Below are 72089 nucleotides of genomic sequence, written 5' to 3' on the forward strand. Positions count from 1 at the left end.
CACCAATGAATTACATAAGTATCTCTATCTTTATCTTTATGTTTTATTCATATATCATCCATAACCATTTGAATCTGCCTGACTGAGATTTACAAGGTGACCATAGCTTGCTTCATACCAACAATCTCCGTGGGATCGACCCTTACTCGCGTAAGGTTTATTACTTGGACGACCCAGTGCACTTGCTGGTTAGTTGTGCGAAGTTGTGATAAAGAGTTGAGATTGCAATTGAGCGTACCATGTTGATGGCACCATTGATGATCACAATTTCGTGCACCAAGTTTTTGGCGTCTTTGCGGGGGATTATTGAGTTTGGACAACTGACGGTTTATCTTGTTGCTTAGATTAGGCATTTTTCTTCAGAGTTCTTAAAGAATGAATTCTAGTGTTTCAAGGTGATGTTCTTATCATCACCAAAGTTGATTGATTCTCATCAATTTAGCTCTTGAATGTAATGTCCTGCTGAAGCTTGGCTAGCCATGTCTAATTTCTTTAGACTGAAGCTTTAGACTAACATTGCATGATTCCTGGAATTCTCATTAAGAATTTTGATATCTTTATTTTCTTTTCCACTTAACTTTCGAAAAATCCAAAAAAAAAATTTTTACAAAATCATAAAAACCAAAAATATTGTATGTTTCTTGTTGAGTCTAGTGTCTCATGTTAAGTTTGGTGTCAATTGCATGTTTCTATTCTTCTTGCATTCATTCATGTGTGTCTTAAGTGATTTTCAAGATGTTCTTGATGATTTCCTTGCTCTGATCTTTAAATTATCTTGTCTTGAGTGTTTTGTTGTTTTTCATGTGCATTCTCAATTTGTTAGTGAGGAAGGCAAATTGGCATTTAAACGCCAACCAGGGTGCCTGGTTGGGCATTTAACGCCCAAAAGGGTAGTGTTTTAGGCGTTAAACGGCAGAATGTATACCATTCTGGGCGTTTAACGCTAGGATGGCACAAGAGGGAAGATTCTGTTTTTAACTCAAATTTTATTTCAAGTTTTCAAATTTTTCAAAATCAAGTCTTTTTCAAATCATATCTTTTCAATCATATATTTTCAAAATCAATTTCTTTCCATTTTTAAAAATACTTGCTATCAATTAACGATTTGATTCAACATCTCAGAATATGTTGCCTTTTCTGTTGAGAAAGGTTTAATGTCTGAATCATATCTTTCTTGTTAGCCAAGTCATTAGTTTTCAAAATCAAATCTTTTTAAATTGTTTTTCAAATCATATCTTCTCAATCATATCTTTTTAAAACCATAACTTTTCAATCATATCTTTTTAATCACATCTTTTTCAAAATAGTTTTCAATCATATCTTTTTTATTTATAATTTCAAAATCTTTTTCAAAAATCACTTGATTTCTTTTCCACTCTTAGTTTTCGAAAATCAATTAGTATTTTTCAAAATGTTTTTTAAAATGTTTTTAATTTATTTTCAAAAATTTCTTCCCCTCTTCTCACATCCTTCTATTTATGGACTAACACTACTACTCAATGCACAATTCGAACCCCATCTTTCCTTGATAAGTTCGAATTTTCTACCTCTTCCTTCTATTTTTCTTTTCCTCTGACACCTCAAGGAATCTCTATACTGTGACATAGAGGATTCCATATTTTCTTTTTCTCTTCTCTTTCATATGAGCAGGAGCAAAGACAAAAGAATTCTTGTTGAGGCTGATCCTGAACCTGAAAGGACCTTGAAGCGAAAGCTAAGAGAAGCTAAGGCACAACTCTCTATAGAGGACCTAACATAAATCTTCAAAGAAGAAAAACCCATGGCAGCCGAAAATAACAACAATGCCAACAATGCAAAGAAGGTGCTGGGTGACTTTACTACACCTACTCCCGACTTCTATGGGAGAAGCATCTCTATCCCTGCCATTGGAGCAAACAACTTTGAGCTTAAGCCTCAATTAGTTTCTCTAATGCAACAGAATTGCAAGTTCCATGGACTTCTATTGGAAGATCCTCATCAGTTTTTAGCTGAATTCTTGCAAATCTGTGACACTGTCAAGACTAATGGGGTTGACCCTGAGGTCTACAGACTTATGCTATTCCCTTTTGCTGTAAGAGACAGAGCTAGGACATGGTTGGACTCACAACCTAAAGAAAGCCTGAACTCTTGGGAAAAGCTAGTCAATGCCTTCTTGGCAAAGTTCTTTCCACCTCAAAAATTGAGTAAGCTTAGAGTGGAAGTCCAAACTTTCAGACAGAAGGAAGGTGAATCCCTCTATGAAGCTTGGGAAAGATACAAACAATTGATCAGAAAGTGTCCCTCTGACATGCTTTCTGAATGGAGCATCATAGGTATCTTCTATAATGGTCTGTCTGAACTGTCCAAAATGTCACTGGACAGCTCTGCTGGAGGATCTCTTCATCTGAAGAAGACGCCTGCAGAAGCTCAAGAACTCATTAAAATGGTTGCAAATAACCAATTCATGTACACTTCTGAAAGGAATCCTGTGAACAATGGGACAAATCAGAAGAAAGGAGTTCTTGAGATTGATACTCTGAATGCCATATTGGCTTAGAACAAAATATTGACTCAGCAAGTCAATATGATTTCTCAAAGTCTGTCTGGAATGCAAGCTACACCAGGCAGTACTAAGAATGCTTCATCTGAAGAAGAAGCTTATGATCCTGAAAACCCTTCAATGGAAGAGGTGAATTACATAGGAGAACCCTATGGAAACACCTATAATCCTTTATGGAGAAATCATCCAAATCTCTCATGGAAGGATCAACAGAGACCTCAACAAGGTTTCAACAACAATAATGGTGGAAGAAACAGGTTTAGCAATGGCAAGCCTTTTCCATCATCTTCTCAGCAACATACAGAGAATTCTAAGCAGAGCCACTCTGACTTAGCAACCATGGTCTCTGATCTAATCAAAACCACTCAAAGTTTCATGACTGAAACAAGGTCCTCCATTAGGAATTTGGAGGCACAAGTGGGACAGCTGAGCAAGAAAATTACTGAACTCCCTCCTAGTACTTTTCCAAGCAATACAGAAGAGAACCCAAAAGGAGAGTGCAAGGTCATCAACATGGCCGAATTTGGAGAGGAGGAAGAGGCAGTGATCGCCACTGAGGAAGACCTCAATGGACGTCCACTGGCCTCCAATGAGTTCCCTAATGAGGAACCATGGGAATCTGAGGCTCATAATGAGACCATAAAGATTCCATTGGATTTACTTCTGCCATTCATGAGCTCTGATGAGTATTCTTCCTCTGAAGAGGATGAAGATGTCACTAAAGAGCAAGTTGTTAAATACCTTGGAGCAATCATGAAGCTAAATGACAATTCATTTGGTAATGAGATTTGGGAGGATGAACCCCCCTTGCTCACCAAAGAACTAGATGACTTGACTGGGCAGAGATTACCTCAAAAGAGACAGGACCCTAGGAAGTTCTCAATACCTTGTGCCAAAGGTTCCATGACCTTTAAGAAGGCTCTGTGTGACCTAGGGTCAAGCATAAACCTCATACCTCTCTCTGTAATGGAGAAGCTGATGCAAGTGGAAACTGTCTCTCAACAAATTTCCTTCGGCAAGTGTACCGAATTTGTCGTCAAGTAAAAACTCACAATAGAGTGAGGTCGAATCCCACAGGGATTGATTGATCAAGAAACTTTAATTAGAAGAATGTTCTAGTTGAGTGAATTCAGAATTTGGGTTGAGATTTGCAGAAAATAAAATGGCGGAAATGTAAATGACAGAAAAAGCAAATGCTAGAATTAAAGGGCTGAAAGTAAATGACTGAAAGTAAATTGCAGAATTGTAAATGGGAATGGGGTGTTTGCTCATGAAAGTAAACGCAGAAATTAAAGAAAATGGGTGAGATCAGAATTAGGGAGTTCATTGGGCGCAGGAGATGTTGCAATTCTCCGGATCAAGTTCATTTTTATCTCTTCCTCAATCAATGCACTCATTGATCTCCTTGGCAATCTTAATTGATTGAATTATAATTTCTTGCAATTCAATCTCTCAAATCTTGATCAATAGCCAATTCCTTGGTCAATTGCTCATGAGAAGAGATGAAGTGTGGTCACTGATTATACCACATCCATTTCCCAAATCAAGTATTGAGAGGATTATAGTCACATATCCATCCAAACCCAATTTGGTCCAGCATGAGAAAGCATTTCTAGCTTGATCTCTTCATTCCTCTTTCAAGGATCAAAAGAGATCCAAGTTTGAATAGTTTCTTTTCCAAGATAACTACCCAATTGGATGAGAATCGAAAGCTTTCAAGTAAAATCAAGAGAAAAGATAGAAGAAGAATAATGAAAACTAGTATTGATCCATCAATTTACAACAGAGCTCCCTAACCCAATGAAAGGGGTTTAGTTGTTCATAGCTCTAGAAAATGAAAACAAAGATGGAGAATACATCATGGAACTAGAAGAGCAGAGAAAGTAAAATACAGAGAGTAGTGTTCTTTTCCAACTTTCAGAACTCCTCCATAATTCAAAGCTACTCCTATATATACTACTCTTCTTAACTTCTAGTTGGCTCTTCAAGTCTTGGGCCTTTGGATCTTGAGTTTGAAGCAGTTCTCTTCTTCATTTGGGCTTGGCTTTACTTGCAGAGAGAAAGTGTGAAGTGGGCAGAGACTTTAGCGCAGGACGTTAGGGGTGTTAACGTTTAGTGAAAGTATGAGTTTGAGAACGTTAGTGACACTCAACATTGTCACCAACGTTCCAATGTACCCCTTTGCCTCAACATTGTCACTAACGTTCCAATGTGCCCCTATGTCTCACGTTAGAGTCCACGTTAACTAGGTTAACGTGGCTTCTAACGTGGCCTTGCCAACCTTCGAGAACATTAGTGACACTCAACATTGTCACTAACGTTCCAATGTGCCCCTATGTCTCATGTTAGAGTCCACGTTAACTAGGTTAACGTGGCTTCCAACGTGGCCATTCTTAGGCATCCCCAACGTTAGTGACAATGTTGAGTGTCACTAACGTTGGCTCATCTTTCACTCATCAACATTAGCTTCCACGTTAACTAAGTTAACGTGGCTCCTTGGGGGTTTTGTGGGTGCTTCCAACGTTAGTGCCAATGTTGGGTGTCACTAACGTTGTCGACCTCCTTTGCCTCTTACGTTAGCTCCCACGTTAACAAAGTTAACGTGGGAGTTAACGTGGCACATTTCACCTTAGGCCAACGTTAGTGACAATGTTGAGTGTCACTAACGTTGGCTTTCTTCCCCCTTTTAACGTTAGAGGCCACGTTAACTAAGTTAACGTGGACTCTAACGTGGCCACTTATGATCATAGGCCAACGTTAGTGATAATGTTAAGTGTCACTAACGTTGGCTCACAGTCCCCTTCTTCACGTTAGAGTTCACGTTAACTTAGTTAACGTGACTCTTAACGTGGACAATGATGGCTTCGAGAGCGTTATTGGCAATCACTTTTCTCATTAACTTTGCAAGTTACCTCCCATTCCACGTTAGTGGCCATGTTAATTAGATTAACGTGACTGCTAAGTGGTTCTTCCTTGCTTCCTTTGGTCCTGAAATCAAGCAATAGAGTGCATCAAAGTTCTAGTCCAAGTCATGGGTAATGCAACATACAATTTGTCACTAAACTCATGCAAAATCCTCATGAAATCATGTAAAATGCACAATGTATGCTTGAATCAAGGTATAAGTGAATATCTACCCAAAACTAGCTTATTTCCTAAGAAAATGCATGAAACTACCCTAAAAACAGTAAAGAAAAGGTCAGTGAAACTGGCCAAGATGCCCTGGCATCACAACACCAAACTTAAAGCTTGCTTGTCCCTAAGCAAGTACTGGAACAAGAGAATGATGAATGGATTGCCAAGAGAAATGAGTCATTCTTGTGGAAGTCATGTCACTGATTTTATGGTGGTTTCATGAATAGCAACTTAGGTTCATTCCATTACTGGCTTTCAGACCTTTATCATGTCCTAAAACACTAACTTTGCTTACATTCCATGAGACTTTTATTGATCTTTTTATTGTCATTCCAGGGCTTATTTGTGTTCTTCAAGCTAAGTGCTCTGTAAGGGGGCAACTCTTTAAGATAAGCTTTCAGCCAACACTCCCGAACCAGTTGGTTCAAGGTGCTAGGTGTTGAGACACCCCTAAGGACTTACTCCCTCAAGTCTCTCCCCCATACATACACACCACAGGCATCTGGTTCATTTATTTTCCTTCTTGAGACCTTGGTGTCCAGCACCTCTTTGGGTTACTAAATGCTCTGTAGTGAGGGTTACTCTTGATAGTGGAATTTCAGCTGATAATCCCAAGTTAGTTAACCCAAGTTACCAAGTGATAAGGCACCCCTAAGAGCTTATTCATCCAAGTAAATCCCTCACACAGGAACACCACAGACACATGCCTCAAAATTAAAACCATTGGTGCCTAGCCTTATTGCTTACTCTTTTTCTTTTGTTTTTCACTTTAAGTGTTCTTTCCCTTTCTCTTATTAGGATCTTGTTATTTACTTAGTCTCATGGGTATATTCAAAGTATAGTATTCAGGCCAGATAGTTGTCATCCCTACCTTATGGTTGAACCAACTTAGCTAACTTATGATCACACCAAAGACTAATGAATGCACTTCCATATTATGAACTCCACTCTGGTCTTTTGAAACATAAACATTCTCTTTTTCATTTGATTCAAAAGACAAGCATACAATAAGTAATGGTATGATGCAGTAACATAAAGACTAGCAAGCATAGACTTTTTCAACAGAAAACTTAAATTGCATAATTGAAAGTTGTTTAACTAGTATGGAAGCATGTTCTATTTCATACAAGATCTTCCTTATTTTAAAATGGAAAAAGAGAGACCAAAGAAGGAGCTCCACCACCTTTTACTCATGTGGTTGCCCATGCTCTCCTTCTTGCTTGTCCTCTTGGTGTTTTTCTTGAGTGCTTGTGCTCCCACTTCCTTTGCCTTTCCCAAGCAGTTTCTTCCAGAAGCCAGCATCTTCCATCTTCTTCTTTAGTGTGTCCTTCTGCTATTTCACCTTTCTTTCTTCTTGTTCAACAAACCATTTTTGGACCTCATCATATGTGGGAATGGCATAATGTAGATGATGCATATTGTTGGACATGTAGTTCAACCTGGTCTGAGTGTTTACGTTGAACTCCTCCCTATGTAACTGCCTTCCTTCATTCAGCACATTGAACTCATTGAATGATTTCATTTGAGCTAGTTGCCGCTGGTTGAGTTCTTGAAGGCGTTTATCTTGACGCTCTTGCCTCTCAGTAACTTGGTGGATGGCTTGAGTGAGTTGGGAGTATTGCTCCTGTTGCTGCTCCATGTGTTATTTCTGCCACTCTTCTTGTTGTCTCATCCAGTTGGACTGAATGTGAAGTATTTGCTCTTGTCCCTCCATATGTCTCATTCCCAAATCCTCAATGGCTCTTAGAAGATGAGTCATATTTAGGTTGGCTGGGTCATGATGCTCTTCTTGTTGATATTCTTCCTGATGATATTCCTCTTGATGAGTTCCTTCCTTGGCTTTTTGCTTTCCTATATGTGGCCTTCTTTGTTACTAAGCAGGTGTGGTATAGACCAATCGCTCGAGTGTAACTGGCCTCCCTGGGTTCACCCAGTCTGGATTGCTGTCCTCAAATACTACCTTGGCCTTGTTGCACAACCTGAGAATGGTGCTAGGGTACCAGAGCCTGGCACCTGAATCAGCCTTCTCAGCTGAATCTTGAATCCCCTCAGTGATGAGTTCATGCACATTGATCTCCCCACCCTGTACTAAGCAATGCACCATAGTAGCTCGATTGATGTTTACCTCTGAATTATTTGCAGCTGGTAGAATGGACCTCCTTACGAGTTCAAACCACCCCTTGGCTTCAGGGCTAAGGTCTCCTCTCTTGATGAACTTAGGTCTCCCATCTGCGTACCTCTCCCAATCAGCTGCTATAACACAGATGTCCGTCACTATCTCTATGAGCTCATCATTGTCAGGGCTTTTACTTATCCTTTCCTGATAGCTGGCCTCATCAAAATGAGGTGATTTCAGGTGAAGAGCTCTTGTTATGGCATTTGGGCTGAAGTCCACCTCCTTTCCTCTCACATAGCTTTTGAAGGTTGGGGCCTTGGTCTTGTCTTCTCTCACTACATTTTCATATAATTCTTTGATGAGGTTTCCATTAATCTTTCCCTCTGGACTTGTGAGCAATTGCCACCCTCTCTCTTCGATTTTCTCCCGAATCTGTGGTGACTCATTTGCATTGATTTGGAAGATTAATTCTGGCAATATCTTTCTAACCCTTATCCGCTTAAATTCACGTTCATGAAAGGCAGTTTTGAATCTCTTCTCATCGAATGGAACACTCTCCATGGGTTCCTTTCTCTTTTGACTCTTTGAGCTTGATGATGCCATGAAATTGAGTTGCTGTTTTGAGGTGATTTGAGGATACGGATAGGTGAAGAATGGGTTGGCTAGGACAAATTGTGATGAAGGGGTTTAGCACGCCAAAAGTATGAAGTGTGGAGAGTGGGGATTTGAATGTGAGGAGTGAGGCTGCATTAAGGTTCCCTTATATTGGGAGATCATGAGATAATGGAAGGTGTGGATTGCAAGAATGGTTGCTTGATGGACGGTTGGGGTTGTGCATGAAGGAAGGACAAGGATCATCACTTAATGAGAGTGAATGGTTCGGTCTTCAAGGGTCTCCTTTCTTCAATGTTGCATGGCAACGTTTTCCAATGTATTCCCTTTTTAGAACAAGTGTGTAGTTCTCTTCATGAAGTGGCCGAACCTCCCCCATTTAATTGTCCAATCAATCCCCATCAATGCTCCTTTTCTTTTCCCTATAAAGACAAAATAAGAAAGGTGAGAATAATATCAAACCAAAGATAATTGAAACTTTACGGCAAAGAAAAGAAATGATTAGATTGTTCATTTATGAACTCCAACTAACTAACTAACTGTGTGTCCTTATATGCACATTGGTGGCACCTTGGGGTGACACCAAACTTAATTTAGAACATTGTGATGAAAAGTTTTGTTCAAAGCTCCCAAGACTAGCATGCATCTTGGTTTGCTTTGAACACCAAACTTGTTCCTCACTATATACTGCACAATAAGATTTTCACCAAGTATTTGTCAAGTTTGGGTTGGAATTCATAAATGTTGACTTATTCACTATCTTCTAAAAGCATATAAAACATGGGTTACCTCTCATGAAACGCTTCTTTAGCGTCACTAGCTTGACGTTTCTCCCTCATCAGGGTGGTTGGTAATGCTTGAAGTCCTCCCCTCTTGCTGTGGACTTGTATCCATTGGTTGTATCAATGATCTCTACATGTTCCAGGGAAAGAACTCTGTTGATTGTGAAGACCTTAGGTAACTGAGATGGTACAGTAGGGAGATTAGGGGGGATATCTGGGAAGTAAGCTGATATCACTCTATCCCCTGGAGAAAAGTCTTCCGTAGGGATCTTTTTATTCCTCCACCTCCTTGGTACCTTCTTCCTTGTGTCTTTTGATATTGCCTTGCTCTTGATGACTTCTTCCTCTAAGGGGGTTTTGATGTTGTCTTCACATCCCTCTAGAGGTTTAGGTTCTTCCAACTTGTTCTTGAGCTGTGGTAGTTGCTGTTTCCCTTGTTTATCAACCAAAGGGGTCTCCAGATAGGTTGGGTGTGCTTCAGTACTTGCTTCCTCCTTCAACATCTCATTATGATCTTTGCTTGGTTCCTTGTGCTCTTGGTCTGCTTCTTGTGAGAATTTGAAGATATTAAAGCTGAGTCGTTCATCATGGATCCTCAATATTAGCTCCCCTTGCTCCACATCTATGAGTGCTCTGGCTGTAGCTAAGAAGGGTCTTCCCAATATGATTGGGTGAGTGTGACTCTCTTCCATGTCCAGGATGACAAAGTCTATTGGGAGAAAGTATTTCCCAACCTTTAGCAACACATTTTTCACCACTCCTATTGCTTGCTTTTGAGTCTTGTCAGCCAGTCTGATGACCACATCTGTGGGCATTATCTCATTGATTTGCAGCCTCTTTACCAAGGATAATGGCAGTAAGTTGATGCTTGCCCCCAAATCACAGAGTGCTCTATCGAACATTATTTCTCCTATGGCACAGGGGATGTGAAAACTCCCTGGGTCTTTTCTTTTTACAGGCAACTCAGGTTGAATAAGGGCACTACATTCCTTGTTCAACACTATAGTTTGGCCTCCTTTGAGTGAGCTTTTCCTGGGGAGAAGTTCCTTCATATACTTTATGAATGCAGGCATTTGTTGGATGGCCTTGATGAATGGTATGTTCACACGCAGAGATGCAAACAAGTCTAGAAACCTTGAGTATATTCTCTTCCCCACAGCACCATTGAGTAGTTGGGAAAATGGTGCATAGAGCTTAAGCAACTCTTGTTGTGAGATTTCTGGTTCTTGGTGATCTCTATCCTCCTCCTCTGTTGAGTTGTCTTCAGGCTGTTGGGAGAGTTTGCTTTGCTTGTCTTCATCCTCTTGATCACTTGTAGTGATCATTTTGCAATCTTCCCATCTTACTTTCTTTGCTTCTCCCCTTGGGTTTTTCTCCGTATCACTTGGGAAGCCATCAGTAGGTTTGGGAATCTTCTCAACTAAGCATCCCACTTGGAATTCCAGCTTCTTGATGGTTTCTCCCTGGTTCTTAATATTGGCTCGCACCTCCTCTTTGAACAACTTGTTTTCTTGAATCTCTTGGCATATTCCTTCAAGTAAGGTTTCAATCTTAGAGAGCTTATCATCAAATGATGGTGGATTCGGAGTAGAGTTGTTGTTTTGGTTTTGATATGGGTGTGGAGAAGTGTTGTTGTGGGGATGTTGATATGTCCTCTGTGTGAATTGTTGATGAGCTGCATTGTTATTGGAGTTGTAACGTCTCTGGTCTTGGCTTTGATCTTGCTGATTCCCCCACCCAAAGTTTGGGTGGTTCCTCCATCCAGAGTTGTAAGTTTTGGAGTATGGATCATGGTTCTGTCTAGGTGAATTTCCAATGTAGTTGGCTTGCTCAAGATTACCCTCTGCCTCTTCATCCATTCCTTCTTGGGTTGTTGGTGAAGTGGTGGTGGCTGCCACTTGGTTCCTTTCCATCTTCTTGGTGAGGTCAGCTAGCTGCTTGGTGATCATCTTGTTTTGAGCTAACAGTGCATCCATGTGGTTCAGCTTCATTACTCCTCTAGTGTTACTTCTTTCAGAGGGATAGAAGTAGTCATTCTCAGCAACTGTTTTGATGACATCTATGGCTTCTTCAATGGTTTTCTTCTTGTTCAAAGAGCCTCCTGATGAATGATCCACAGCCTTCTTTGACTCATAGGAAAGACCTTCATAGAAGATGTGAAGTTGGACCCACTCATTGAACATCTCTGGTGGGCATCTCCTTATTAGGTCTTTGAACCTTTCCCAAGCTTCATAAAGTGTCTCCCTATCTTGCTGTCTGAACGTTTGCACTTCAGTTCTCAGCCTATTAATCCTTTGAGGGGGGTAAAACCTTGCCAAAAACTTATTCACCACCTCCTCCTAATTTGTCAGGCTTTCTTTTGGGAAGGATTCAAGCCATTTGAATGCTTTGTCCCTGAGTGAAAAAGGGAACAAGAGCAGCCTATAGACATCCTGGTGGACTCCATTGGACTTCACTGTGTCACAAATCCTCAAGAAGGTGGTCAAGTGTTGATTCAGATCTTCTTGAGCACCTCCTCCAAATGAGCAATTATTCTGCACAAGAGTGATTAGCTGAGGTTTTAGCTCGAAATTGTTGGCATGTATGGTGGGCTTCTGAATGCTGCTCCCACAGTTTCCAGGATTAGGATTGATATAGGATCCTAAGACTCTTCTATCCTCCCCAGCATGATTTGCTCTATCTCCTCCCCCATGGTTATTAGCCTCTTCTTCATGTTGGTTTTCCATGTTGCCTTCCATGTTTAGTTCTAAGTGTTCCTCCTCCTCTTCAGCACCGATTGCACGTTTTTCTCTTGCTTCCCTTCTTAATCTAAGGAGGGTCCTCTCTGGTTCAGAATTGAAGGAAGTTGAAGCCCCGCTTCTTCTCCCTGTCATACAACCAACAAGTACAAGCAAGTAACAATATGTACAGATAGTATTGCTGTCAGAATTATTGTTAGTTGTGAGTGGTGCAATATATCAAACAGTTAGTGGGTTAGCAAAATGATTGGTAAATAACAAAGAACACGAAAGAATAGAGGGGGAAGGGAAGAAGTTAACTAAGACAGAAAGTAAATTACTCAAACAGAAAATTAAATCAACAAATAAAAAATGCTCAATCTAGTGATCTCCTAATTCAATCATTGTTGATGCACAATCAATCCCCGGCAACGGCGCCATAAACTTGATGCAAGTGGAAACTGTCTCTCAACAAATTTCCTTTGGCAAGTGTACCGAATTTGTCGTCAAGTAAAAACTCACAATAGAGTGAGGTCGAATCCCACAGGGATTGATTGATCAAGCAACTTTAATTAGAAGAATGTTCTAGTTGAGCGAATTCAGAATTTGGGTTGAGATTTGCAGAAAATAAAATGGAGGGAATGTAAATGACAGAAAAAGTAAATGCTAGAATTAAAGGGCTGAAAGTAAATGACTGAAAGTAAATTGCAGAATTGTAAATGGGAATGGGGTGTTTGCTCATGAAAGTAAATGCAGAAATTAAAAAGAATGGGTGAGATCAGAATTGGGGAGTTCATTGGGCGTAGGAGATGTTGCAATTCTCCGGATCAAGTTCATTTTCATCTCTTCCTCAATCAATGCACTCATTGATCTCCTTGGCAATCTTAATTGATTGAATTACAATTTCTTGCAATTCAATCTCTCAAATCTTGATCAATAGCCAATTCCTTGGTCAATTGCTCATGAGAAGAGATGAAGTGTGGTCACTAATTATACCACATGCATTTCTCAAATCAAGTATTGAGAGGATTATAGTGACATATATATCCATCCAAACCCAATTTGGTCCAGCATGAAAAAGCATTTCTAGCTTGATCTCTTCATTCCTCTTTCAAGGTTCAAAAGAAATCCAAGTTTGAATAGTTTCTTTTCCAAGATAACTACCCAATTGGATGAAGATCAAAAGCTTTCAAGTAAAATCAAAAGAAAAGATAGAAGAAGAATAATGAAAACTAGTATTGATCCATCAATTTACAACAGAGCTCCCTAACCCAATGAAAGGGGTTTAGTTGTTCATAGCTCTAGAAAATGAAAACAAAGATGGAGAATACATCATGGAACTAGAAGAGCAGAGAAAGTAAAATACAGAGAGTAGTGTTCTTTTCCAACTCTCAAAACTCCTCCACAATTCAAAGCTACTCCTATATATACTACTCTTCTCAGCTTCTAGTTGGCTCTTCAAGTCTTGGGCCTTTGGATCTTGAGTTTGAAGCAGTTCTCTTCTTCATTTGGGCTTGGCTTTACTTGCAGAGAGAAAGTGTGAAGTGGGTAGAGACTTTAGCACAGGACATTAGGGGTGTTAACGTTTAGTGAAAGTATGAGTTTGAGAACGTTAGTGACACTCAACATTGTCACTAACGTTCCAATGTACCCCTTTGCCTCACATTAGAGCCCACGTTAACTAGGTTAACGTGGCTTCTAATGTGGCCTTGCCAACCTTCGAGAACGTTAGTGACACTCAACATTGTCACTAACGTTCCAATGTGCCCCTATGCCTCACGTTAGAGTCCACGTTAACTAGGTTAACGTGGCTTCCAACGTGGCCATTCTTAGCCATCCCCAACGTTAGTGACAATGTTGAGTGTCACTAACATTGGCTCATCTTTCACTCATCAACGTTAGCTTCCACGTTAACTAAGTTAACGTGGAAGTTAACGTGGCTCCTTGGGGGTTTTGTGGGTGCTTCCAACGTTAGTGCCAATGTTGGGTGTCACTAACGTTGTCGACCTCCTTTGCCTCTTACGTTAGCTCCCACGTTAACAAAGTTAACGTGGGAGTTAACGTGGCACATTTCACCTTAGGCCAACGTTAGTGACAATGTTGAGTGTCACTAACGTTGGCTTCTTTCTCCCTTTTAACGTTAGAGGCCACGTTAACTAAGTTAACGTGGACTCTAACGTGGCCACTTATGATCATAGGCCAACGTTAGTGATAATGTTAAGTGTCACTAACGTTGGCTTACAGTCCCCTTCTTCACGTTAGAGTTCACGTTAACTTAGTTAATGTGACTCTTAACGTGGGCAATGATGGTTTCGAGAGCGTTATTGGCAATCACATTTCTCATTAACTTTGCAAGTTACCTCCCATTCCATGTTAGTGGCCACGTTAATTAGATTAACGTGACTGCTAAGTGGTTCTTCCTTGCTTCCTTTGGTCCTAAAATTAAGCAATAGAGTGCATCAAAGTTCTAGTCCAAGTCATGGGTAATACAACATACAATTTGTCAATAAACTCATGCAAAATCCTCATGAAATCATGTAAAATACACAATGTATACTTGAATCAAGGTATAATTGAATATCTACCCAAAACTAGCTTATTTCCTAAGGAAATGCATGAAATTACCCTAAAAATAGTAAAGAAAAGGTCAGTGAAACTGGCCAAGATGCCCTGGCATCACAAGCTAGGGATCTTTGAAGTACAAGCTGCAAGAATCTCCCTAGAGATGGCAGACAATTCAAGAAAACAAGCTTATGGACTTGTAGAGGATGTTCTGGTAAAGATTGAAGACCATTACATCCCTATTGATTTCATAGTCCTAGAGACTGGGAAGTGCATGGATGAATCCACCATCCTTGGCAGACCCTTTCTAGCCACAGCAAAGGTTGTGATTGATGTTGACAGAGAAGAATTGATCATTCAAGTGAATGAAGAATCCCTTGTGTTTAAGGCTCAAGGATATCCATCTGTTACCATGGATAGGAAGCATGAAAAGCTTCTTTCAAAACAGAGTCAAACAGAGCCCCCACATTCAAACTCTAAGTTTGGTGTTGGGGGGCCACAACCAACTTCTAAGTTTGGTGTTGAACCCCCACATTCAAACTCTAAGTTTGGTGTTGGGAGGTTCCAACATTGCTTTGAGTATCTGTAAGGCTCCATGAGAGCCCACTGTCAAGCTACTGACATTAAAGAAGCGCTTGTTGGGAGGCAACCCAATGTTATATTTATCTATTTTCCTTTGTTATTTTATGTTTTCTATAGGTTGATGATCATGGGAAGTCACAAAAATCAATTGAAAAAGCAAAAACAGAATGAAAAATAGAAAGAAAAATAGCACACCCTGGAAGAAAACCTTGCTGGCGTTTAAACGCCAGTAAGGGCAGCAAATGGGTGTTTAACGCCCAGTCTGGCACCATTCTGGGCATTTAACGCCAGAAAGGGGCACCAGACTGGTGTTAAACGCCAGGAAAGGGCAAGAAGTTGGCGTTAAACGCCAGAAATGGGCACCAGCCGGGCGTTTAACGCCAGAATTGGCATAAAGAGCATTTTTGTTCGCCATTTGGTGCAGGGATGAATTTTCCTTGACACCTCAAGATCTGTGGACCCCACAGGATCCCCACCTACCCCACCACCCTCTCTCTTCTTCTTCACCCATTCACCAATCACCTCAACCACTCTTTCCCAAAAACCCCTCACCTATCAAACCCCATCTTTGTCTTCACCACTCATATCCATCCTTCATAAAACCCCACGTACCTCACCATTCAAATTCAAATCACTTTTCCTCCCAAACCCACCCATTCATAACCGAGCCCTACCCCTCTCTCCACCCCTATATAAACCCATCTTTACTCCTTTATTTTCACACAACCTAAACACTACTTCTCCACCTTTGGCCGAACCATAAAGCCATCTCCATCTCCTCTATTTCTTCTTCTTCTACTCTCTTCTTTCTTCTTTTGCTCGAGGACGAGCAAACCTTTTAAGTTTGGTGTGGTAAAGGCATTGATTTTTGTTTTTCCATAACCATTTATGGCATCCAAGGCCAGAGAAACCTCTAGAAAGAGGAAAGGGAAGGCAAAAGCCTCCACCTCCGAGTCATGGAAGATGGAGAGATTCATCTCAAGGGTGCATCAAGACCACTTCTATGAAGTTGTGGCCAAGAAGAAGGTGATCCCCGAGGTCCCTTTTCAAACTCAAAAAAATGTCAACTTTAATCAAAGGTTGGACCAAGTCCTCATGAATATCTGTGTGGAAGGAGCTCAATGCAAACAGGGGATCCCACTCATGGACATGAGCATGAGGAAACTCCTCATCATGAAATTCTTGAGATACCTCAAGGGATGCACTTTTCTCCACAAAATTATTGGGAGCAAATCAATACCTCCCTAGGAGAGTTGAGTTCCAACATAGGACAACTAAGGGTGGAGCACCAAGAACATTCCATCCTCCTCCATGAAATTAGAGAAGATCAAGAATCATGAGAGAGGAGCAACAAAGGCAAGGAAGAGACATTGAGGAGTGGTCGGCGAAATTGTGAACTATACTTTTTCACAACTCTCATAATCCCTGGTAATGGCTCCAAAAACTTGGTGCGCTTAATACCATGGCATTACACAACTTCGCACAACTAACCAGCAAGTGCACTGGGTCGTCCAAGTAATAAAACCTTACGTGAGTAAGGGTCGATCCCACGGAGATTGTTAGTAATGAAGCAAGCTATGGTCATCTTGTAAATCTTAGTCAGGCAAACTCAGATATATATGGTGATGAACGAAAATAACATAGAAGATAAAGATAGTGATACTTATGTATATCATTGGTGTATGAGCTTCAGACAAGTGTATGAAGATGCCTTCCCTTCCGTCTCTCTGCTTTCCTACAGCCTTCATCCAATCCTTTCTTACTCCCTTCCATGGCAAGCTCGTATAGGGTCTCACTGTTGTCAGCAGCTACCTCCCATCCTCTCAGTGAAAGCGATTGCATATGTCCTGTCACGGCATAGCGGAATTCATCTGTCGGTTCTCAATCAGGCGCGGAATAGAATCCAGTGATTCTTTTGCGTTATCACTAACGCCCCCGCCCTCAGGGTTTGAAGCACGTCACAGTCATTCAGTCATTGAATCCTACTCAGAACACCACAGACAAGGTTAGACCTTCCGGATTCTCTTGAATGCTGCCATCAGGTCCTGCCTATACCACGAAGACTCCGAAGAATCCAAGAGATATTCACTAAGCCTCGAATGCTTGTAGAACAAGAATGGTTGTCAATCACCTTGTTCATAGGTGAGAGTGGTGATGGGCGTCAATCATCACCATCATCATGTTGAAGAACAAGTGATATCTTGGTAAAAGAACAAGCGGAATTGAATGGAAGAACAATAGTAATTGCATTAATACTCGAGGTACAGCAGAGCTCCACACCCTTAATCTATGGTGTGTAGAAACTCCACCGTTGAAAATACATAAGAACAGGGTCTAGGCATGGCCGAATGGCCAGCCTCCCAAAGATCTAAGATAGCATAAAACAAAGATAGCTACCAAAGTCTCGATACAAATACAATAGTAAAAGGTCCTACTTATAGATAACTAGTAGCCTAGGTGTACAAAGATGAGTAAATGACATAAAAATCCACTTCCGGGCCCACTTGGTGTGTGCTTGGGCTGAGCAATCAAGGAAATTCGTGTAGAGAACTTTTCTGGAGTTAAACGCCAGCTCCCATGCCAGTTTGGGCGTTTAACTCCAACTTTTATTCCTGTTCCGGCGTTTAACGCTGGAATTCCTGAGGCCGGATTGCTTTGCGGGTTTGGGCCATCAAATCTTGGACAAAGTATGGACTATTATATTGCTGGAAAGCCCTGGATGTCTACTTTCCAACGCCGTTGAGAGCGCGCCAATTGGGCTTCTGTAGCTCCAGAAAATCCACTTCGAGTGCAGGGAGGTCAGAATCCACAGCATCTGCAGTCCTTTTTGGTCTCTGAATCAGATTTTTGCTCAGGTCCCTCAATTTCAGCCAGAAATACCTGAAATCACAGAAAAACACACAAACTCATAGTAAAGTCCAGAAAAGTGAATTTTAAATAAAAACTAATAAAATGTACTAAAATCTAACTAAAAGATATCAAAAACATACTAAAAACAATGCCAAAAGTATACAAATTATCCGCTCATCACAACACCAAACTTAAACTGTTGCTTGTCCTCAAGCAACTGAAAATCAAATAAGATCAAAAGAAGAGAATATGCAATGAATTCCAAAAACATCTGTGAAGATCAGTATTAATTAGATGAGCGGGGCTTTTAACCTTCTGTCTCTGAACAGTTTTGGCATCTCAATCTATCCCTTGAAATTCAGAATGGTTGGCTTCTTTAGGAACTCAGAGTCCAGATAGTGTTAATGATTCTCCTAGTAAAGTATGATGATTCTTGAACATAGCTATTTATTGAGTCTTGGCTGTGGCCCAAAGCACTCTGTCTTCCAGTATTACCACCGGATACATACATGCCACAGACACATAATTGGGTGAACCTTTTCAGATTGTGACTCAGCTTTGCTAAAGTCCCCAATTAGAGGTGTCCAGGGTTCTTAAGCACACTCTTATTTGCCTTGGATCACAACTTTATTTCTTTTCTTTTTCTTTCTTTTCTTTCTTTTTTTTTTTTTTCGATTTTTTTTTTTTTTTTTCGGTTTTTTTCTCTTTTTTTTTTTTTTTTTTTTTTTTTTTGAATAGCTTTTTCTTGCTTCAAGAATCATTTTATTGATTTTTCAGATCCTCAGTAACATGTCTCCTTTTTCATCATTCTTTCAAGAGCCAACATTCATGAACCACAAATTCAAGATACATATCACTGTTTACACATACATTCAGAGAACAAAAATATTGCCACCACATCAAAATAATTAAACTATTATAAAATTCAAAATTCATGCAATTCTTCCTTTTTCAATTAAGCACATTTTTATTCAAGAAAGGGGATGGATTCATAGGACATTCATAACTTTAAGGCATAGACACTAAGACACTAATGATCATAAGACACAAGCATGGATAACATAAAGCACTAAAAATTTCGAAAAACAAGGGAATAAAGAACAAGGAAATCAAGGAATGGGTCCACCTTAGTGATGGCGGCTCTTCCTTGCTTTTGAAGGTCCTATGGAGTGCTTGAGCTCCTCAATGTCTCTTCCTTGTCTTTGTTGCTCCTCCCTCATGATTCTTTGATCTTCTCTAATTTCATGGAGGAGAATGGAGTGTTCTTGATGCTCCACCCTTAGTTGTCCCATGTTGGAACTTAATTCTCCTAGGGAGGTGTTTAGTTGCTCCCAATAGTTTTGTGGAGGAAAGTTCATCCCTTGAGGAATCTCAGGGATTTCTTGATGAGAGGGGTCTCTTGTGTATTCCATCCTTTTCTTGGTGATGGGCTTGTCCTCATCAATGGGGATATCTCCTTCTATGTCAACTCCAACTGAATAACAGAGGTGACAAATGAGGTGAGGAAAGGCTAATCTTGCCAAAGTGGAGGTCTTGTCCGCCACCTTATAGAGTTCTTGGGCTATAACCTCATGAACTTCTATTTCTTCTCCAATCATGATGCTATGGATCATGATGGCCCGGTCTATGGTAACTTCGGACCGGTTGCTAGTGGGAATGATTGAGCGTTGTATGAACTCTAACCATCCTCTAGCCACGGGTTTGAGGTCATGCCTTCTCAATTGGACCGGCTTTCCTCTTGAATCTTGCTTCCATTGTGCGCCCTCTTCACATATGACTGTGAGGACTTGGTCCAACCTTTGATCAAAGTTGACCCTTCTAGTGAAAGGATGCTCATCTCCTTGCATCATAGGCAAGTTGAACGCCACCCTCACACTCTCCGGACTAAAATCCAAGTATTTCCCCCGAACCATAGTAAGATAATTCTTTGGATTCGGGTTCACACTTTGGTCATGGTTCTTTGTGATCCATGCATTGGCATAGAACTCTTGAACCATCAAGATTCCAACTTGTTGAATGGGGTTGGTGAGAACTTCCCAACCTCTTCTTTGGATCTCATGGCGGATCTCCGGATATTCACCCTTTTTGAGTAAAAAGGGGACTTCGGGGATCACCTTCTTCAAGGCCACAACTTCATAGAAGTGGTCTTGATGCACCCTTGAGAGGAATCTATCCATCTCCCATGACTCGGAGGTGGAAGCTTTTGCTTTCCCTTTCCTCTTTTTAGAGGTTTCTCCGGCCTTTGGTGCCATAATGGTTATGGAAAAACGAAAAAGCAACGCTTTTACCACACCAAACTTAAAATGTTTGCTCGTCCTCGAGCAAAGAAGAAAGAAAGGAGTAGAAGAAGAAGAAATGAGGAAGAGGGGGAGGGTAGTGTGTTCGGCCAAAGGGGGAAGAAGTGGTCTTTAGGTTGTGTGAAAATGAAGGGTTGAAGAAGGGTATTTATAGGAGAGAGGGGGGTAAAGGTTCGGCCATTTGAGGGTGGGTTTGGGAGGGAAAGTGGTTTGAATTTGAAGGGTGAGGTTGGTGGGGTTTTATGAAGGATGGATGTGAGTGGTGAAGAGAAAGATGGGATTTGATAGGTGAAGGGTTTTTGGGGAAGAGGTGTTGAGGTGATTGGTGAATGGGGAAGAAGAGAGAGAGTGATGGTAGGGTCCTGTGGGGTCCACAGATCCTGTAGTGTCAAGGAAAAGTCATCCCTGCACCAAAAGTTGCTCAAAATCACGTTTTGAGCCATTTCTGGCGTTAAACGCCGGGCTGGTGCCCATTCCTGGCGTTTAACGCCAGGTTGTTGCCCTTTACTGGCGTTTAACGCCAGTCTGGTGCCCTTTTCTGGCGTTAAACGCCCAGAAAGGTGCCAGACTGGGCGTTAAACGCCCAACTGCTAGGCTGACTGGCGTTTGAACGCCAGCAGCATCTTCCTCCAGGGTGTGCTGTTTTTCTTCCTGTTTTTCATTTTGTTTTTGCTTTTTTCATTGTTTTTGTGACTTCTTATGATCATCAACCTACAAAAAAAGATAAAATAACAAAAGAAAATAATTAATTATAAAACATTGGGTTGCCTCCCAACAAGCGCTTCTTTAGTGTCATTAGCTTGACAGAGGACTCCCATGGAGCCTCAGAAACACTCAGAACCGTGTTGAAACCTCCCAACACCAAACTTAGAGTTTGAATGTGGGGTTTCAACACCAAACTTAGAGTTTGGTTGTGGCCTCCCAACACCAAACTTAGAGTTTGACTGTGGGGGCTCTGTTTGGCTCTGTTTTGAGAGAAGCTCTTCATGCTTCCTCTCCATGATGATAGAGGGATATCCTTGGGCCTTAAACACCATGGATTCTTCATTCACTTGAATGATCAACTCTCCTCTATCAACATCAATCACAGCCTTTGCTGTGGCTAGGAATGGTCTGCCAAGGATGATGGATTCATCCATGCACTTCCCAGTCTCTAGGACTATGAAATCAGTAGGAATGTAATGGTCTTCAATCTTCACCAAAACATTCTCTATAAGTCCATGAGCTTGTTTTCTTGAATTGTCTGCCATCTCTAATGAGATTCTTGCAGCTTGCACCTCAAGGATCCCTAATTTCTCCATTACAGAGAGGGGCATGAGGTTTACACTTGACCCTAAGTCACACAAGGCCTTCTTGAAGGTCATGGTGCCTATGGTACAAGGTATAGAAAACTTCCCAGGATCCTGCCTCTTTTGAGGTAGTTTCTGCCTAGACAAGTCATCCAGTTCTTTGGTGAGCAAGGGAGGTTCATCCTCCCAAGTCTCATTTCCAAATAACTTGTCATTTAGTTTCATGATTGCTCCAAGGTATTTAGCAACTTGCTCTTCAGTAACATACTCATCCTCTTCAGAGGAAGAATACTCATCAGAGCTCATGAATGGCAGAAGTAAGTCCAATGGAATCTCTATGGTCTCATTTGAGCCTCAGATTCCCATGGTTCCTCATTGGGGAACTCACTGGAGGCCAGTGCACGCCCATTGAGGTCTTCCTCAGTGGCGTTCACTGCCTCTCCTTCCTCCCAGAATTCGGCCATGTCTATGGCTTTGCACTCTCCTTTTGGATTTCTTCTGTATTACTTGGGAGAGTGCTAGGAGGGAGTTCAGTAACTTTCTTGCTCAGCTGACCCACTTGTCCTTCCAAATTTCTGATGGAGGACCTTGTTTCATTCATGAAACTTTGAGTGGTCTTTATTAGATCAGAGACCATTGTTGCTAAGTCAGAAGTATTCTGCTTAGAACTCTCTGTCTGTTGCTGAGAAGATGATGGAAAAGGCTTGCCATTGCTAAACCTGTTTCTTCCACCATTATTGTTATTGAAACCTTGTTGAGGTCTCTCTTGATTCTTCCATGAGAGATTTGGGTGATTTCTCCATGAAGAATTATAGGTGTTTCCATAGGGTTCTCCTAGGTAATTCACCTCTTCCATGGAAGGGTTCTCAGGATCATAAGCTTCTTCCTTAGATGAAGCATCCTTAGTACTGTTTGGTGCATTTTGCATTCCAGACAGACTTTGAGAAATCAAATTGACTTGTGAGTCAATATCTTATTCTGAGCCAGTATGGCATTCAGAGCATCAATCTCAAGAACTCCTTTCTTCTGATTAGTCCCATTGTTCACAGGATTCCTTTCAGAAGTGTACATGAATTGGTTATTTGCAACCATTTCAATCAGCTCTTGAGCTTCTGCAGGCGTCTTCTTCAGATGAAGAGATCCTCCTGCAGAGCTATCCAAGGACATCTTAGATAGTTCAGAGAGACCATCATAGAAAATACCTATGATGCTCCATTCAGAAAGCATGTCAGAAGGACATTTTCTGATTAATTGTTTGTATCTTTCCCAAGCTTCATAGAGGGATTCTCCATCCTTTTGTCTAAAGGTTTGGACTTCCACTCTAAGCTTACTCCATCTTTGTGGTGGAAAGAATTTTGCCAAGAAGGCATTGACTAGCTTTTCCCATGAGTCCAGGCTTTCTTTAGGTTGAGAGTCCAACCATATTCTAGCTCTGTCTCTTACAGCAAAAGGGAATAGCATCAGTCTATAGACTTCAGGGTTAACCCCATTAGTCTTGACTGTGTCACAGATTGCAAGAATTCAGCTAAAAACTGATGAGGATCTTCCATTGGAAGTCCATGGAACTTGCAATTCTGTTGCATTAGAGAAACTAATTGAGGCTTAAGCTCAAAGTTGTTTGCTCCAATGGCAGGGATAGAGATGCTTCTCCCATAAAAATCAGGAGTAGGTGCAGTAAAGTCACCCAGCACCTCCCTTGCATTGTTTGCATTGTTGTTGTTTTCTGCTGCCATGTTTTCTTCCTTGAAGAATTCGGTCAGGTCCTCTAAAGAGAGTTGTGCTTTGGCTTCTCTTAGCTTTCTCTTCAAAGTCCTTTCGGGTTCAGGATCAGCTTCAACAAGAATGCCTTTGTCCTTGCTCCTGCTCATATGAAAGAGAAGGGAACAAGAAAATGTGGAATCCTCTATGTCACAGTATAGAGATTCCTTTAAGTGTCAGAGGAAAAGAGAAATAGAAAGAAGAAGGAGAAGATAAATTCGAACTTTAGTTAGATAAGGTTCGAATTGTGCATTGAGAAGGAGTGGCACTCCATAAATAGAAGGATGTGGGAAGGAGGGAAGAAGATTTTCGAAAATTAATTAAAATACTTTGAAAACATTTTTGAAAAACATCAATTGATTTTCGAAAATCAAAGTGGAAAAGAAACCAAGTGATTTTTGAAAAAGATTTTGAAATTAGAAATTAAAAAGATTTGATTGAAAACTGTTTTGAAAAAGATGTGGTTAAAAAGATTTAATTGAAAAGTTATGAGTTTAAAAAAAATGTGATTGAGAAGATATGATTTGAAAACATTTTTAAAAGATATGATTTGAAAACCATTTGAAAAGATATGATTTTAAAAATGAATGACTTGCCTAACAAGAAAAGATATGATTTGAAACATTCAAACCTTTCTCAACAGAAAAGGTAACAATCTTGTGATGTTCAATCAAATCATTAATTGTTAGTAAGTATCTTTTAAAAAGGAAAGAAATTGATTTTGAAAACATTTGATTGAAAAGATTTGATTTGAAAAAGATTTGATTTTGAAAAATTTGAAAAAAATTGATTTGAAAACAAAATCTTCCCCCTAGCACCATCCTGGCGTTAAACGCCCAGAATGGTATACATTCTGGCGTTTAACGCCCAAAATGCACCCTTTTTGGGCGTTAAACGCCCAACCAGGTACCCTGGCTGGCGTTTAAACGCCAGTCTGCCTTCTTCACTGGGCATTTTTGAATGCTCAGCTTTTTCTGTATAATTCCTCTGCAGCATGTTTTGAATCTTCAATTCTTTGTATCATTGACTTGAAAGGACACAAATTAAAAATATTTTTGGATTTTTTTGATAATCAAAATGCAAAAGGAATCAATTAACAATGCATGCAAGACACCAAACTTAGCAGTTTGTGTACTACTGACACTAACAACATGAAAATGCATATGAGACACACAAAATACTTCAAGTCAATAGAATTCAAAGATCAAAACAAAGAAATATATGCATGGATTCGAAAAACAAAAACATGCATTTGACACTAAACTTAAGATGAGACTCTAGACTCAAACAAGAAATATTTTTGGGATTTTATGGTTTTGCAAATTTTTTTGTATTTTTCGAAAATTAAGTGAAAAAAAAGTATCAAAATTCTTAATGAGAATTCCAGGAATCAGTGCAATGCTAGTCTAAGGCTCCGGTCCAGGAATTAGACATGGCTTCACAGCCAGCCAAGCTTTCAAAGAAAGCTTCGGTCCAAAACACTAGACATGACCAAGGTCAGCCAAGCCTTAGCAAATCACTGCTCCAACAGCAAGATTGATACGAAATCAACAAGCTCTTGTGGTGATAAGTTGAAACCTCGGTCCAATCAGATTAGACATGGCTTCTCAGCCAGCCAGATTTCAACAAATCATCATGAAACTCTAGAATTCACCTTCAAGAATTTCGAAAAAAAATACCTAATCTAAGCAACAAGATGAACCGTCAGTTGTCCAGCCTAAACAATCCCGGGCAATAACACCAAAAATTTGATGTTGTTGCCGGATCTTGGCTCTGATGTTACCAAAAGCTTGCTCAAAACATGAACAATCCCCGGCAACGGCGCCAAAAACTTGGTCGGCGAAATTGTGAACTATACTTTTTCACAACTCTCATAATCCCTGGTAATGGCTCCAAAAACTTGGTGCGCTTAATACCATGGCATTACACAACTTCGCACAACTAACCAGCAAGTGCACTGGGTCGTCCAAGTAATAAAACCTTACGTGAGTAAGGGTCGATCCCACGGAGATTGTTAGTAATGAAGCAAGCTATGGTCATCTTGTAAATCTTAGTCAGGCAAACTCAGATATATATGGTGATGAACGAAAATAACATAGAAGATAAAGATAGTGATACTTATGTATATCATTGGTGTATGAGCTTCAGACAAGTGTATGAAGATGCCTTCCCTTCCGTCTCTCTGCTTTCCTACAGCCTTCATCCAATCCTTTCTTACTCCCTTCCATGGCAAGCTCGTATAGGGTCTCACTGTTGTCAGCAGCTACCTCCCATCCTCTCAGTGAAAGCGATTGCATATGTCCTGTCACGGCATAGCGGAATTCATCTGTCGGTTCTCAATCAGGCGCGGAATAGAATCCAGTGATTCTTTTGCGTTATCACTAACGCCCCCGCCCTCAGGGTTTGAAGCACGTCACAGTCATTCAGTCATTGAATCCTACTCAGAACACCACAGACAAGGTTAGACCTTCCGGATTCTCTTGAATGCTGCCATCAGGTCCTGCCTATACCACGAAGACTCCGAAGAATCCAAGAGATATTCACTAAGCCTCGAATGCTTGTAGAACAAGAATGGTTGTCAATCACCTTGTTCATAGGTGAGAGTGGTGATGGGCGTCAATCATCACCATCATCATGTTGAAGAACAAGTGATATCTTGGTAAAAGAACAAGCGGAATTGAATGGAAGAACAATAGTAATTGCATTAATACTCGAGGTACAGCAGAGCTCCACACCCTTAATCTATGGTGTGTAGAAACTCCACCGTTGAAAATACATAAGAACAGGGTCTAGGCATGGCCGAATGGCCAGCCTCCCAAAGATCTAAGATAGCATAAAACAAAGATAGCTACCAAAGTCTCGATACAAATACAATAGTAAAAGGTCCTACTTATAGATAACTAGTAGCCTAGGTGTACAAAGATGAGTAAATGACATAAAAATCCACTTCCGGGCCCACTTGGTGTGTGCTTGGGCTGAGCAATCAAGGAAATTCGTGTAGAGAACTTTTCTGGAGTTAAACGCCAGCTCCCATGCCAGTTTGGGCGTTTAACTCCAACTTTATTCCTGTTCCGGCGTTTAACGCTGGAATTCCTGAGGCCGGATTGCTTTGCGGGTTTGGGCCATCAAATCTTGGACAAAGTATGGACTATTATATATTGCTGGAAAGCCCTGGATGTCTACTTTCCAACGCCGTTGAGAGCGCGCCAATTGGGCTTCTGTAGCTCCAGAAAATCCACTTCGAGTGCAGGGAGGTCAGAATCCAACAGCATCTGCAGTCCTTTTTGGTCTCTGAATCAGATTTTTGCTCAGGTCCCTCAATTTCAGCCAGAAAATACCTGAAATCACAGAAAAACACACAAACTCATAGTAAAGTCCAGAAAAGTGAATTTTAAATAAAAACTAATAAAAATGTACTAAAATCTAACTAAAAGATATCAAAAACATACTAAAAACAATGCCAAAAAGTATACAAATTATCCGCTCATCAAGGAGCTCAAGCACTCCATAAGATCTTCAAGAGGAAGAACAAGCCGCCATCACTAAGGTGGACCCGTTCTTTAATTTCCTTGTTTTTTATTTTTTCCTGTTTTTCAAATTTTCATGCTTATGTTTATCTATGTTTGTGTCTTATGATCATTAGTGTCTTAGTGTCTATGCCTTAAATTTATGAATGTCCTATGAATCCATCACCTTTCTTAAATGAAAAATGTTCTTAATTGAAAAAGAGAAGAATTGCATGAATTTTGAATTCTATAACAGATTAATTATTTTGATGTGGTGGCAATGCCTTTGATTTCTGAATATATGCTTAAACAGTGCATATGTCTTTTGAATTTGTTGTTCATGAATGGTTGGCTCTTGAAAGAATGATGAAAAAGGAGACATGTTACTGAGGATCTAAAAAATCATAAAAATGATTCTTGAAGCAAAAAAAAGCAGTGAATACAAAAAAAAAAGAGAGAGAAAAACTAAAAACAAAAAAAAAAGAAAAAAAAAGAAAAAGAAAAAAATTAATAAAGTTGTGATCCAAGGCAAAAAGAGTGTGCTTAAGAACCCTGGACACCTCTAATTGGGGACTCTAGCAAAGTTGAGTCACAATCTGAAAAGGTTCACCCAATTATGTGTCTGTGGCATGTATGTATCCGGTGGTAATACTGAAAGACAGAGTGCTTTGGGCCACGGCCAAGACTCATAAAGTAGCTGTGTTCAAGAATCATCATACTTAACTAGGAGAATTAATAACACTATCTGGATTCTGAGTTCCTATAGAAGCCAATCATTCTGAATTTCAAAGGATAGAGTGAGATGCCAAAACTGTTCAGAGGCAAAAAGCTAAAAGCCCCGCTCATCTAATTAATACTGATCTTCATAGATGTTTTTGGAATTCATTGCATATTCTCTTCCTTTTATGTTATTTGATTTTCAGTTGCTTGGGGACAAGCAACAATTTAAGTTTGGTGTTGTGATGAGCGGATAATTTATACGCTTTTTGGCATTGTTTTTAGCATGTTTTTAGTATGTTTTAGTTAGTTTTTATTACATTTTTATTAGTTTTTAGTTAAAATTTACTTTTCTGGACTTTACTATGAGTTTGTGTGTTTTTCTGTGATTTCAGGTATTTTCTGGCTGAAATTGAGGGACCTGAGCAAAAATCTGATTCAGAGGCTGAAAAGGACTGCAGATGCTGTTGGATTCTGACCTCCCTGCAATCGAAGTAGATTTTCTGGAGCTAGAGAAGCCTAATTGGCGCGCTCTCAACTGCGTTGGAAAGTAGACATCCTGAGCTTTCCAGCAATATATAATAGTTGATACTTTGCCCGAGATTTAATGGCCCAAACCGGCGTTCCAAATCAGCTCAAAACTGCCCGGCGTTAAACGCCGGAACTGGCACAAGAATGGGAGTTAAACGCCCAAACTGGCATAAAAGCTGGCGTTGAACTCCAAGAGAAGTCTATACACATGAAAGCTTCAATGCTCAGCCCAAGCACACACCAAGTGGGCCCGGAAGTGGATTTTTATGTCATTTACTCATTTCTGTAAACCCTAGGCTACTAGTTCTCTACAAATAGGACCTTTTACTATTGTATTTTCATCTTTGGATCATTTTTAAATCTTTTGATCACCTTAGATCTTAGGATCATCTTTGGACGTCTAGTTCTTAGATCATTGGGAGGCTGGCCATTCGGCCACGCCTACAAATAGGACCTTTTACTATTGTGGAAGAGATGAGAATGAACTTGATCCGGAGAATTACAACATCTCCTAAACCCAATGATCTCCCCATTTCTGATCTTACCCATTCTCTTTAATTTCTGCCATTTACTTTTATGAGCATTACCCCAATTCCTCATTTAAGATTCTGCACTTTAATTTCTGCTATTTACTTTCTAGTCATTTAAATTTCTGCACCTTAATCTAAATTCTGTTTAGCTCAACTAGCATATTCTTCTAACTAAAGTTGCTTGACCAATCAATCCTTGTGGGATTCGACCTCACTCTATAGTGAGTTTTACTTGACGATAATTCGGTATACTTGCCGAAGGAAAATTTATTGAGAGACAAGTTTCCATGCATCAAGTTTATGGCGCCGTTGCCGGGGATTGATTTTGAATCAACAATGATTATGCTAGAAGATCACTAGATTGAGCATTTTTTTCTCGTTATTCTTTTCTATATTCAGTAATTTACCTTAATTTGTTTTTAATTTCTTCCTCACACCCTATACCCTCTCTATTTTATGTTCTCTTTTCTTAGTTTATCATAATTCAGCTCACTAACCCACTAACTGTTTGATAAATTGCATCACTCACACTAACAATCATTCTAACAAAAATTGTCTTCGCTATATCTCCTGTTGTGTATTCTATTTGTTGTATGACAGGGAGAAGAGAAGGAATCTCAATATCCTTTGATTCAGAACCTGAGAGAACCCTTTGGAGACGAAAAAGGGAAAAAAGGGGAAAAAGAATTGTTGGTGCTGAGGAAGAGGAAGAGTATTTTGAACCCAACATGGAAGAGAATTTGGAGAACAATCATGAAGAAGAAGCTCATAATCATGCCAGAGAAGGCCATGCAAACCGGGTTGGACATGAAAGGAGGGTCTTAGGATCCTATATCAATCCTAATCCAGGAAACTGTGGAAGCAGCATTCAGAAACCCACCATTCATGCCAACAATTTCGAGCTAAAACCGCAACTCATCACTTTGGTGCAAAATAATTGCTCATTTGAAGGAGGTGCTCAAGAAGACCCTAACCAACACTTGACCACCTTCTTGAGGATTTGTGACACAGTGAAGACAAATGAAGTCCAGCCAGATGTCTATAGGTTGCTCTTGTTCCCCTTTTCACTCAGGGATAAGGCAACAAAGTGGCTTAAATCCTTCCCAAAAGAAAGCCTGACAGATTGGGAGGAGGTAGTGAACAAGTTTTTACCAATATTTTATCCTCCTCAAAAGATTAATAGGCTAAGAACTGAGGTGCAGAGTTTCAAGCAACAAGATGGTGAGACACTTTATGAAGCATGGGAGAGATTCAAAGACTTGACACGGAGATGCCCACCAGAGATGTTTAATGAGTGGGTTCAACTTCACATCTTCTATGAAGGTCTTTCCTATGAGTCAAAGAAGGCTGTAGATCATTCATCAGGAGGTTCTTTAAACAAGAAGAAAACTGTTGAAGAAGCCATAGATGTCATTGAAACAGTTGCTGAGAATGACTACTTCTATGTCTTTGAAAGAAGTAACACTAGAGGAGTAATGGAGATGAACCACATGGATGCACTGTTAGCCCAAAATAAGATGATCACCAGGCAGCTAGCAGATCTTACCAAGAAGGTGGAAGAGAACCAAGTTGCAGCAGCCATCACCTCATCACCAACTCATGAAGGAGTAAACATAGGAGAAGAAGGTGACTGGGAGCAAGCCAACTATGTGGGAAATTCACCTAGACAAGTCCATGATCCATACTCTAAAACATACAACTCTGGATGGAGAAATCACCCCAACCTTGGATGGGGAAACCAACAAGACCAAGGACAAGATCCGAGACGTTCCAACTTCAACTCCAACAACAATGCCACTAATCAAAACACCTCACAGAGATATTACCAACATCTATCTAACCAACCTTCTCAACCACCTAATCTCAACCCACCATCATCCACAGATGATAGGCTTTCAAAGATTGAGGCTCTACTTGAAAACACGTGCAGAGAAGTCCAAGACAACAAGGTGTTTAAGGAAGAAGTGCGAGCCAACCTCAAGAATCAAGGAGAAAACATCAAGAGATTGGAGTCCTAAGTAGGCTATCTATCTCAACAAATTCCCAAACCCACTGATGGATTCCCCAGTGATACAGAGAAGAATCCAAGAGGATAACCAAAGAAAGTGAGATGGAAAGAATGCAAAATGATAACCACAAGTGATGAGGGAAGTATGAATGGAGTAGAACACCTCCAAAATAACCAACAGGAAAGTCAAGAGGAAGGAAGCTGTGCAACTCCACTCACATCCAAGGAAGAGTTAAAGAAAAAGGAAGCATTGAACCCATATGCACCCTTTCCCCACAAGCTTAAAGGTGGTGTAGCAGGAAGAATGTACTCAAGGTTTCTTGATATGTTTGCATCTTTAGATGTAAATATACCCTTCATTAAAGCCCTCCAACAGATGCCCTTCTACATCAAGTATATAAAGGAGCTACTAGCCAGAAAAAGTCCATTGAAGGGTGGACAAACAATCAAGATGAACAGAGATTGTAGTGCTCTCATTCAACCAGGACCACCCACAAAGAAGGAGGATCCAGGAAGCTTCCACATTCCTTGTGCCATAGGAGAAACAATGATTGACAAAGGATTTTGTGACTTGGGAGCAAGCATCAACTTAATGCCTCTCTCTCCCATGAAGAAGCTCCAAATCAATGAACTAACTCCTACTGATGTAATTATCAGACTGGCGGACAAAACCCAAAAACAAGCAGTAGGAGTAGTTGAAAATGTGCTGGTGAAGGTTGGGAGCTACTATCTTCCCACAGATTTTGTTGTTTTGGAAATGGATGAGAATCATATTTACCCCATCATTCTAGGAAGACCCTTTCTAGCCACAACTAGAGCACTCATAGATGTAGAACGAGGAGAGTTAGTGCTGAGAATACATGATGAGCAGCTCACTTTCAATGCTTACAACCTCTCACAAGGAACAGATCACAAAGACAATAAGATGATAGAAGAACCAAACGAGGAAGCACAAACAACACAATTGGAAGCCCCATTGGTTGAGAAGCCATATAGTCAGGAAGAACCATGTTCAAAGGTGATCCAAGAGAAACCAGACCCACCAGAGTCATACAAGATCAATAACAAGAATCCCCTAGAGAAAGAATCCATAGAAAACAAGAAAACATCAATGGAAACAAGGAAAAGAATTCCAAAGGGATGGAGAAATAAGAAAATTCTTACAGACAATTTCTCACCAGGTGATGAAGTTATTTCTACATACTTTCCATCTATACCACCTCACCTACCCACTATTCCATCTCAGTTACCTCCTGTGTATACTATCAATAAAATCTTATCCTTAGAGCATCTGGAGCTCGTCAACAAAGCTAACGGATATACATTCACTGCAAGAGGAGAGGACTTCAAGCACTATCAACCACCTTGACAAAGAACCAAACGTCAAGCTAGTGACGCTAAAGAAGCGCTTCATGGGAGGCAACCCATGTTCTATAACTCCCTCTTTCTTAAATTTCTAACAAGAGCAACAAAACAATTTCCATGGAATTTCAATCCAACTTTGACAACTAATTTAAAGTTCCTCCACATGCAACGTATAGTACATGATAAGTTTGGTGTTCAAACACATCAATTGAGGTTTGAACACACTTTATAAGAAAGATTTATGTCCCAAACTTGTTGTACCATAGGATCACAAACAAGTTTGGTGTGCTGACGTGCATGCTTCAGAAGCTTAACAAGGAGTTGAGTTGCTTCTTTAAAAAAAAAAAAGAAAGGAGAGAGATTTTTGCTTCGTTAGTTCACCTTTTGAATTTTCCCACCAATTGTACAACTAATCTTCACATTCTCTCTTTGTCATATATAGGGAATCAAAAAGGACATTGATGGTACTTGATAGGATAAGAGGTTCGGCCACTACACCAAGGGAATCTCACACTTGTCCTCATAGGGAATGTCCTTGGAAGTGTTGCCATGCAACATTGGGAATGGATGGCTTTGGAGACCAAATCAAGACCCCATAAAGGAGCTGATCCTTGTGCTCCTTCAATCCTAAAACCCCAACCATCCACTATCAAACACCATCATCAATCCACACCCTTCAATCAATTGCCATTTTCCTATTTAAACCTCTTCACACAACCTCTCCATGCACACTTATACTCACCATTCCCACTCTCTCCTTTCGGTTCTACACACACTATACACATCACTCCTCACCAAAGCTTCACATACACCCTCATAGCCATCTTGAGAATAACCAACATAGCAACTATCTTACATGGCATCGTCAAGCTCTAAGAGACTAAAAGGGAAGGGACCCATAGAACATCCTCCTTTTGATGAAGTGCGGTTTAGAACATTTCATCATGCACTTCAATATGGGTGGATGGCTGATAAAGAAATAATTTATGAACTGGGCTTTCAAGTATCAAAAAACGAGTGTCCGAAGATCATAGAGAAGGTGGAGCAAATTCGCTGGGAGCTCCTCAATGCAACTCTAGTAAGAGAGTTCTATGCAAATGCAGTTAGGCAAGACAAGGCGGATGACTCATACACAAGTTTTGTGAGAGGGGTCATAGTGGATTTTAGTCCTATGACTATCATGAGAGTGCTGAAGTTAAGAAGCATCTCTTTTGAAGAGGAGAGCTATCACTCAAGAATGGACAAACCTCCCAATTATGACCAGATTATACAAGATATATGTGTGCCAGGAGCCGATTGGGAAAGAGGTCGCAAGAGAAAACCCAAATTTATAAAAAGAGGAGATCTCCTCCCAGAGGCTAAAGGTTGGTTCGAAATTGTAAGGAGATCCATCCTCCCAGCAGGAAACAACTCAGAGGTAAATCTCAAGAGAGCAACGATGTTACAATGTATAATGAAAGGAGGAGAGATCAAGGTTCATGAAATCATAGCCCAAGGCATTCGGAAGTTTGTTGAGAAGAGTGATTCGGGAGGAAAGTTGGGTTATCCCAGCACAATTTTTCTTCTTTGCAGACTGGCCAGGGTGATATTCGAGGATGCGAACCCCGTGTGGGTAACGGTTGGTCTTCCAATCACTTATCGTCGGATGCATGCAGCTACGGCTCCACTACCTCTACGGAAAAGACGAAAGAGGCCAGCACTTCAAACTGAAGAAGAACAACCTCCACAAGAGCAACCCCCAGCCACCTTAAGCATGCACCAACTGCAAGAGGCTATTGATGCTTTATCTAGGCAATGCATGGAAAACCAAGAGGCGCAAAGGGAGCTCCAAATACAATCAAGGGATCACCATGAAGAGTCACTTTCCAGATGGATGAATCAATAAGGGGCATGGCAAAAACAACTGATGGATCAGCAATTGGAGCAAGGAAGACAATGGAGTGAATCCTTACACAATTTGAATCAGAAACATGATGAACAACAAGAAGCCATCCAAAGGCTAATCAACATCCAAGCACATCAAGGAGTCCACATTCATGAGATGCATAGGAAACAAAGAGAACAAGCAGATCTTCTTGATGAACTTAGAACATTCTCGGAAGGAGTCTACATGAGTGAGACTGGATACCATGTGAATACCCAAGCCAGGCTTGGATATCTAGTCGGACAATTGCCTAATTTGCATCCAGGAATCACAAAATATGAGGATGTAAAGGATGAATTAGCACGAGTGGAGCGCAAAAGGGTTGAACAAAGTCATGAATCGGTAAGGAAGGCACTAGAGGATTGGAAATTAGCTAGGGCAAATCGGATGAGAGGAAGCACAAGTGGACAAAGCGAATTTAAAAATGGCAAGGGAGCAGAAGAGAATGAGCAGACCGGCAAGTGAAAGGTGGTGAAGTTCCTTCTTAGTTTACCTTCTTTTTCAAAGCTTTAAATAAGGAAAATCATGTATGAAATAGAACATGCTTCCATGGTAGCTTAGGATTTTCAATTATGCATTTAAGTTTCATTGCTTAGGTCTATGTTATTGAGCCTAATGTCTTGAATGCTCACTGTCATCTTGCCTACTTGTATGCTTGTCTCTTTAAGTTAATCAAAAAGAAAATGTTATGGAAAGAACAAGAATGGAATCATTTTGTGAAGTGCATTCTAAGTGTTTGTGGTAGGATGATTAGTAAGCTAAGTTGGTTCACCAAGAAAGGAAAGAAAGCAACTATCCATCCTAAGTCATAAGTTTGAGACACATTCCTTGAGGCTAGCTAAATAATAAGATCCCAACAAGAAAAGAAAAAGAGTAATACAAGTGAAAATAAGAAAAGGAACACAAAAAGGAACAATGCTAGGCACCAAGGGTTTTGAAACTGAGGCATGTGTCTGTGGTGTTTATGTACAAGGGATATACTTGGATGGATAAGCTCTTAGGGGTGCCTTATCACTTGGTAACTTGGATTAACTAATCCGGGATTATTAGCTGAAAGTCCACTATCAAGAGTAACCCTTGTTACAAAGCACTTAGTAACCCAAAGAGGTGCTGGACACCAAGGTCTCAAGAAAGAAAGAATAACAAACCATGTGCCTGTGGTGTGTATGTATGAGGGAAAGAGACTTGAGGGAGTAAGTCCTTAGGGGTGTCTTAACACCTAGCACCTTAAAACCAACTGGTTTGGGAGCGTTGGCTGAAAACTTATCATAAAAAGTCGCCCTCTTACAAAGCACTTAGCAAAAAGAAAAATAAACTTTGAAAAGAAAAAAAAAAGAAGGATCAATAAGAAAGAAGCCTCAAGGGATGCAATCAAGAGAGTGACTAGGGATTTGATAAAGGCTTGAAACCTAAAAGGAAAGAACCTAAGTTGCTATGCATGTAACTCCATGAACCATGAATGCTGTTTCCCTCTTATCTTCTTGTTCTTTCATTTCATTTTTCTTATGCTTCAGTACTTGCTTAGGGACAAGTAAGCTTTAAGTTTGGTGTTGTGATGCCAGGGCATTTAGGTCAGTTTCACTTACCTTTTCCTTACTATTTTAGGGTAGTTTCATGCATTTTCCTAGTAAACAAGGCAAGTTTTGGGTGAAAATACACTTACACCTTCATTTAAGCAACTATTGTGAATTTTGCATGATTTCATGAGATTTTTGCCAGAATTGCATGATAATCTAATGATGCATAATCTCATGAGTTTGGCTAGAGCTTTGATGCACTTTAATTGCTTGATTTCAGGACAAATGAAGCATGAAAGAATCACGTTAGCATTCATGTTAACTTAGTTAACGTGACTACTAACGTGGGATGGCAAATAGCTTGCAACGTTAATGAGAAAAGTGATCACCAATAACGCCTGCGAAGCCATTCATAGCCTACGTTAAGAGCCACATTAACTAAGTTAACGTGGTACTTAACGTAGAAGGAAAAGAGGACTCCACGTTAATGAGAAACGTGAACTCCAATAACGTTTCTCCTCAACGTTAGTGGTAAAAGTGAACACCACTAACGTTGGGAAACTAGGTAATGCCCCACGTTAAGAGTCACGTTAACTAAGTTAACGTGAACTCTAACGTGGACAAGGATCAACAATGCCAACGTTAGTGACACTCACTTTTGTCACTAACGTTGGATCATTTTCATTGCCTACGTTAACTCTCACATTAATATTGTTAACGTGAAAGTTAACGTGGAGTGGGGTTCAAAGAACCAACGTTAGTGACACTCACTTTTGTCACTAACGTTGGAAGATGGCTTCATTACTATGTTAAGAGCAACGTTAACTTAGTTAACGTGGGTTATAACGTAGGGGATTAAGGCAATTAGAGCGTTAGTGACAAAGGTGAGTGTCACTAACGCTCTCGAAGGTGATAGGTGCCCACGTTAAGAGCTACGTTAGCTAAGCTAACGTAAGACCTAACGTAGGGGGCGAAAGGCAAGCAACGTTAATGGGAAAAGTGATTCCCATTAACGTTTGTGAAAAGGGGCACAAGCCAACGTTAATGGGAAAAGTGAGTCCCATTAACGTTGGCCAAGAATTGAGAAGGAACGTTAGAAGTCACGTTAAGACTTCTAACCTTGAGAATAACGTGGGCATATAAGGGTGGAACGTTAGTGGAAAAGGTGAATGCCACTAACGCTCTCCCACCCAGAAATGTATTCCACGATTAATCTCACTAAATGCCCAAGCCTAATTCATATTTCTCTGCAAGCTGGGCCCACTAAAGATGAGAATTGCTTCAACTCAAGGTCTAAAGCCCACATCCAAGACTTGAAGAACTCACTAGAAGATCATGAAGAGTAGTATATATAGGAGTAGTTTTGAACTAGATAGTGACTTTTGGCACCTTGGAGAACTACTCTCTGCATATTTACTTTTCTGTACTTCTAGCATGGATTCTTCTTTTCTGCCATTTTTGATTCCTAGAGCTATGAACAACTAAACCTCTTTCATTGGGTTAGGGAGCTCTGCTGTAATTTGATGGATCAATATTAGTTTTCATTCTTCTTCTTCTATCTTTTCTCTTGATTTTACTAGAAAGCTTTCAATCTTAATTCAATTGGTTAGTTATCTTAGAAAAGAAACTCTCCATAATTGGATATCTTCGGAACCTTGGAAGAGGAATGAAGAGATCATGCTAGAATTGCTTTCTCATGCTGGACCAATTTGGGTTGGGATGGATATGTGACTATAATCCTACCAATACTTGAATTGGGAAATGTATGTGGTATAATCAGTGACCATACTTCATCTCTTCTCATGAGCAATTTACCAAAGAATTGGCTATTGATCAAGATTTGAGAGATTGGATTACCAAGGAATTGGGATTCAATCACTTAAGATTGCCAAGGAGATCAATGAATGCATTGATTGAGGAAGAGATGAGATTGAACTTAATCCGGAGAATTGCAACATCTCCTAAACCCAATGATCACCCCATTTCTGATCTTACCCATTCTCTTTAATTTCTGGCATTTACTTTTATGAGCATTACCCCAATTCCCCATTTAAGATGCTGCACTTTAATTTCTGCTATTTACTTTCTAGTCATTTAAATTTCTGCACCTCAATCTAAATTCTGTTTAGCTCAACTAGCATATTCTTCTAACTAAAGTTGCTTGACCAATCAATCCTTGTGGGATTCGACCTCACTCTATAGTGAGTTTTACTTGACGATAATTCGGTATACTTGCTGCAGGAAAATTTGTTGAGAGACAAGAGACTTGATTAAGGCTCAGTAATAGTCCAGCTAAAGACAATAAAGAAGCGCTTGCTGGGAGACAACCCAGCCATTAACAAAGCTTATTTTTCTATTAATTGATTTTTATAGGTTCATATTAATTTTCTTCAAGGTAAAATGGCAATTGCATGAGTTCACAGAGTTACAGAAGGATTCAGAGAATAAAACAGCAAAAAGAGACTCAATGGTGCAAAAAAGCCAGTAAGAGCTGTTTTGGGCGTTGAATGCCCAAAAGAAGCATCTACTGGGCGTTCAACGCCAGTAGAGATAGCCATCTTGGCGTTAAACGCCAGAAAGAAGCATCTTCTGGGTGTTAAACGCCAGAAAGAAGCATCTTCTGGGCGTTTAACGCCAGATTTACAACGTCCTGGGCGTTCAGAAAAACGCCCAGTGACAACGGAGTTCCTGGCATTTAACGCCAGCCAGAAGCAACAGTTGGGCATTAAACGCCCTGGAGAAGCTACAAATGGGCGTTAAACACCCAAAACATGCAGTGTTTGGGCGTTTAACGCCAGGATTGTGGGGAGGAGGTGAATTCATTTTCAACTAAAATTTTTTCCATTTTTCATGTTTCAATTCATGATTTCATGCATAAACATGTTACAAACTCTCATCTTTCAATTCCAAAAATTTTAATCCTAATTTTTCAAAGATATCAAATGTATCTTTCTTAATTCAAAAACAAAAATCCTTTTCAAATCCCCTCCAACTTCTTTTCAAATTTTTTCAAAAATCAATTATCTTTTCAAATTCATCTCAAATCTTTTTTTTTAAATAAAAATTCAGATTTATCTTTTTCAAATATCTTTCATAACTTTTCAATTTTAAATTAAATCTTTTTCCTATCATACTTATCTTTCACAAATCATATCTTCTATCTTATCTTTTTCAAAATTTTTGAAAACCCACCCCCTACCCTTTAAATCCACGTTCGGTCTCTCTTCTCTCCTCCACAATTCAAAAATTAGCTCTCCTTCTATCCCTCTCCTTTCCTTTCCTTTGCTTGAGAACAAGCAAACCTCTAAGTTTGGTGTGTTTATCTGTGATCACTATGCCATACCCACTAAGATCATGGCCTCTAAAGGAAAACAAACCACTCCAAGAGGCAAGAGAGAATATTCCAAAACCACTTTGGAATCAAGGGAAGTTCTTAACCAAAGAACATTCAGACCATTACTACAAAATAATGGGTCTAAGGTTAGTGATCCCGGAAGTTAAATTCGATCTGAAAGAAGACGAATATTCGGAGATCCAAGAGCAAATTCGAAACAGGAACTGGGAAGTCCTAGCTAATCCTGAAACAAAGGTGGGAAGAAACATGGTTCAGAAATTCTACGCTAATCTATGGCAAACAGACAGGCAGAGAATATCTGGAATTGCCCTCTATGACTATCGGACCTTGGTTAGAGGAAAGATTGTTCACATCCACCGTGACAAAATTAGGGAGATCTTTAAGCTACCTCAGCTGAAAGATGACTCAGACTCTTTTAATAGGAGAATGATGAGAACAAATAAAGGGTTGGACAAGATTCTATAGGACATATGCCTCCCTGGAACCAAGTGGACAACCAGCACCAAGGGCGTCCTACATCAACTCAAGAGAGAATATCCCAAACCAGTCGCCAGAGGCTGGCTGGACTTTATTGGGCGTTCTATACTGCCCACTAGCAACCGTTCTGAAGTCACCATTAAAAGAGCAGTGATGATCCATTGCATTATGTTGGGAAGAGAAGTGGAAGTTCATCAGCTGATTTTGTGTGAACTTTACATAATTGCAAACAAGAACTCCAAAGATGCCAAATTGGCTTATCCAAGCTTAATCTCTATGCTATGTAAAGATGCTGGGGTAAAGATGGGAGTAACTGAGTATATCTTAGTTGAGCGACCAATCACCAAAATATCAATGGAAAGACAACAAGTGCAGGACGACCCCATCAAGAGGAGAGCACAGGAATTCCTCCCGGAGATCCCTCAAATTGAATACTGGGAGCATCTTGAAGCATCTGTTACCAAGTTGCAAGAAGCTATGGACCAAATAAAGGAAAAACAGAATAATCAAAATAGCATGCTTTGCAAACTGCTTAGGGAACAAGAAGAGTAAAAGCGTGACTTGAAGGAACTGAAGCGTCAAAAACTATCTCTTGAAGGACCAAGCACCCCACAGACTAGAGGAACATCCACTTCCCAAAATAAAGGTTGTTGAGTCCTACTATTAGTCTTAACTCTATGATAGTTGTTCTTATAGGAATTTACCTTAGAAGTTATATATGAGTAGTAGTAATTATTATATCTATTTTAATTTTATTTCCAATTAAGTTATAATTTATTTTTCTCATCATCATCAAACATGAATAAAATAGTAGATTTTTAGAATAAAGAAGCAATATTTTTCGAGTTCTTAATAAGGAAAATTCTAATTATCTATATGTGGTGGCAATACTTTTTGTCTTCTGAATGAATGCTTGAACAGTGCATATTTTTTATATTAAAATTTATGAATTTTAAAATTGTTGGCTACTGAAAGAATGATGAACAAGAGAAATATTATTGCTGATTTGAAAAATCATGAAATTGATTCTTGAAGCAAAAAAAAAAGCAGCAAAAAAAAAAGAAGCAAAAGAGGTAGAAAAAGCCAATAGCCCTTTAAACCAAAAGGCAAGGGTGAAAAGGATCCAAGGCTTTGAGCATCAATGGATAGGAGGGCCCAAGGAAGTAAATCCAGGCCTAAGCGGCTAAATCGAGCTGTCCCTAACCATGTACTTGTGGCATGTAGGTCCAAGTGAAAAACTTGAGACTGAGTGGTTAAAGTCATGATCCAAGGCAAAAGAGTGTGCTTAAGAACTCTGGACACCTCTAATTGGTGATAAGTCACAATCTGAAAAGGTTCACCCAGTTATGTGTCTGTGGCATTTATGTATCCGGTGGTAATACTGGAAAACAAAGTGCTTAGGGCCACGACCAAGACTCATAAAGTAGCTGTGTTTAAGAATCAACATACTAAACTAGGAGAATCAATAATACTATCTGAATTCTGAGTTCCTATGGATACCAATCATTCTGAATTTCAAAGGATAAAGTGAGATGCCAAAACTGTTTGGAAGCAAAAAGCTACTAGCCCCGCTCATCTAATTAGAATCTGAGCTTCACTTGAAACTCTGAGATATTATTGCTTCTTAATTTCTTTTTATCCTATTTTATTTATCACAGTTTAAGTTTGGTGTTGTGATGAGCGGATATTTTATACGCTTTTTGGGGGATAATTTCATATAGATTTTAGTGTGTTCTAGTTAGTTTTTAGTATATTTTTATTAGTTTTTAGGCAAAATCCATATTTCTGGACTTTAGTATGAGTTTGTGTGTTTTTTTGTGATATCAGGTATTTTCTGGCTGAAATTGAGGGAGCTGAGCAAAAATCTGATTTTGGCTGAAAACGGACTGCTGATGCTGTTGGATTCTGACCTCCTTGCACTCGGAATAGATTTTTTATAGCTACAAAAGTCCAATTGGCGAGCTCTCAATTGGGTTGGAAAGTAGACATCCAGGGCTTTCCAGCAATATATAATAGTCTATACTTTACTCGAAGATAAACGACGTAAACTGGCCTTTAACACCAGTTCCATGTTGCATTCTGGCGTTGAACGCCAGAAACAGGTTGCAAGTTGGAGTTAAACGCCAGAAATAGGTTACAACCTGACGTTTAACTCCAAAAACAGCCCAAGCACGTGAGAAGCTCAAGTCTCAGTTCCAGCACACACCAAGTGGGCCCTAGAAGTGGATTTCTGCACTATCCATCTTAGTTTACTCATTTTTTGTAAACCTAGGTTACTAGTTTAGTATTTAAACAACTTTTAGAGACTTATTTTGTATCTCATGACATTTAGATCTGAATTTTGTATTCTCTGACGGCATGAGTCTCTAAACTCCATTGTTGGGGGTGAGGAGCTCTGCAGCGTCTCGATGATTTAATGCAATGATTTCTGTTTTCCATTCAAACACGCTTGTTTCTATCTAAGATGCTGATTCGTACTTAACTGTGATGGATGTAATGATCCGTGACACTCATCACCATTCTCAACCCATGAACGTGTGCCTAACAAACACCTTCATTTTACATCAGATTGAATGAGTATCTCTTAGATTCCTTAATCAGAATCTTCGTGGTATAAGCTAGAATCCATTGGCAGCGTCCTTGAGAATCCAGAAAGTCTAAACCTTGTCTGTGGTATTCCAAGTAGGATTCAGGAATTGGATGACTGTGATGAGCTTCAAACTCGCGAGTGTTGGGCATAGTGACAGATGCAAAAGGATCAATGGATCCTATTCCGACATGATCGAGAACCGACAGATGATTAGCCGTGCTGTGACAGAGCATTTGGACCATTTTCACTAAGAGAATGGGAAGTAGCCATTGACAACGGTGACGCTCTACATACAGCTTGCCATGGAAGGAGCCTTGCATATTTGAAAGTGAGAAAGCATTGTGTTACAGGGATTTAGAAGGTAAAGCATCTCCAAAACCTCAACATATTCTCCATTACTGCGTAACAATTACTTATTTTATGCACTTTCACTTTTTACAATTGAAACTAAAGAACCCTATTGGTATCCTAACTAAGATTAATAAAATAATCATAGCTTGCTTCAAGCCAACAATCTCCATGGGATTCGACCCTTACTCACGTAAGGTATTACTTGGACGACCCAGTGCACTTGCTGGTTAGTTGTGCGGATTGTAAAAGTGTGATTGCAATTTCGTGCACCATAGGGCGTCATCGTTGTCAATGGCTACTTCCCATCCTCTCAATGAAAATGGTCCAAATGCGCTGTCACAGCATGGCTAATCATCTGTCGGTTCTCGATCATGTCGGAATAGGATCCATTGATCATTTTGCGTATATCACTGGTGCACGAAATTGTGATCATCAATGGCGCCATCAACATGGTACGCTCATTGCAATCTCAACTCTCTATCACAACTCCGCACAACTAACCAGCAAGTGCACTGGGTCGTCCAAGTAATAAACCTTACGCGAGTAAGGGTCGATCCCACGGAGATTGTTGGAATATACTAAAAACTAACTAAATCTTACTAGAAACATGCTAAAAACAATGCCAAAAAGCGTACAAATTATCCGCTCATCACAACACCAAACTTAAATTGTTGCTTGTCCTCAAGCAACTGAAAATTAAATAAGATAAAAAGAAGAGAATATGCAATGAATTCCAAAAACATCTATGAAGATCAGTATTAATTAGATGAGCGGGGCTTTTAGCTTTTTGCCTCTGAACAGTTTTGGCATCTCACTTTATCCTTTGAAATTCAGAATGATTGGCTTCTTTAGGAACTCAGAATCCAGATAGTGTTATTGATTCTCCTAGTTAAGTATGATGATTCTTGAACACAACTACTTATTGAGTCTTGGCCGTGGCCCAAAGCACTCTGTTTTCTAGTATTACCACCGGATACATACATGCCACAGACACATAATTGGGTGAACCTTTTCAGATTGTGACTCAGCTTTGCTAGAGTCCCCAACTAGAGGTGTCCAGGGTTCTTAAGCACACTCTTTTTGCCTTGGATCACAACTTTATTTCTTTCTTTTTCTTTCTTTTTTTTTGTGTATTCACTGCTTTTTCTTGCTTCATGAATTATTTTTATGATTTTTCAGATCCTCAGTAACATGTCTCCTTTTTCATCATTCTTTCAAGAGCCAACATTCATGAACCACAAATTCAAAAGACATATGCACTGTTTAAGCATACATTCAGAAAACAAAAGTGTTGCCACCACATCAAAATAATTAAACTGTTATAAAATTCAAAATTCATGCAATTCTTATCTTTTTCAATTAAGAACATTTTTCATTTAAGAGAGGTGATGGATTCATAGGACATTCATAACTTTTAGGCATAGACACTAATGATCACAAGACACAAACATAGATAAACATAAGCACTAAAATTCGAAAAACAGGAAAATAAAGAACAAGGAGATTAAAGAACGGGTCCACCTTAGTGATGGCGGCTTGTTCTTCCTCTTGAAGGTCTTATGGAGTGCTTGAGCTCCTCAATGTCTCTTCCTTGTCTTTATTGCTCCTCTCTCATGATTCTTTGATCTTCTCTAATTTCATGGAGGAGAATGGAGTGTTCTTGGTGCTCCACCCTTAGTTGTCCCATGTTGGAACTCAGTTCTCCTAGGGAGGTGTTTAGTTGCTCCCAATAGTCTTGTGGAGGAAAATGCATCCTTTGAGGCATCTCAGGGATCTCATGATGAGAGGGGTCTCTTGTTTGCTCCATCCTTTTCTTAGTGATGGGCTTGTCCTCATCAATGAGGATGTCTCCCTCTATGTCAACTCCAACTGAATAACAGAGGTGACAAATGAGATGAGTAAAGGCTAAGCTTGCCAAAGGTAGAGGACTTGTCCGCCACCTTATAGAGTTCTTGAGCTATAACCTCATGAACTTTCACTTCTTCTCCAATCATGATGCTATGAATCATGATGGCCCGGTCTAGAGTCACTTCGGACCGGTTGCTAGTGGGAATGATTGAGCGTTGGATAAACTCCAACCATCCTCTAGCTATGGGCTTGAGGTCATGCCTTCTCAATTGAACCGGCTTCCCTCTTGAATCTCTCTTCCATTGGGCGCCCTCTTCACAAATGGCAGTGAGGACTTGGTCCAACCTTTGATCAAAGTTAACCTTTCCTGTGTAAGGATGTTCATCTCCTTGCATCATGGGCAAGTTGAATGCCAACCTCACATTTTCCGGACTAAAATCTAAGTATTTCCCCCGAACCATAGTAAGCCAATTCTTTGGGTTCGGGTTCACACTTTGATCATGGCTCTTGGTGATCCATGCATTGGCATAGTACTCTTGAACCATTAAGATTCCGACTTGTTGAATGGGGTTGGTAAGAACTTCCCAACCTCTTCTTCGGATCTCATGTCGGATCTCCGGATATTCACTCTTTTTGAGTGAAAAAGGGACCTCGGGGATCACCTTCTTCAAGGCCACAACTTCATAGAAGTGGTCTTGATGCACCTTTGAGATAAATCTCTCCATCTCCCATGACTCGGAGGTGGAAGCTTTTGCCTTCCCTTTCCTCTTTCTAGAGGTTTCTCCGGCCTTGGATGCCATAAATGGTTATGGAAAAACAAAAAGCAATGCTTTACCACACCAAACTTAAAGGTTTGCTCGTCCTCGAGCAAAAGAAGAAAGAAGAGAATAGAAGAAGAAGAAATGAGGAAGAAGGGAATGGCTTTGTGTTCGGCCAAATAGGGGGAGAAGTGGTGTTTAGGTTGTGTGAAAATGAAGGGGTGAAGAAGGGTTTATATAGGAGAGGGGGGCTCATGGTTCGGTCATGTATGGGTGGGTTTGGGAGGGAAAGTGGTTTAAATTTGAAGGGTGATGTAGGTGGGGTTTTGTGGAGGATGGATGTGAGTGGTGAAGAGAAGATGGGATTTGATAGGTGAAGGGTTTTTGGGGAAGAGGTATTGAGGTGATTGGTGAATGGGGAAGAAGAGAGAGAGTGGTGGGGTTGGTGGGGATCCTGTGGGGTCCACAGATCCTGAGGTGTCAAGGAAAAGTCATCCCTGCACCAAATGGCATGCAAAATTGCGTTTTTAGCCAATTCTGGCGTTAAACACCGGGCTGGTGCCCATTTCTGGCGTTTAACGCCAGGTTCTTGCCCTTTCCTGGCGTTTAATGCCAGTCTGGTGCCCCTTTCTGGCGTTAAACGCCCAGAATGGTGCCAGACTGGGCGTTAAACGCCCAACTGCTACTCTTACTGGCGTTTAAACGCCAGCAAGTCCTTCCTCCAGGGTGTGCTGTTTTTCTTCCTGTTTTTCATTCTGTTTTTGCTTTTTCAATTGATTTTGTGACTTCTCATGATCATCAACCTACAGAAAACATAAAATAACAAAGGAAAATAGATAAAATATAACATTGGGTTGCCTCCCAACAAGCGCTTCTTTAGTGTCAGTAGCTTGACAGAGGTCTCTTATGGAGCCTCACAAATGCTCAGAGCAATGTTGGAACCTCCCAACACCAAACTTAGAGTTTGAATGTGGGGGTTCAACACCAAACTTAGAGTTTGGTTGTGGCCTCCCAACACCAAACTTAGAGTTTGACTATGGGTACTCTGTTTGACTCTGATTTGAGAGAAGCTCTTCATGCTTCCTCTCCATGGTGACAGAGGGATATCCTTGAGCCTTAAACACAAAGGATTCTTCATTCACTTGAATGATCAGTTCACCTCCATCAACATCAATCACAGCCTTTGCTGTGGTTAGGAAGGGTCTGCCAAGGATGATGGATTCATCCATGCACTTCCCAGTCTCTAGGACTATGAAATCAGCAGGGATGTAATGGTCTTCAATCTTCACCAAAACATCCTCTACAAGTCCATAAGCTTGTTTTCTTGAATTGTCTACCATCTCTAGTGAGATTCTTGCAGCTTGCACCTAAAAGATCCCTAGCTTCTCCATTACAGAGAGAGGCATGAGGTTTACACTTGACCCTAAGTCACACAGAGCCTTCTTGAAGGTCATGGTGCCTATGGTACAAGGTATGGAGAACTTCCCAGGGTCCTGCCTCTTTTGAGGTAATTTCTGCCTAGACAAGTCATCCAATTCTTTGGTGAGCAAAGGGGGTTCATCCTCCCAAGTCTCATTTCCAAATAACTTGTCATTTAGCTTCATGATTGCTCCAAGGTATTTAGCAACTTGCTCTTTAGTGACATACTCATCCTCTTCAGAGGAGGAATACTCATCAGAGCTCATGAAAGGCAGAAGCAAGTCCAATGGAATCTCTATGGTCTCATTTTGAGCCTCAGATTCCCATGGTTCCTCATTGGGGAACTGTGTGGAGGCCAGTGGACGTCCATTGAGGTCTCCCTCAGTGGCGTTCACTGCCTCTCCTTCCTCTCCAAATTCGGCCATGTTGATGGCCTTGCACTCTCCTTTTGGATTTTCTTCTGTATTACTTGGAAAAGTACTAGGAGGGAGTTCAGTAATTTTCTTGCTCAGCTGTCCCACTTGTGCCTCCAAATTCCTAATGGAGGACCTTGTTTCAGTCATGAAACTTGAGTGGTTTTGATTAGATCAGAGACCATGGTTGCTAAGTCAGAGGGGTTCTGCTTAGAATTCTCTGTCTGTTGCTGAGAAGATGATGGAAAAATGCTTGCCATTGCTGATGACCATGAGTTGTTTCCATACCATTATTGTTGTTGAAACCTTGTTGAGGTCTCTGTTGATCCTTCCATGAGAAATTTGGATGATTTCTCCATGAAGAATTATAGGTGTTTCCATAGGTTCTCCTAGGTAATTCACCTCTTCCATTGAAGGGTTCTCAGGATCATAGGCTTCTTCTTCAGATGAAGCATTCTTAGTACTGCTTGGTGCATTTTGCATTCCAGACAGACTTGAGAACTCAAATTGACTTGTTGAGTCAATATTTTGTTTGAGCCAGAATGGCATTCAGAGTATCAATCTCAAGAACTCCTTTCTTCTGATTTGTCCCATTGTTCACAGGATTCCTTTCAGAAGTGTACATGAATTGGTTATTTGCAACCATTTCAATTAGTTCTTGAGCTTCTGTAGGCGTCTTCTTCAGATGAAGAGATCCTCCAGCAGAGCTATCCAAAGACATCTTGGATAGTTCAGAGAGACCATCATAGAAAATACCTATGATGCTCCATTCAGAAAGCATGTCAGAAGGACATTTTCTGATCAATTGTTTGTATCTTTCCCAAGCTTCATAGAGGGATTTTCCATCCTTCTGTTTGAAGATTTGGACTTCCACTCTAAGCTTACTCAATTTTTGAGGTGAAAGACTTTGCCAAGAAGGCATTGACTAGCTTTTCCCATGAGTCCAGGCTTTCTTTAGTTGTGAGTCCAAACCATGTCCTAGCTCTGTCTCTTACAGCAAAAGGGAATAGCATAAGTCTGTAAACCTCAGGGTCAACCCCATTAGTCTTGACAGTGTCACAGATTTGCAAGAATTCAGCTAAGAACTGATGAGGATCTTCCAATGGAAGTCCATGGAACTTGCAATTCTTTGCATTAGAGAAATAATTGAGGCTTAAGCTCAAAGTTGTTTGCTCCAATGGCAGGGATAGAGATGCTTCTCCCATAGAAGTCGGGAGTAGGTACAGTAAAGTCACCCAGCACCTTCCTTGCATTGTTGGCATTGTTGTTGTTTTCGGCTGCCATGTCTTCTTCTTTGAAGATTTCTGTTAGATCCTCTACAGAGAGTTGTGCCTTAGCTTCTCTTAGCTTTCACTTCAAGGTCCTTTCAGGTTCAGGGTCAGCTTCAACAAGAATGCTTTTGTCTTTGTTCCTGCTCATATGAAAGAGAGAACAAGAAAATGTGGAATCCTCTATGTCACAGTATAGAGATTCCTTGAGGTGTCAGAGAAGAAAAATAGAAGGAAGAAGAGAGGAATTCGAACTTAGTCAGATAGAGTTCGAATTGTGCATTGAGAAGAAGTGGTACTCCATAAAGAAGGATGTGAGAAGAGGGAAGAAATTTCGAAAATTAATTAAAAGTTTTTAAAACATTTTGAAAAACTTTAATTTGATTTTCGAAAATCAAGAGTGAGAAAGAGATCAAGTAATTTTTGAAAAAGATTTTGAAATTAGAAATAAAAAAGATATGATTAAAAACTGTTTTGAAAAAGATGTGAATAAAAAGATATGATTAAAAAGTTATGGTTTTAAAAAGATATGATTGAAAAGATATGATTTGAAAACAATTTAAAAAAAAGATTTGATTTTAAAAATTAATGACTTGCCTAACAAGAAAAGATATGATTCAAACATTAAACCTTTCTCAATAGAAAAGGCAACATACTTAAAATGTTCAATCAAATCATTAATTGTTAGCAAGTATCTTTGAAAAAGGAAAGAAATTGATTTTGAAAACATTTGATTGAAAATATTTGATTTGAAAAAGATTTGATTTTGAAAAACTTTGAAAACTTGAAACAAAAATCTGAATTAAAAACAGAATCTTCCCTCTTGTGCCATCCTGGCGTTAAACGCCCAGAATTGTGCACATTCTGGCGTTTAACGCCCAATGCACTACCTTTTTGGGCGTTAAACGCCCAACCAGGCACCCTGGCTGGCGTTTAAACGCCACTCTGTCCTTCTTCACTGGGCGTTTTGAACGCCCAGCCTTTTCTGTGTAATTTCTCTGCTGCATGTTCTGAATCTTCAGTTCCCTGTACTATTGACTTGAAAATAGAACCAAGATCAAATAAACAATGCATGCAAGACACCAAACTTAAAATTAGACACTAGACTCAAACAAAAAACATAAAATCTTTTTTTGGTTTTTATGGTTTTGGAATTTTTTTGTGCTTTTTTCGAAAATTATATGAAAATAGAAAATAAAGGTTTCAGAATTCTTAATTTGAATTCCAGGAATCATTGCAATGCTAGTCTAAGACTCCGGTCCAGGAATTAGACATGGCTTCACAGCCAGCCAAGCTTTCAAAGAAAGCTTCGGTCCAAAACACTAGACATGGGCCAATGGCCAGCCAAGCCTTAGCAGATCATTGCTCCAATAGCAAGATTGATAGAAATCAACAAGCTCTTGTGATGATACGTTGAAACCTCGGTCCAATAAGATTAGACATGGCTTCTCAGCCAGCCAGATTTCAACAGATCATCATGAAACTCTAGAATTCATTTTTAAAGAAATTCTGAAAAATACCTAATCTAAGCAACAAGATGAACCGTCAGTTGTCCATACACGAAACAATCCCCGGCAACGGCGCCAAAAACTTGGTGCACGAAATTGTGATCATCAATGGCGCCATCAACATGGTACGCTCATTGCAATCTCAACTCTCTATCACAACTCCGCACAACTAACCAGCAAGTACACTGGGTCGTCCAAGTAATAAACCTTACGCGAGTAAGGGTCGATCCCACGGAGATTATTGGTATGAAGCAAGCTATGGTTCCCTTGTAAATCTTAGACAGGCAGACTCAAATGGGTATAGATGATGAATAAAACATAAAGATAGAGATAGAGATACTTATGTAATTCATTGGTAGGAATTTCAGATAAGCGTATGAAGATGCTTGGTCCCTTCCGTCTCTCTGCTTTCCTACTGTCTTCATCCAATCCTTCTTACTCCTTTCCATGGCAAGCTTATGCAAGGGTTTCACCGTTGTCAGTGGCTACCTCCCATCCTCTCAGTGGAAATGTTCAACGCACCCTGTCACGGCACGGCTATCCATCTGTCGGTTCTCGATCAGGCCGGAATAGAATCCAGTGATTCTTTTGCGTCTGTCACTAACGCCCCGCCCTCAGGAGTTTGAAGCACGTCACAGTCATTCAATCATTGAATCCTACTCAGAATACCACAGACAAGGTTAGACCTTCCGGATTCTCTTGAATGCCACCATCAGTTCTTGCCTATACCACGAAGACTTTGATCTCACGGAATGGCTGGCTCGTTTGTCAGGCGAGCGCTCGGTTGTCAGGCGATCAACCATGCATCGTGTATCAGGAATCCAAGAGATATTCACCCAATCTAAGGTAGAACGGAGGTGGTTGTCAGTCACACGTTCATAGGTGAGAATGATGATGAGTGTCACAGATCATCACATTCATCAAGTTGAAGAACAACTACTTATAGGAACTAGTAGCCTAAGGATTACAAAGATGAGTTAAATGACAAAAAAATCCACTTCCGGGCCCACTTGGTGTGTGCTTGGGCTGAGCAATGAAGCATTTTTCGTGTAGACTCTTCTGGAGTTAAACGCCAGCTTTTGCCAGTTTGGGCGTTAACTCCCATTCTTTGGCCAGTTCCGGCGTTTAACGCTGGGAATTCGAGGGTGACTTTGAACGCTGGTTTGGGCCATCAAATCTTGGGCAAAGTATGGACTATCATATATTGCTGGAAAGCCCAGGATGTCTACTTTCCAACGCTGTTGAGAGTGCGCCAATTGGGCTTCTGTAGCTCCAGAAAATCCACTTCGAGTACAGGGAGGTCAGAATCCAACAGCATCTGCAGTCCTTTTCAGTCTCTGAATCAGATTTTTGCTCAGGTCCCTCAATTTCAGCCAGAAAATACCTGAAATCACAAACTCATAGTAAAGTCCAGAAAACTGAATTTTAACTAAAAACTAATAAAAATATACTAAAAACTAACTAAATCTTACTAGAAACATGCTAAAAATAATGCCAAAAAGCGTACAAATTATCCGCTCATCAATCACTACGCCCAACACTCACGAGTTTGAAGCTCGTCACAGTCATCCCATCCTAGATCCTACTCGGAATACCACAGACAAGGTTTAGACTTTCCGGATCTCAAGAATGCTGCCAATTGATTCTAGCTTATACCACGAAGACTCTGATCTCATGGAATGGAAGGCTCTGTTGTCAGGAGAGGCAACCATGCATCGTGGACCAGGAATCCAAGAGATACACACTCTAGCTTTCATAGGTAGAACGAAAGTATTTGTCAGGCACGCGTTCATAAGTGAGAATGGTGATGAGTGTCATGGATCATCATATTCATCAGGTTGAAGTGCGAATGAATATCTTAGAATAAGAATAAGCATGAATTGAATAGAAGAATAATAGTAGTTTTCATTAATACTCGAGGAACAGCAGAGCTCCACACCTTAATCTATGGTGTGTAGAAACTCCACCGTTGAAGATAAATAAGTGAAAATAAGGTAGGCATGGCCGTGAGGCCAGCCCCCAATGTCTAAGGACTAACAATAATCAAAGATGTTCCAAAAGCTCGTCCAAAATCTTTTTTTAAAGATCATAGTAAAAAGTCCTATTTATACTAGACTAGTTACTAGGGTTTACAGAAATAAGTCTTAGTGCAGAAATCCACTTTTGGGGCCCACTTTGGTGCGTGCTTGGGCTTAGCTTGAGCTTTACAAGTGCAGAGGCTTCTCTTGGGGTTAAACGCCAAGTTGTAACATGTTTTTGGCGTTTAACTCTGGTTTGTGACGTATTTCTGGCGTTTTACTCCAGAATGCAGCATGGAACTGACGTTGAACACCAGTTTGCGTCATTTAAACTTGAAGAAAATATGGACTATTATATATTGCTGGAAAGCGCTGGATGTCTACTTTACAACACAATTGAGAGCGCGCCATTTGGAGTTCTGTAGCTCCATAAAAACCATTTCGAGTGCAGGGAGGTCAAAATCCAACAACATCTGTAGTCCTTTTTCAGCCTTTTATCAGATTTTTGCTCAGGTCCCTCAATTTCAGCCAGAAAATACCTGAAATCACAGAAAAACACACAAACTCATAGTAAAGTCTAGAAATGTGAATTTTGCATAAAAACTAATAAAAACATCCCTAAAAGTAGCTAGATCCTACTAAAAACTACCTAAAAATAATGCCAAAAGCGTATAAATTATCCGCTCATCACCCAACATTCGTGAGTTTGAAGCTCGTCACAGCCATCCCATCCCAGATCCTACTCGGAATACCACAGACAAGGTTTAGACTTTTCGGATCTCAGGAATGCTGCCAATTGGTTCTAGCCTATACCACGAAGGTTCTAACCTCACGGACTCGGTCCGTGGATCAGAGACCCAAGAGACTATACTCTGCCTGTCGTCCAATGACTACATTAAACATCATGTAGACCACTTGTGGTTGTCAGGTACGCGGATCTTGGCTAAGCAAGTAACGAAGATAGTGGGTGATTGTCATGGGTCAGCCCTTCATTTTGACTTAACTGAATTAAGTACGAGAGTATATCTTGGAGAAAAAGTAAGCGTGAGTTGAAAGAGAAACAATAGTACCTGCATTAATTCATGAAGAACAGTAGAGCTCTGCACCTTAATCTATGAGGTGTAGAAACTCCACCGTTGGAAAATACAAAAGAGAAAATAGCCTAGGCATGGCCATGAGGCCAGCCAAGCATGAATTTGATTAAAAGATCAAAAGATGATCCAAAGATTTCAAATACAATAGTAAAAAGTGCTATTTATACTAAACTAGTTACTAAGGATTACAGAAAATAAGTAACTAAATGCAGATAGTGCAGAAATCCACTTTCGGGGCCCACTTGGTGTGTGCTTAGGCTGAGCATTGAGCTTTACATGTGCATAGGCCTTTTCTAGAGTTAAACACCAGCTTGGATGCCAGTTTGGGCGTTTAACTCTAGTTCTGGTGCCAGTTCTGGCGTTTTACGCAAAAAATGGTCTCTAGTGGGCGTTTGAACACTAGGTTGGGCCATCAAATCTCGAGAAAAGTATGGACTATTAAACATTGCTGGAAAGCCCAAGATGTCCACTTTGCAACACAATTGAGACCACACCAATTGGGCTTCTGTAGCTCCAGAAAATCTACTTCGAGTGTAGGAGGTTCAGAATCCAACAGCATCTGCAGTCCTTTCTCAGCCTCTGAATCAGACTTTTGCTCAGGTCCTTCAATTTCAGCCAGAAAATACCTGAAATTACAGAAAAACACACAAACTCATAGTAAAGTCCAGAAATGTGATTTTTGCATAAAAACTAATAAAAATATAATAAAAAGTGACTAAAACATACTAAAAACTACCTAAAAACAATGCCAAAAAGCGTATAAATTATCCGCTCATCAGGTCTCTTCCTTGTAGCTTCACCACTATCCACTCGAAATTCTTGCGCTCAAGTTGCTCCATGTTGTGGATATCGTGCAAGATGTCTTGGAATAAGTCCGGAAGAGATCCGAGAAATGGTAAAGGAGTTGATGAAGTTGGTGTACTTGATGGTGGTGCTATAGGTGTCGTCCTCTTGGAGGGTGTCTTGTTTGTTGATCCATCCAATTCTTCCCTTGGAATGAACTTGTTGCCTCTTGGAATCTCAAACGTGACGTCCGTCGGATGCCTCTCTACCCCTGCTGCTATTGCTAAACGCATCACCATCGATGGAAAAGGGATGTTTATCTTCTTTTTCTCAATAAGTTTTCAAATCAATTTGCACATCAAAGGTACAATGGCTATGTTCTTTCCATCCATAATAGCCCAGAGTAGCAAAGCAGCTATAAATCTAATATGGGTAGCATGGGTGCTAGGGACGATGTAGTTCGCCACAATCTGATGCCAAATCTGGGCCTTGGTGTTCAAATAAGATTAAGCAATAGATGTGGGAACAGATTTCCTCCCTTTGCTATACTCCCAAGATGCACCGAGACGGCCAATCCTCTTAAGAATAGGAGTTAAAGACATCCTTCTCCGGAACACATCTGCTTTGATCCTTGAATAATAATCTTTCTCAAATGGAATGTGGGGGATTTTCAGAAGACTTTCTAGAGCCTTGTTGGAAGTGTCTAACACTTTACCCCGGAGGAATACCGACTCCGCTTCCCAACCTTGGTAGTTGGTATAGAATTCCCGCACCATGGATTCATTAACTTCGATTGGGTCTTGCTCAAGAATTTCCCAATAAAGTGAGGCAATCCGTTCATGGATGACCTCCTTGTATTTTCTTGGAACCTTTAGCGTCCTCTCCCAATGGATTGTTCTTTTCTCAATTCTTTCATATCGGAAGTCGACACTTTTGTTAACCAAGACATTTGGTCCTTCACTCGAGCGATCCATGAAGCAAGGTTTAGGTGGGCGAGCTGTAGGTTGCACAACCGATAGAGTGACTGGTGCTTTACCTTTCTTCCGCATGCTAAAAAAAACAAAAGGTTTCAAGATCTTAGGGCAACAATAAAATAAGATCAATGAGGAAGCACAAATAAAGTCAAGGAAAAAATTATGATTCTTAATTAGAAGCTTTTCGAAGTAATGTGATTTATAAGAAGACAATGCGTGTATTCCAAGGTTGCGCGCTGGCACGCCCTTTGATTTCTCCACTTTTCTTGCTTATGGAAATTTGAACTGGCGTGCCACGCCTTTGTTGTGTGCTTGGCTGAGTTCTCTGGAAAGTTGCACTAGCGTGGCACGCCCAGGGTTTGGCGTGCCACGCCCTTGTTAGGTGAATGGCCCCTCTGCTTGGCGTGCCACGCCACAAACTCAAGTGGCATGCCCCAATGCTTCTCTTGCCTCTGAATGGCATTGGCGTGCCACGCCTTGTTGCTCAAGTGACACGCCTAGATGACAAATAGTGATTGGCGTCCCACGCCTTCGAGCTCAAGTGGCACGCCTCATGTAATTGGCCTCTTTCACCCTTTCTGGAAAGTTATACCAGCGTGCCACGCCTGAAGGTTGGCTTGGCACGCCCATGATCTTGTGTTGTTCCAGTAAGTGGCATGCCACGCCTTGACCTTCAAGTGGCATGCCAAAGTGAGTTTTTGGGACTGGCGTGCCACGCCTTCGACACTAAGTGGCATACCTAGATCTTGCTTGTGATGTCTGGCGTGCCACGCTTGGTTGCTCAAGTGGCACGCCCAGTCTTCTCTTGCCTTCAGCCCCTTCCCTAGATCATTGTACCAGCGTGCCACGCCATGTTGCTCAAGTGGCACGCCCATATATTTGTTCATTCTTCAAGCTTGGCGTGCCATGCCTGGATCCTCAAGTGGCACGCTAAAGTGACTCCCTAGCTCCTGGCGTGCCACGCCTTTGACTTCAAGTGGCACGCCCATAGTGGTTGATGGATCCGACATGCCACGCCCTTCTTGTGTTTCTCCTTTTTTCTCTCTGGAATTTGTTACTAGCATGCCACGCCCAGTCCTTGGCGTGCCACGCCCACATGCATGCTTGGATCTCCTTTCTGGAATTTAGTACTGGCGTGCCACACCAATGCATTTTTGTGGCGTTTGCCTTCAAGTGACACGCCAGTTTCACACGCCCAGCTTCTTGCTTGTCTTCCACCCATTTTTGATACTTTTTTCACTTGCAATTCAGCACAACTCATCTTCAAAGTAGTGTACCATAATATCCATCAAATAAGGCATGAATTGTACTGATCAAATGAGATTTGTGTTCTTTTATGGTCTTTTTATGCAAGAAAGAAAGGTAAATGATGCAAGTCATCACAACACCAAACTTAAGTTTTGCCTGTCCCAAGCAAATCAATGTGAGTACTTTTATATATTAAGGCCTTGGCTTTAAAAGATTTCAATACAACTAAGAGTGAAACTAAGTGTCTAACACATGTATGAATGTTTCAATTGCCATGGAAAGCTCTTGGATCCTTGTGGCTCACTCAGGTATAGGCCTTAAGGGTCCTTTCTATTGATTGTCACCTTGAAGTAGTAAATGTTGTTTTGCTTTCTTGACCACGATTCTAAGTGTTTTGTCTCAAGACAACCCTTTAATTAGGCTTTCAACTAGCACTCCCAAACCAGTTGGTTTTAGGGTACTAGGTGTTGAGACACCCCTAAGAACTTACTTGCCTAGGTCTCTTCTTGACACATCTTCACCACAAGCATCCACTAGGATTATTATTCCTTTTTAGTCTCTTTTTCATGTTTTTTTCTTTCTATCCTAGTAGTTGATGCTCAGAGCCTTGGGTCTTTATTGCTTACTACCTCTTGGTTCTATGGATATTCAAGGAACACCCCTTAGCCTTCCCTTTGTTTACCTTCTAGGATTAGTTCTCTTCATGGCTCATTTTCTTTTTGGTTCATCCAAAGTTCTACACTTAGCCTTTTGTTTCTTAATTTGTTTGATGATCCCTCTTGGCCTTGGTCTCTCTTATTGTTTTTATACAACTCACAGTAACTCTTATAGAGACAAGTTCTACTTTTATTTAATTGAAGTGAAGACTTGAAATACATTGCATTTTCTTTCTTGTAAAAACAAACTCATAGAGACTTCAAACAGAAATTAAAAACTAAGCATAAAACATAAACTATCCTAGCATGATTATTCAAAAAGCAAATAAAGTAAAACATAAACAGAATACAGAATTTGGAAAGTGTTAACCATGGGACTCAACAACCTTGAGCAGCTTCATCTTCAGTTCATTGGCCCCTTTCCCTTGATCTTCTTCTTAGGAGGGGATGAACTACCTTCATCTGGCTTGGAGGAACCTTCTTGAGCCTTGGCATTCTTGGGCCTCCAAAATCCTAGCTTCAGATTCTGATGCATTTCCTTCTTGTTGAGGAGTTTGGTCTTGAATGACTGAGGCTTGGTTGGCCTCCATCCTCTTGGTTAATGATGCTATTTGTGCCGCAATTGCCTTATTCTGAGCTAACAAAGCTTCTACAGAATTGAGTTCTAGCACCCCCCATTCTTCTGAGTCCTTTCTAAGGCATAGAAGTACTCATTTTCGGCTACAGTTTCAATAACATCTATGGCCTGTTCAATGGTTTTCTTTTTGTTGAGCGAGCCTCCTGAAGAATGGTCTACTGCTTTCTTTGCTTCATAGGATAGTCCCTCATAAAAGATGTGTAGTTGTACCCACTCATTGAACATTTCCGGTGGGCATCTTCTTATTAGATCTTTGAATCTCTCCCAGGCCTCATAGAGTGTTTTTCCATCTTGTTGTCTGAAAGTTTGCACTTCAGCCCTCAGCCTATTGATTTTTTGTGGAGGGTAAAATCTAGCAAGGAATCTGTTCACGACCTCCTCCCATGTAGTCAGGTTGTCCTTGGGAAATGATTCTAACCACTTTGCTGCCTTATCTCGAAGTGAGAAAGGAAACAATAGTAGTTTGTAAATGTCGGGGTGTACCTCGTTAGACTTTACAGTATCACATATTCTCATGAATGTGCTGAGATGTTGATTAGGATCTTCTTGGGCACTTCCTCCATATGAGCAATTATTCTGAACAAGTGTGATAAGTTGAGGCTTCAGCTCAAAATTATTGGCATGAATTGTTGGCTTTAGGATACTGCTACCACAATTCCCTGGATTTAGCTTGATGTAAGAGCCTAAGACTCTCCTTTCTTGCCCATCATGATTGACTGGGCCTCCCCTGGCATGGTTATGAACTTCTTCCTTACGATGATTCTCCATGTTCTCCTCCATGTTTATTTCAAAATACTCTTCCTCTTCCTCAGCACCAACGACTCTCTTCCCTCTTGCAACGGCAATCACACTCTTAGACAACCAATGCTCAGTGCTTCCAATCAAAGGCTTAGGTTACAAATCTAAAGTATGATCATGAAAGAAACTTCAAGCAAGCACCACATGATCATTTGAATTCTTTGAAGTAAATGGTTATTAAGGTTGTTGGCATGAAAGTTCATTAACAAAAAAGTTGCACAACAACAATTACGACTTAAGCAAAGTGAATTGTCATTTGTTCATCTTCAAGAGGTGGTAATCAAATGTACAATATTCTTGAGTTAAAGCCAAAAGATGTTTGATCAAGACATAATAACAATTGAACACTTGTAATTTGACTACGGAATTAAATTGCCAAGATGAACAATGAAAATTGAATACCACTAAGTACAATGCAATTGTAAACAAATCACCCATTACTAGTATAGCAAAAGTCATGAAACTTTTGGGTGTTTGGAACTTCAAGCTTAAGAATAAGGAAATGCATTGGTGAATTCAATTCGATCATCATCAGAAGTCATAACTAAAGTTGCACAATTCATACAATATACCAACAAGAGATAATTTGAAAATATATGATGGCCATGTCGTATGAATCAAACAAAGTTTCAGTTAAGCATTTCATCAAACATGTAGTATGCAACGTGCAAACTTATCACAATTAAGCTCAAATTCAATCATAATTACCCCCCAACAATCAAGTATCAACATTTGCAATACAAAGGAAAATAAGAAAAAGCAATAAACCTAATCTAAGTAACATGAAGAGAAAATAAAAACAACTTTAAAAAAGTCAATAACCTGAAATTTAAAGATTGAAGAAAGCAAGACGAGGAGAGGAAACAATGGCACTTGTTATTGCCACTGTAAACCCACAGCGGTTAGCTTTGCCAAAGATGCACCGGAGTAGAAAGAAGAATCAACGATGGTGACGAAAGAAAAGAGAGAAGAAAGGAATGAACGAAAGAGAGAGAGAGAGAGAGAGAGAGAGAGAGAGAGAGAGAGAGAGAGAGAGAGAGAGAGAGAGAGAATATGAGAGAGTGAAAGCGGCAGCGGTGGCTGACGGCGATGGCAGGCCGGCGGTAGGGTCGCCTGAGGGGGCTGGGTTGTAGGGTGAGCAGTAGCAAAAGAGGAGAGAGGAAAAGAAGCTGCTGTACCAATATAGGAGTTTGCCCTGTTAACACCCAGGTCGAGACGTGTACGTGCGCACAGACACAGAACGCGAAAAAAGGTAAGGGTGCGAATGAACACAGCGTGCGATCGATGCAAACAGAGGGTGCAAAAAGGATTGTGCGGGTGCACAGCCGTGAGCGCGCACACAAGGGTCGCTAGAAAAGGGGTGTGTGCATACGCATAAGCAGGTGCGTACGCACAAGAAGTAAAAAAGAGAGGGATGCGCGCCCACAATATGTTCGATTGCTCCCAATAGGGGAGTTGCATCAGAGCGTGCGGACGCACAGGGACCTGCGGTCGCACAGATGGTTCTCTTTTTTTTTCAAATTGCTTGAGGAAAAAGTCATGTGTACGTGCGCACACAGGTCCGTGCGACGCATAGAGCAAAAACAGAGGAGGTTCACACACACAGGCCATGCCATCGCTCCCACCAGAGGGGATGCAAATTGGCGTGCGGATGCATAGGGCTGTGCGGCCGCACATAGAGCGCAAATAGGGATATGCATGCGTACGCACAGGGTGGTGCGCATGTACAGATAAAGAAAAATAGGGGAGTGCCTATTCACAGAGTGTGCTAGCGCTGCGAGCAGAGGGCATTACCGAGAGTGTATGTGCGCACAAGCTTGTGCGCACGCACAGATCGTGAAACTTATAGTTGTGTGCGCCCGCACAGCAGCTTGCGTACGCACAGATGCCCTGCTTCAAAAATTTTTTTTCTTTCAAAAACTAAGGTACCAAGCCTTAGTGCATCAACATATCAACCCAAATTATACAAGTATTCATAAATTCATGATCCACAAGCAATTCAACGTATCTAACTCGAGAGCATCAAACCAATCCTAAGCTAATCATGTTATCACAAGAAAGCAACTAAATCAAAGAGCTATAAAAAAGGAGAAAGTTAGAATAATGTCACCATGGTGGGGTGTCTCCCATTGAGCACTTTGGTTTAATGTCCTAAGTTGGACTTGCATTACTTCATTGATGACTTGGGACCTCTCCAAGGAGGAAAATCTCCAATTCCTTGGCATTCTTGTCTTCTTCTTGCTCCTCACTAGATTTAATCACTTGCTCTTCAATCAAATCGCAACCAAAAATGGAGTAGACTTCAAGGGTAGGTTTCTTGGATCCATCTAATGTAAACTTCACTATTCTTCCATTGGCCTCAAACGAATAAGCTCCGAAATGTGCATCCAACTTGAATCGAGATGTCTTCAAAAATGGTCTCCCAAGGAGAATAGATGATGGGTTTTCCGAGTCAATTGGAGGGGTCTCCAAGATGTGAAAATCCAATGGAAATATCAACCCTTGGATATTAACTAAAACATTCTCTGCAATGTCCACAACCGACACAATGCTTTTATCTGCCAATACAAATACGCCCTGGACATCTTCAAAGGTGACAAGTTCAATTTATCATAAATGGGGAGTGGCATGATACTTACAAACACCCCCAAATCACACATACAGTCCATGAACTCCATCCCACTAATCACACAAGTAACCAAACACGGACCGGGATCATTGCACTTTTCCAGGAGGAGAGATGAGATAGAATCATTTACCGAACTCTTGTTCAGCTCCCCATTCTTGTCCTTATGGGTGCACACATCCTTGAGAAATTTTGCATACTTTGGCACTTGTTGAATGGCTCGAAAGAGAGGGACGGTAACCTCCACATTCTTAAAAATTTCTACCACATTGGGATCAAGATCTTCATGCTTTTTAGCCTTCTTAGCCAAGGTGGGAAAGGGAATTTGTGCAGGTTCCTCAAGAAGGTTCTTCCTTTTGGGCTCTTTAACCTTAAGTAGTTCTTCCTCACCTCTTGCAACATTTTCCTCCTCGCTTCTCATCACTTCTACTTCTTCTTTTTTTCTTCATTGTGGGGCCCCTTGCTCATAGTTGTAGGTATAATACCAATTTCATCCAGCATGGTGCCACTCCTAAGGGTAATAGTATAGATGCTTCCCTTGGGATTTGGTTGGGGTTGAGAGGGTAGAGCACTAGAAATAAAGGCTTGATGGACATTTTGAGCGGTTGGAGGAGGGATAGTCAAACAGGAGAGAGCTTCAGCAATGGTTGCCATATGTGCTTCTTGCTTCTTGTGAAACTCCTGTTGCTCTTGCATGAGGGTTTGAAGTGTATCATTCATGTAGGGTTGATTTGGAGAGGGGGCTTGATGGCCTTGAGGGGGATTCGGTCTACTATTTGGGTGTTGGTATCTTCCTTGGTGTTGAGAATGTGGTTGTTGGTTGGGTTGGGGATGAAGTGGGCTTTATGATTGGTATGATGGGTAGTGATGTTGTGGTGGTTATTGGTAGGTTTGTTGGTATTATGGTTGACCTTGGAAATGTTGGTGATAGTAGACTTGTTGGATTAGGTAAGGGTTGAGCTTAAGAAGCTTGGTTCCACCTTTGATTAGAATTATCCCTCCATCCTTGATTTTGATTTCTCCTATGTTGATGAGATCCTTGATTGTAGTTGGACCTTTGTGGGTCTGGATTAGCTATTGATGAGGGAAAATCTATTCCACACAAACTCATCGGCAAGTGTATCGGGTTGCATCAAATAGTAAAACTCACAGAAGTGAGGTCGATCCCACAGGGATTGATAGATTAAGCAACTTTAGTATGGTGATGAACTTAGTTAAGCTAACAATTAATTATTTGAGTAATTTATGATTTACAGAAGGTAAATTACAGGGAATTGAAATGCTGGAAGTAAAATAGCTGAAACTTAAATGACAAGAAATGTAAATGGCTGAATCTTAAATTACAAGAAATGTAAATAACAGAATCTTAAAATGCAAGGAATTAAAATTGTGGAATCTAAATTGTAGGAGAAATTAAATTGCATGAATATTAAAAGGAATTGGGTGCTGGGATTTAGAACTGAACTGAACAATGCAAAGTACAGTAAAATTAGAGAAATCTAAGTTGGAAAAATTCAAAGAAAATGATTCATCAGGGATTGGAGATACTGTAATCCTTCATGAATCAATTGAGTCTCAACTTCTTTCTCAATCATTTTGATAGATCTATGGTAGATTGGAAGTAATTGGATCCCAATTCTTTGGCGACCCAATCTTTCTAATCATAATCAACCTGCCAATTCCTTGATCTAGTGACCATGAGAAGAGGCTAAGGGCATATCTCTCATCTATAAGCCACACTACTTCTCAGGATCTCAATTTCTCCTGAATGGTGTTGATCCAGAGAGTATTGATGGATAGAGCTTCATTCCTAATAAAGGTGATTCCCCTTTCGAGGCTCACATCCACATTCACTGAATTAAATCCCCTTCCGGAGCGAATAATTCACAATCAAAATAGAAGTTACCCAATAGCTACCAAATTGAATTGAGAAGAAGAAGAATTTTCATTGATTCATTGGGATTACAATAGAGCTCCTCTCCCTAATGAGATTGGGGTTTAGTTCATCATTGCTCTAGTACAAAAACAGAAAAGAAAAATACAGAAGATGAAGAACGAAAAATAAGAATGGAAAATAAAGTGTAGAGCCACTCTCAGATCTATTTGCTAACTAAAAAAAAGGAAAAGAACTTAAAAGAAGAAGTAAAAGAAGGTCTCCAAAAAAAGAGGCCTCTAATGAAATCAAATTTTCTTCTATTTATACACTTTCTAATTCAGTCATCGAAGTACTTGGAGTGGGCTTTTTGGGTTTTGAAAAAGTGGGTCAGATCAGGTACTTCCATGCAGCATCAGACGAACGTAGCGTTTAGTCACCGACGCATGCTCGTCCTATGTGCGTGCGCGTCCCTTGCATTGTTTCACCATCAACGCGTGAGCGTAACACATGCGTGCGCGTCGATACTATTTTCAGTCTCAGCCATGCTTGTACATATCTTGCATGCGTGCGCGTCCCTTGTTAGCGTTCATTAATTGAACGCTACGTTCACGCCATGAACACTCCTCACGCGTGCGCGTCCTTTGCGCGCGCGCATGGATGGTAAAATATCATTTCTGCGTTCCAACATCATGTACGCGTTTGTGCCAACCACCACTTTTGTCACATCAACACGTGCGCATCATGCACGCGTGTGCGTCGGTGACCAAATTCATTCAGAGTGAACGTAGCATTCATTTCTGGTGAACGCTGATTGATACGTAAAAATTTGATTTCACGTAAGACCGGCAAGTATACCGGGTCGTATCAAGTAGTAAAACTCACTTAGAGTGAGGTCGATCCCACGAGGATTGGTAGATTGAGCAACTTTAGTTAAATGGTAAATTTAGTTAAGCAAATAGGATTTTGATTTTATGAGTATTGTGACTTTTGAACATAATTGCAGGAATTTAAATGGCATAAAAGCAAAGAGCAAGAAATAAAGAGACAGAATGTAGATGACAAGAAAAATAAATTGCAAGAATGTAAAGGGAGATGGGGTGATGGGTATTCAAACAACTAATAAGCAAAAGAAATAAGAATTGATGGTAGAGAAGATCATTAGGGATCAGAGATGTTAGTTTTCATGAATTGATGTTAGTCAAATTCCTCTCAATCATGGGTATAGATCTATGGCAAGTGGGTGATTGAACCCCAATCTCTTGGTGATTCAATCTCTCTCAACATAACCAATTGCCACTCTCGTGATCTAATTGTTCATGAGAAGAGATGAAGCTCATATATTATCCAGCCACACAATTTCTATAATCTCAACCAAGGAGAGTTACATCTCACATACTAACCAAGGTATATTGATTAAAGAAATCATGAAAGGATGAACTCTAAACTGAATTATGTGGCTCATTCCTCAAACTCACCACATAATTCATATAGATTAACCCCTCTCTCGATGGTGGTTGAATCTGTGAAGATCAAGAGTTCCCTCTTTAAATCACCCACTAGAATTGAGGAGGAAAGATGGGTTCATCAATCCATTCCAACAAACAGAGCTCCTCCCCCTAATGAAAGTGGGGTTTAGTGAGTCATTGCTCCAATTTCAACAACAATTGCCATAAATCAAAATTAAACTAAATGTAAAGGAAGAAGAAGAAGAAGAAGAAGAATAATGAAATGCTTGAAGATTAAGAAAATGAAGAAGAGAAGTTCCAAGAAGAAAAAGTGCTTTCCGGGTATTCTCCCGGAAGTACTAGCAAAAGCTAAGTAAAAGTGCTGAAAAGTATGAAAAAGTTCTAAGTGTCTAAAAGTGTGTAAAAAAATGTAAAAGTCCCCCACAAGTACATCAATCTCTTCTATTTATACCACTCTAAAACTCTTCCAAAGATCTTCAATTGGTTTAGCAATATGGGCTTCTCTTTGTTGACTTCTTGGCTCAATTGAAGAAGTTGTTGGCCTTTGTGATGAATAGGGGAAGCAAAGCAAGTTGGCACCAATTCTGGCCCATTGAGGGGCGTTGTTGGCAATAACTCAGGCCTTAGTGCACGTTGGCAACGTGCATGCCAATTTCCTGGAAGTGAGTTTGAGACTTGGGCGTTGCTAGCCCAAGTTGTTGCAAACAACTTGCTCTTTCTCTTCTTGGCCTTACTTTCATGCTAAATGTAGCCCAGAATTTGAGTGTCAACCTTCAGCTTCAATATGGACTATTATACATCATTGGAAAGCTCTTGATGTCTATTTTCTAATGCCATTGAAATCACCTCAATTGGACTTTCCTAGCTCAAGTTATGGTTCCTCAAAGAAGGTAAGGTCAAGCTGCCAAGTTGTTGCCAAGTTGTTGTGAATAACGCACCCTCAACCCCAAGTTAGCAACGTGCTCGAGCATCACTCTCCCAAGGCAAGGACTTGAGGCTGGCGTTGTTGCAAAACACGCCCCCTTTGTGCACGTTAGCAACGTGCTCGATCCCACATCCAAGGATCATCTCTAGCTCCCTTGAATTTCATTTCATGTTCTTGTTTTTAGGGCCTAAAGATGACTCTGGTTTGGCTTCAATTTTGTGCTCCATCATAGACTATTATATATGGTTGGAAAGCTCTGAATGTCAGCTTTCCAATGCAACTGGAAGCACTCAATTTGGATCTCTGTAGCTCAAGATATCTTCCATTGAAGAGGACATGGTCAGGCTGCCTTGTTGGAGTTGTTGTGAATAACGCCCATACCTTTCAAGTTAGCAACGTGCACCATAATTTCCTGGCGTTGTTGTGAATAACTCCTTCTCTTTAGCACGTTGGCAACGTGCTCGAGCCTTTCTCAAGGCTCCATGTTTGCTTCCTGGCGTTGGCAACGTGCATGGCAAGGCCATTGGGCGTTGGCAACGTGCATGGCAAGCTTGTGGGCGTTAGCAACTTGGATGATGCCTTGATTGGCGTTGGCAACGCGGATGGTGGGCTGATGGGCGTTTGGCAACCTGGTTGGTGCGCCATTGGGCGTTTGGCAACTGGTTGGTGCGCCATTGGGCGTTTGGCAACCTGGTTGGTGCGCCAAGACTTGGTGCCTAGCCAAGCACTCTTGTGTGGCGTTGGCAACGCCCATTTTGAGTTGGCAACGCCAGCTCCTTTTGTTCCATGGCTCCATTTGTTGCTTGGTTGTGTGGCGTTGTTAGCCTGCGTTGCCAAGGATAACGCCAATGCTTCCTAGCTTCAATAACGTGCTCGAGCTCTTCTTTAGTGCCAAAGTTGCTTGTGTGTGGCGTTGGCAACGCCAGTTTCAAGTTGGCAACGCCAACTTTGCTTCCAGGGCTGCCAAGCTTGCTTGGTGTTGTTGTGTGTGGCGTTGTCCTCAATAACGCACACTATATCCAAGTTGGCAACGCCAACTTCATTTTCCTGGCGTTGGCAAGAATAACGCCCCTTGTATCCAAGTTAGCAACGCCAACTTCTTGCCCAGCTTGCATCATTCTTGCTTCCATGCTTCCTTGTTTCATCACCTATCATCAACCAAGGAAATAGCTTCAAAGTCTTACCAATTCATGCACAAATTCCATGAGATTCATTCATACTCATTCATATATGCATTCCTTAAAGCACTTGCATGAATTTGGCTAAAATTAACATGTTCCTTGATATCATCATGCATGGAAGCAAAACTCATAAAAGGACTTGTTTATTTAGAGAAAATGAGTGAAATTAAGCTAAAACTAACTAAACTAACTAACTAATAATGCAAATATGCATTTGCATCACAACACCAAACTTAAACCTTGCTTGTCCTCAAGCAAGAAAAGAATCATGCAATAGAGATTGACAATCCAAGGTTAGAAGAATAGCAAGTTAATGTTCATGGCAAGCTAGTTTTCTATGCATGCTACAATCACAAAAGAAATGTAAATGATTGATGCTTCTATCTAGCTCACTTTATGAAATCTTTTTCTTATAATTCTTCCTTGAAACAAGCTTTTGATTTTTCTTATTAGCTTCTCCTTTTGGGTGCTTTGCCCCATGAGTTAATAACAAAGCTACGATTCTAAATGCTTTGTTTTCAAGTATTACCACTTGATACATAAGCACCACAAGCATTTAATTAGAGGACTTCATTAGGCTCATTGTTTCTTTTCTTTTCTTGACTTCTAAGTGTTTTGTTTTCAAGCATTTTACTTGATACATAAACACCACAAGTACATAACCATGAAATTGTCATTGGTACTCAGAGCCTTCAACTTTCTCATTCTTTCCCTTTTTCTTTTCTTTGCCTCTTTTTTTCAAGGTTTTCATGATTTCAAAAGATTTCACAAAATGTCCTAGATGAAAACTTCAATTAAATCAAATCTAATGCAATTGAGCAACAATCAAACATACTAGCCTTCCAATACTTGTATGCACATGCCAAGTTCTTCTTTAATTCCTTGTTTGTTTATGATCATGATGCATTTTTTTGCTTTTGAATTCACAAAACTCAAGTTGGTAGTCATAATGCCACAGCAACATATTGCAAATCAAAATTCAAGCTATGCTTATTCATACCACACATGCATATAAAGAAGGTAATAAGACAATCATGCAATTTAAAGTGCTGGAAACAAATGAGAGGAAAAAGAACTTTACAACCTTGTAATTTATCTTCTCTATTGCTGTCCTTTTCCTCCTTTTCTTTCCCTTCCCACACCAAACTTAGAATGATTGCTTGTCCTCAAGCAACAATTAGAACTGTGGCTATGGGGCTAAGATAGATCATGAATGTCTTACACAATGAAACATTAGTAGCACATGTGTTTCAAGCAAACAAAATTAAAGATAACAATTAAGGCACAAGAGACAGAGACATTTTGATTGCAAACTTAAGAAGGTGAGCACAACACATTGCATAAAAGATAAGTGGCACACCAAACTTAGTGTGACACTTTCACTTGGAATTAATGCAAGTATCCAGTAAAGATTGGAAACAAATTTTGTTGCATAGTAACACCAAACTTAGAATGCAATCATATGTCAATTTATTTGAATTAAAACTAAGCAAATGAAACTGTTGTATTGTTAAATACAATCACCAAGCTAAGAATCTTTCATGAATACGGATCTCTTGGTAATGTATTAACAAAAACAGTTAATAAGCAAACTAAATGAAAGCATTTAAAGATAGAAAAATAACTAAAGCAAGTAGAATGCAAAAGTGTCAAATCAAAAGAGAAAACTAAAACTGCAGAGGCATTATGATTATGCAGACAAGTAGTGTTGCTTGAATAAATTGCATAGAAAATAAATGGCACACCAAACTTAGAATCTTGGTGTGTCACTTTCATTTTTGATTTGATGCAATCATCCAAGAAGATTGAAAACAATTTGTTGCAAGGCAACACCAAACATAAAATGTAACCATATGCCAATTTATTGAATTTAAATAAAACAAAGAACAAAAACAAAGCAGAGAAGAGAAATTATACCTATGGTTGACATGTTGTTCACTTTCTTCCTCTTCTTCCAGTTTGTTAATAGGAATGACCTTAAGGGGGAAGAAAATTCAGCTAGTGTCCCCTGTCTTGGCCTCTCCTCAGCAAGCTTTCTTTTGTTAATGGCTTGATTGAGCTTGCTTGCTGGATCAGGGGGAGGATTGCTTGTGGTTGACCCCTTTTTCTTCATGAATATTGTCCTTGATAGCTTGGTCACAATCCTCTTCTTGGTGCTTTTGTTAATTGCCTTCACTTTCTTGAATCCACGTCTTGGTGGTTGTGTGATTGTTGGAGTCTTCTTTTCATCAAGAGTTTCGTGCAATACTGGTTCAATGAGCTCTTCCTCTGTGTACTTCTCTGCTTCACTTGAGTGTGATTTCTCTTGAGTGTCTTCCTCACGTTCTTGCTCTTCCACTTCTTCTTTTACATTCAACATTTGCTTTAATAGCTCTTTCATGGAAGAGGTTTGTTGTTCTTCCCAAGATTTTTTCATCTCCTCTTCATATCTTTCAATCATGGATTCAATTGTTGAGCCTTTTTGTTTCAAGGAAGTTTGAGAGAGTTGTGAGTTTTCATGTTCCATTGTTACTTCAACTACCCTCTGTGGACTTGGAATTCTGTGCTCATATACCTCCACCAACTCATCCTTCATTGAAGGTTCACTTGACAAATGGACCTTTTGTTCTTCTTTTTCCACTTCCTCACTCACAAATTGGTCTTCATTCTCAATGCTTGGCAATCCTAAATGTTTCTTTATTTGCTCTAAGTGCCCATCTATTTTCTCAAAAAGGCTCTCTCGTTCCTCCCAATATTGTTCTTGTCTTTCCAAGAGTTCTCTGGACGTTTGAAGGAGGTCCTCAGCTACTAGCTTAAGAGGTGAAGGTTGAGAGAAGTTTTGTGGATATGGATGTGTTGTGATGAGGTTGTTTTGAGTGGTATGAAATGAATCTTGTGAATTGTGGAATAAGTTTTGTGGTTGGTGGAATGAATTTTGTGGATGATGAATTGAATTGTATGAATTTTGGAAAGAATTTTGTGTTGAGGCAAACTCAAGTGGTGAAGAATTTTGATATGAAAAATTTGGAGGTGAGGTTGGATAATTAAGAGGTGATGGCTCTTGATAAGTAGAATATGGGCTCTCAAATGCTTTCTGGTTTTGCTCCTCCCAGGCACAACTTGAAGAATTGTTGAAATCATCATAGTATGGACAATCTTGTAGTCCTTGGGAGGAATCTTGCATGAATCTGTTGCAAACATAATCAAGAGATGATGTCTCTTGATGAATAGCATTTGGAGAATTAAAATTTCCTTCCCAGCCATAGTTTGTGTCAATGTCATAACAGCATGGTTCACTTTGTGGCTCTGGGAGAAAATTCATTTCACTTGATTGTTCACACTCTTGTTGATATGCCCAAGCATCATGAGGGTAATGACATAAATCATTTTGTGGTTCTGAACAATATCTCATGTGATTAGCTTGATCAATTTGTGGCTCTAGAGCAAATCTCCATGGATTGGAGTGCTCATAATTTGCAAGTTCTTGGCGATACTCCCAGCCACCATTAGAATAATGACTTGAATCATTTTGTGGTGGTGAGAAATATCCCATATGATTTTCTTGCTCATCTTGTGTCTCTGAAGCAAGTATCCATGAATTGGAGTGCTCAGAATTTGTATTTTCTTGGTGATATTTCCATCCACCATTAGAGATTGGTGGTGGTGGATGATATCCCAGAAAGTTTGTTTGATCAAAAGATGAGATAAACTCCATTTAAGTTTTGTAGAACACAATCACAAAGCAATTGAAATACATGTCTCAGATGAGAATTTCTTGGTGAGGCAATAACACAAACACCTTAATGTCCAAAAAGAAAACAAAAAAATTAAAAGAACTGTACAAAGAAAAAATGCTTAATCTAAACTACCATTCACTTAATCATTGTCAATCTTTTCCAATCCCCGGCAACGGCGCCAAAAACTTGATACGTAAAAATTTGATTTCACGTAAGACCGGCAAGTATACCGGGTCGTATCAAGTAGTAAAACTCACTTAGAGTGAGGTCGATCCCACGAGGATTGGTAGATTGAGCAACTTTAGTTAAATGGTAAATTTAGTTAAGCAAATAGGATTTTGATTTTATGAGTATTGTGACTTTTGAACATAATTGCAGGAATTTAAATGGCATAAAAGCAAAGAGCAAGAAATAAAGAGACAGAATGTAGATGACAAGAAAAATAAATTGCAAGAATGTAAAGGGAGATGGGGTGATGGGTATTCAAACAACTAATAAGCAAAAGAAATAAGAATTGATGGTAGAGAAGATCATTAGGGATCAGAGATGTTAGTTTTCATGAATTGATGTTAGTCAAATTCCTCTCAATCATGGGTATAGATCTATGGCAAGTGGGTGATTGAACCCCAATTTCTTGGTGATTCAATCTCTCTCAACATAACCAATTGCCACTCTCGTGATCTAATTGTTCCTGAGAAGAGATGAAGCTCATATATTATCCAGCCACACAATTTCTATAATCTCAACCAAGGAGAGTTACATCTCACATACTAACCAAGGTATATTGATTAAAGAAATCATGAAAGGATGAACTCTAAACTGAATTATGTGGCTCATTCCTCAAACTCACCACATAATTCATATAGATTAACCCCTCTCTCGATGGTGGTTGAATCTGTGAAGATCAAGAGTTCCCTCTTTAAATCACCCACTAGAATTGAGGAGGAAAGATGGGTTCATCAATCCATTCCAACAAACAGAGCTCCTCCCCCTAATGAAAGTGGGGTTTAGTGAGTCATTGCTCCAATTTCAACAACAATTGCCATAAATCAAAATTAAACTAAATGTAAAGGAAGAAGAAGAAGAAGAATAATAATGAAATGCTTGAAGATTAAGAAAATGAAGAAGAGAAGTTCCAAGAAGAAAAAGTGCTTTCCGGGTATTCTCCCGGAAGTACTAGCAAAAGCTAAGTAAAAGTGCTGAAAAGTATGAAAAAGTTCTAAGTGTCTAAAAGTGTGTAAAAAAATGTAAAAGTCCCCCACAAGTACATCAATCTCTTCTATTTATACTACTCTAAAACTCTTCCAAAGATCTTCAATTGGTTTAGCAATATGGGCTTCTCTTTGTTGACTTCTTGGCTCAATTGAAGAAGTTGTTGGCCTTTGTGATGAATAGGGGAAGCAAAGCAAGTTGGCACCAATTCTGGCCCATTGAGGGGCGTTGTTGGCAATAACTCAGGCCTTAGTGCACGTTGGCAACGTGCATGCCAATTTCCTGGAAGTGAGTTTGAGACTTGGGCGTTGCTAGCCCAAGTTGTTGCAAACAACTTGCTCTTTCTCTTCTTGGCCTTACTTTCATGCTAAATGTAGCCCAGAATTTGAGTGTCAACCTTCAGCTTCAATATGGACTATTATACATCATTGGAAAGCTCTTGATGTCTATTTTCTAATGCCATTGGAATCACCTCAATTGGACTTTCCTAGCTCAAGTTATGGTTCCTCAAAGAAGGTAAGGTCAAGCTGCCAAGTTGTTGCCAAGTTGTTGTGAATAACGCACCCTCAACCCCAAGTTAGCAACGTGCTCGAGCATCACTCTCCCAAGGCAAGGACTTGAGGCTGGCGTTGTTGCAAAACACGCCCCCTTTGTGCACGTTAGCAACGTGCTCGATCCCACATCCAAGGATCATCTCTAGCTCCCTTGAATTTCATTTCATGTTCTTGTTTTTAGGGCCTAAAGATGACTCTGGTTTGGCTTCAATTTTGTGCTCCATCATAGACTATTATATATGGTTGGAAAGCTCTGAATGTCAGCTTTCCAATGCAACTGGAAGCACTCAATTTGGATCTCTGTAGCTCAAGATATCTTCCATTGAAGAGGACATGGTCAGGCTGCCTTGTTGGAGTTGTTGTGAATAACGCCCATACCTTTCAAGTTAGCAACGTGCACCATAATTTCCTGGCGTTGTTGTGAATAACTCCTTCTCTTTAGCACGTTGGCAACGTGCTCGAGCCTTTCTCAAGGCTCCATGTTTGCTTCCTGGCGTTGGCAACGTGCATGGCAAGGCCATTGGGCGTTGGCAACGTGCATGGCAAGCTTGTGGGCGTTAGCAACTTGGATGATGCCTTGATTGGCGTTGGCAACGCGGATGGTGGGCTGATGGGCGTTTGGCAACCTGGTTGGTGCGCCATTGGGCGTTTGGCAACTGGTTGGTGCGCCATTGGGCGTTTGGCAACCTGGTTGGTGCGCCAAGACTTGGTGCCTAGCCAAGCACTCTTGTGTGGCGTTGGCAACGCCCATTTTGAGTTGGCAACGCCAGCTCCTTTTGTTCCATGGCTCCATTTGTTGCTTGGTTGTGTGGCGTTGTTAGCCTGCGTTGCCAAGGATAACGCCAATGCTTCCTAGCTTCAATAACGTGCTCGAGCTCTTCTTTAGTGCCAAAGTTGCTTGTGTGTGGCGTTGGCAACGCCAGTTTCAAGTTGGCAACGCCAACTTTGCTTCCAGGGCTGCCAAGCTTGCTTGGTGTTGTTGTGTGTGGCGTTGTCCTCAA

The 72089-nt window shown here is 40.3% G+C and overlaps 1 protein-coding gene and 4 non-coding genes across 5 annotated transcripts; 2 read left to right on the plus strand and 3 right to left on the minus strand.

The window, feature by feature from the left end:
* Positions 1-2185: 2185 nt before the first annotated feature.
* On the minus strand, positions 2186-2293 carry LOC130977879 (small nucleolar RNA R71). Its single transcript, XR_009085552.1, has one exon. It is a non-coding gene; the product is annotated as a small nucleolar RNA R71 (small nucleolar RNA).
* A 6947-nt stretch (positions 2294-9240) lies between these two features.
* On the minus strand, positions 9241-11133 carry LOC130975136 (uncharacterized). The gene is made up of 2 exons (XM_057899965.1): positions 11025-11133; positions 9241-10859 (listed from the first exon to the last, which is right to left on the minus strand). Exons 1-2 carry the CDS (start codon positions 11131-11133, stop codon positions 9241-9243), a joined length of 1728 nt encoding a protein of 575 aa, XP_057755948.1.
* Positions 11134-22702: 11569 nt separating this feature from the next.
* LOC130978611 (small nucleolar RNA R71) lies at positions 22703-22810 on the plus strand. Its single transcript, XR_009086233.1, has one exon. It is a non-coding gene; the product is annotated as a small nucleolar RNA R71 (small nucleolar RNA).
* Positions 22811-29704: 6894 nt separating this feature from the next.
* Positions 29705-29812, minus strand: LOC130977334 (small nucleolar RNA R71). Its single transcript, XR_009085030.1, has one exon. It is a non-coding gene; the product is annotated as a small nucleolar RNA R71 (small nucleolar RNA).
* A 17511-nt stretch (positions 29813-47323) lies between these two features.
* Positions 47324-47431, plus strand: LOC130977289 (small nucleolar RNA R71). Its single transcript, XR_009084988.1, has one exon. It is a non-coding gene; the product is annotated as a small nucleolar RNA R71 (small nucleolar RNA).
* Positions 47432-72089: the final 24658 nt, after the last annotated feature.

This window comes from Arachis stenosperma, chromosome 4, assembly GCF_014773155.1.
Source record: "Arachis stenosperma cultivar V10309 chromosome 4, arast.V10309.gnm1.PFL2, whole genome shotgun sequence".
Classification (NCBI taxonomy): Eukaryota; Viridiplantae; Streptophyta; class Magnoliopsida; order Fabales; family Fabaceae; genus Arachis; species Arachis stenosperma.

Coding starts and splice junctions, on each gene's coding strand:
- LOC130975136 (XM_057899965.1), bottom strand. CDS start 11,133: ATGATCACCAAGCAGCTAGCTGACCTCACCAAGAAGATGGAAAGGAAC. Junction 10,860..11,024: donor AATGGATGAAGAGGCAGAGG/GTAATCTTGAGC, acceptor ATAACAATGCAG/CTCATCAACAATTCACACAG.